Source organism: Lycium barbarum, chromosome 9, assembly GCF_019175385.1.
Source record: "Lycium barbarum isolate Lr01 chromosome 9, ASM1917538v2, whole genome shotgun sequence".
In the NCBI taxonomy this organism is placed as follows: Eukaryota; Viridiplantae; Streptophyta; class Magnoliopsida; order Solanales; family Solanaceae; genus Lycium; species Lycium barbarum.
This window is the reverse complement of record NC_083345.1, coordinates 6861810-6921515: the sequence shown is the minus strand read 5'-3', so window position 1 is coordinate 6921515 and position 59706 is coordinate 6861810. Positions and strand designations below refer to the sequence as shown.

Below are 59706 nucleotides of genomic sequence, written 5' to 3'. Positions count from 1 at the left end.
GCTCAAGTTATTAGATAGGTTTTAAAGCCCTAAATTCTTGTTAATTAAACTTTCCCAACCCCAATCTTCCTCTCTTGTGCTCAAATCGAAGTAAATGGGCGGGTCTTAGGGTTAGCTAATCTCTTAAGAAACATTAAAGAACAAGATTAATTAAAACAACAAAGACTCACTTCAATAGAAATAAAAATCATTCAATACATAAGCATAACAAGAGATTTCATCCAACTTTGCAAATGAATATTTTCATAAACAAGATTAAAGTGATGGAATAAAATTCTACACACTTAGATATACAATACAAAGCAAGGAATTGAAGAAGGGGTTAAAAAATTTATCATTAAAGTGCTCCAATCTTCTCCGCCAATGGTATTGTTGATGAACCCTAGCTCTCCAAGACTTGTATGAAATGGCCAAAGTTGAAAATATTGTCTCCGAAGTGTTGCTTTTAAAGTTTCCAAAAATTTCCCAATAAAAAGTGACGAAAATAGCCTTCAAACTTCAGATTTCCAGATCTGGCCATTTTTGCAATTTTAGCCACTTTTCTCATTTTCTTCAATTGGGCCTTTTTTGACTTGTTTTTCACTTGGTTTCTTCCCGATCACTTCTTAATCATATAAAACCTATAAAATGGGAGTAAACGACATTAAATGCACTATTTTATCAATTAGACATAGCAAAAATCGAAGATTAAAGAAGACATAAATTGGTAAAATACCAACTTATCACTGGTCTTTAGATTTTGCCCTTCAAAATCGTGCTAGATATAAGTTCTTTAAGGCATGAGACATAACTTGTGCGATATTATGATGTGAAAAAATTATTTGCCTTGAGGGATAAAAATCAAAGACCAGCACAACATAGGAACAAAAATGCAAATGACCCACCAATTCAATTCAATTAAAAATTGGGCTGATATATGGCCCCAGATTAATCCATGAGAAATTTCTTTAAAAAAAAAAAAACATTTGTTTTTGTTTGACATGTTATCTATAGCCACAATAATAGAAGAGTTTTTTTTATTAGGTACTTAAAAGATCATAAAAAAAGAAAAAAATAAATTAAAACTTAGTAAATTAACGGATTGGGTTATGACCCATCTTTTAGCTCATTACAGTCTAATCTTTTTTCGATTTTTAGTAAGAATTGAACGGGTTTAATTATGCAAGCCTTTTCAAGAAGCTGCTGCAGAAATTTCGTGGAGGTGCTTGTATGGGCTACTTACTTGATTATAAGCTTCTTTAAAAAGTTGCAAGAGTATTGAATGGATATTAATAATTAAATGTATTCCTAACAAATATATCAAGTACGTATAATTATAAAACAAAATTTTCATGTGTTCTATATGCTGACAAGATGACTCACGGATAAAAACATTTTACAGGGGACCATAGCTTTTTTTTAATTTTGGCATTATCTCTTCTCTTTTAATTCTCTTATATTTTTTCCGCCGCCCTTTGCATTATTTTCTAATACAGGGTATTATTTTCAAGACTTTAATGGTGGCACAGAATGTTTGGTAGTGAAACTTCGTAACAGTGAACGAATAATGATAATGGAAAAAGGATATGTTTCACATGCATTCAGAAGGACATCAATAAAGAAAAAATAATGAATCGAAAGAAATTAATAAGACGCATGTCTTTTTGTCATTTTCTGGAGTTTCGATTCTTTTATTTTGCTACACCGGATACAATGCAAGATGAAGTGAATTGGGTCGTTACTAATTTTTTATGAACTCCTAAAATTTGTTTTGCTTTCGTTTTTCACGAACTTGGTTCTTTTATATGTTTGGTGTTAAATTAACTAAAAGTTGTAAGCCGAGATATGTTAGGAACACGTGATTTTTAGAATTCGCGACTTAAGTAGTACAAAAAAAGAAAAATTAAACCAAAGTAGTATAGAAAAAAAAAGCATATAAATAGGATTCACGCACGAATTTCGTGCGTGAAAGGACCAAACTGCAAAAAATAATAGTTTGGTCTTTCACGCACTAAATTAGTGCGTGAATGAGCAAACCAAAAGTCCACCTTTTCAGCCAATGACATTTGTTGTCATTAGCTGCCCACTTGCCTTCTCCTCTTCTTCTTAAGTTCTCATTGCACTGCATCGCATGGAGTCCGGAATCAAAATGCCCCCAAAAAAATCACTTTGAACCAAAATATCCAACAAAAGAAAACGTTACAAAACTACCTTTAGCGCAGTAAAATACTGTGTTATAGAAACAGTACTAAAAAGCAAAAAAAATTGGAGCCGTTATTTATTTTTTGCAACACTTAGTGTTTTTTTCCATACTTTGACCAACGATTAATCGTGTGTCAAGACTCCGAAACGTCAATATTTTATATAGAACCTGATATTTTTTCTGCGTACAATAATGTAGGCCCAATACATCAAGGATACGTAGACGTTTGGATCGTCATTTTAGGGGTTGAAAAGGTGCCCGAAGTAAGTTTTGTTTGAAAAAACTTAGTGTTTTTTTCCATACTTTGACCAACGATTAATCGTGGGTCAAGACTCCGAAACGACAATATTTTATATAGAACCTGATATTTTTTTCTGCGTACAATAATGTAGGCCCAATACATCAAGGATACGTATACGTTCGGATCGTCATTTTAGGGGTTGAAAAGGTGCCCGAAGTAAGTTTTGTTTGAAAAAACTTAGTGTTTTTTCCATACTTTGACCAACGATTAATCGTGGGTCAAGACTCCGAAACGTCAATATTTTATATAGAACCTGATATTTTTTTCTGCGTACAATAATGTAGGCCCAATACATCAAGGATACGTAAACGTTCGGATCGTCATTTTAGGGGTTGAAAAGGTGCCCGAAGTAAGTTGTTTGAAAATATTTAGTGTTTTTTTCATACTTTGATCAACGATTAGTCGTGGGTCAAGACTCCGAAACGTCAATATTTTATATTGAACCTGATATTTTTTTCTGCGTACAATAATGTTGGCCCAATACATCAAGGATACTTAGACGTTCGGATCGTCATTTTAGGGGTTGAAAAGGTGCCCGAAGTAAGTTTTGTTTGAAAAAACTTAGTGTTTTTTCCATACTTTGACCAACGATTAGTCGTGGGTCAAGACTCCGAAACGTCAATATTTTATATAGAACCTGATATTTTTTTCTGCGTACAATAATGTAGGCCCAATACATCAAGGATACGTAGACGTTCGGATAGTCATTTTAGGGGTTGAAAAGGTACCAGAAGTAAGTTTTGTTTGAAAACTTTAGGGTGTTTTATTTTTTAAGATTTTGATTTCAGCATATTATTTTTTAATCAAGACCTAACTTTATTTTGAATATAAATATAATTCTAAAAAATATAGGGAGAAAAACTAGTTGTAAAGTCGTCAAACTTTAGATGGTCATAACTTAGGGAGATTTTTTTTTTGCTTCTATAACGTAGTAAAATACTGCGCTAAAAATAAATAACGGCTCCAATTTTTTTTGCTTTTTGATACTGTTTCTATAACGCAGTATTTTACTGCGCTAAAGGTAGTTTTGTAACTTTTTTTTTTGTTGGAATATTTTGGTTCAAAGTGATTTTTTTGGGGGCATTTTGATTCCGGACTCCATGCGATGCAGTGCAATGAGAATTTAAGAAAAAGAGGAGAGGGCAAGTGGGCAGCTAATGACAACAAATGTCATTGGCTGAAAAGGTGGACTTTTGGTTTGCTCATTCACGCACTAATTTAGTGCGTGAAAGGCCAAACTGTTATTTTTTGCAATTTGGTCCTTTCACGCACGAAATTCGTGCGTGAATCCTATTTATGTGTTTTTTTTTCTTTTTCTGTACTACTTTGGTTCAACTTTTCTTTTTTTGTACTACTTAAGTCGCGGATTCTGATTTTTACGCCTTTTTACCTCTGTTGATATATCTTGTTTGTTTCTCTATGACATTATCAGTGTCTTTTTATTTTCCTTTAATTCTTTTGCCCGTTTAATAGTATTTGAGTCTAGATGTAAACCAATGACAATGATAAAAGAGCTTAAATATTTTAAATTAAATCTTTTGATAAACCAATCAATTATTCGATGGAAATTCTCATTATTTTCATGTTATATTCAAGTTTCTTTTTACAACAATTGAACTACAATACCAACAACAACAACAACAACAACCCAGTGAAATCCCACAACGTGGGGTCTGGGGAGGGTAGAGTGTACGCAGACCTTACTCCTACCAAGGTAGGATGGCTGTTTCCGAGAGACCCTCGACTCAATAAAAACATAAAAAGAGGTCAGATACGGCTAAGAGATTCAAAGCGATATGGAAATGAAGTAACGCAAGCGACACAGATAACATAGAATAATCAAAGCACAGGAAATAACAGATAATAGCATAATAGCATAAATTAGAGCACAAGAAATTATACTACGATAATGCGACTATTAATAAGGCAGGGTAATGAGACTATCTACTAGCCTTCTACCCTAATATGGGTCCTCCAAACCCTCCTATCTAAGGTCATGTCCTCGGTAAGCTGTAACTGCGCCATGTCGTGTCTAATTACCTCTCCCCAATACTTCTTTGGCCTACCCCTACCTCGTCTGAAACCATCCATGGCCAACCTCTCACACCTCCGCACTGGGGCATCCGTGTCTCTCCTCTTCACATGCCCAAACCATCTCAATCTCGCTTCTCGCATCTTGTCTTCCACCGAGGCCACTCCCACCTTGTCCCGAATATCCTCATTCCTAATCCTGTCACTCCTGGTGTGGCCACACATCCATCTCAACATTCTCATCTCAGCAACTTTCATCTTTTGAACGTGAGAAACCTTAACTGGCCAACACTCCGCCCCATACAACATAGTCGGTCTAACCACCGCTTTGTAGAACTTTCCCTTAAGTTGTGGTGGCACCTTCTTGTCACATAGCACTCCGGAAGCAAGCCTCCATTTCATCCACCCTGCCCCAATACGATGTGTGACATCATCGTCAATCTCCCCGCTGCCTTGCATAATAGACCCAAGATACTTGAAACTACTTTTCTTCTGGATGACTTGGGTACCAAGCCTCACTTCCAAGCCGGCCTCCTGAGGTGCTTCACTAAACTTACACTCTAAGTACTCTGTCTTGGTCCTACTCAGCTTAAACCCTTTAGACTCCAGAGTTTGTCTCCAATCCTCCAGCTTAGCGTTAACTCCGCTACGAGTCTCATCGATCAGGACTATGTCATCCGCGAAAAGCATACACCATGGCACCTCACCTTGAATTTGCCGCGTCAATCCATCCATCACCAAGGCAAATAAGAACGGACTAAGAGCTGATCCTTGATGCAACCCCATCACAACTGGAAAGTGCTCTGAGTCTCCTCCTACTGTCCTTACCCTGGTTTTGGCTCCCTCATACATGTCCTTGATCACCCTAATGTACGCCACAGGTACACCTTTAGCCTCCAAGCATCTCCATAGGATTTCTCTTGGGACTTTGTCGTAAGCCTTTTCTAGGTCAATGAATACCATGTGTAAGTCCCTTTTCCTCTCCCTATACTGCTCCACCAGTCTCCTCACAAGATGGATGGCTTCTGTAGTTGAGCGTCCCGGCATGAATCCGAACTGATTCTCTGAAATAGACACGCCTTTCCTCACCCTCATCTCCACCACCCTTTCCCACACTTTCATAGTATGGCTTAGTAGCTTGATACCTCTATAGTTGTTGCAACTCTGGATATCTCCCTTGTTCTTGTATAGAGGGACCATTACACTCGACCTCCATTCTTCAGGCATCATTGCCGTCTTAAAGATGACATTAAACAACCTAGTCAGCCACTCCAAACCTGTCGGGCCCGCACTCTTCCAAAATTCCCCAGGAATCTCGTCAGGTCCGGTCGCTCTTCCCCTGCGCATCCTACGAACAGCACCCTTAACCTCCTCAACCTTAATACTCCTGCAATACCCAAAATCTTGACGCCTTCCAGTATGTTCTAGATCTCCCAACACAATGTCTCTGTCCCCTTCTTCATTTAAGAGTTTGGAGAAGTATGACTGCCATCTCCGTCTAATGAGAGTCTCCTCTACCAATACTTTGCCATGCTCGTCCTTGATGCACTTCACTTGAACCACATCACGTGCCTTTCTCTCCCTCGCCTTGGCTAGCTTGAACAATTTTTGATCCCCTCCTTTCTCTTCTAGTTCAGCATAAAGGCGTTCAAAAGCTGCCGTTTTTGCCGTCGAAACCGCCAACTTCGCCTCCTTCCTCACCATCTTATAAAGTTCCCTATTCGTCCACTGCTCCACCTCATCCTTGCTTTCTATCAACTTCACATACGCCACCTTCTTTGCTTCCACCTTCCCTTGAACTTCTCCATTCCACCACCAGTCCCCTCGATGCTGGCCACGACTACCTGTCGAGACCCCCAACACTTCCCTTGCTACCGCCCTAATGCAACTAGCCGTCCTATCCCACATACTTGTCGCATCCCCACTGCTATCCCAGGCGCCCATAACCTTCAATTTCTCTCCCATCTCCACGGCACTAGTCGTGGTCAAACTTCCCCATCTGATCCTAGGTCGGTCATCCACGACCCTCTTCTTCCTCGGCATCTTGATCCCTAGATCCATCACCAAGAGCTTATGTCGGGTTGTAAGATAGTCGCTCGGAATGACCTTACAGTCTTTGCACAGACCTTTATCGTCCTTCCTAAGGAGTAAAAAGTCAATTTGGGTCTTAGCCACTGAACTACGGAAGGTTACCAAGTGCTCCTCCTTCTTTGGGAAACTCGAATTGGCTATCACCAACCCGAAAGCTCTTGCAAAATCCAAAAGTGAGACTCCTCCTCCATTCCTGTCCCCGAAGCCAAAGCCTCCATGCACATCATCATAACCTCCCGAAATAGGCCCGATGTGCCCATTGAAATCACCTCCCACGAATAACTTCTCAGTAGGCGGTATGCCTCCCACTAATTCGTCCAAATCCTCCCAAAAACGCCTCTTCTCCTCCTCGCCTAAGCCCGCTTGCGGCGCATAAGCACTAATAATGTTCAAAGTGAGTCCTTCAACGACCACTTTAATCGACATCATCCTATCAGTGGCTCTCCTAACCTCTACCACCTGGTCTCTTAAATCACTATCTACTAAAATGCCCACCCCATTTCTATACTTCGACCTACCAGAGAACCACAGCTTATACCCGTCTACCTCTTTAGCTTTAGGACCTACCCATTTAGTCTCTTGGACACAAGCTATATTAATCTTCCTCTTCTTAAGAATCTTAACTAGCTCTATGGACTTTCCCGTTAACGTCCCAATGTTCCAAGACCCTACTCTCAACCTAGAGGCTCCTTGAACTACAATACCAGTATTTTAATTTTAAAATTTTGTAATTAAGACTTTATAATTCTGTCGTACCATATTTTACATTAAATGTCGTGACTCAAGCAATATATTTCTAATTATTTATTACTATCAAGAAACAGAGTCGTGCGCGTTCATCAAATTTACGGGTTGAAAAGTACTTAAATGATATTGCAAAATAATCAACTCCGATCCTATATCATTTTTGAATCAAAGTAATTACCAAAAATAAGGTAGAGTTGATAAATTGTTACCTACACGAAAATAGAATGACAACGAAGTGAAAATAGGATAGCAGATCCCCGTCCATGACAAACGAGCATTAGTTTAATTTCTTTATCACCCAAAAAAGAAAACAACTAAAGAGAAGTTCTCATTGATTCTAGTAAGGCAAGGGGTGGCATCTTCAAGTTTTCAAAGATGGTAGTATTAATGTGGACTAAACGTCAATAAAAAATATTAAAGGCTCGTAATAATAATATGATACAAAATAATTATATTAGTAATGAATATACAAGACAACAACGTCTCTACCTCGCACAAGGTAGGAGTAAGATCTGCGTACATTCCACCCTCCTCAAATCCAACTTATGGGATTACACTGCGTATGTTTGCTATTGTTGTTGTGATAAACATTTCTTTCAAAGTTTGCAAATTTTACAGTCCATAATTGCATTACTCTGTTAATTAGTACCAATTTTCGAGTATATATGGTTCTCCTAAAATTTCAGTAGTTAATTGAGGGAAGTACGTAGATAAAATCTATTTTTGATTGTTGGTACATTATACTATATAAATTGTGACTTTTTCGTTCAAAGAACTTTCATTTACTTAATTACAATGAGATTTTTTTTTTTTTTTTTTTGATGAATGACAGCAAGATTAAACTCAACACATTTCTCTATTGATATCATGTTGAGTTATGTAATCATCTCATTTAGACATTTAAGGCCAAATCCATCGATAGCCTTTTGTGGTCGTCAAGATTTTTCACTTAGACATCTCAACTAAATCATGTTCCATTTAGACACTTGAGATATGGCCCAACTCTACCATTTAGATACTTTTCCCGGACTTGACAAGTGCGTGATTTTCACATAAAACAGGCATGTGGGAAGCGTAAAAAAACATATTTTTTATTTTTTTAATTCTTTTTATTTACTCCTCCTTTTTCATCTTTATTCTTTCTCTCTTTCTTTTTCATCTTTATTCTTTCTCTCTTTCTTCTCCACTTAATATTCTACCATTAACAAACCTTCCACCATTGCTATATTGCTCCACCAGAAAAAATGAAGACCGCCACCATTCTGTGAGAACATTATATTAAATCAAAATAAAAAATGAGTTTCAAGTTTAAAAACAAATCATTCAAAAAAGGAAAAAAAATCACCCACCCCTTTTTCGTCTTTTTCTCCGGCGATCCCCCACCTCATCTTCTTCCCCATCGACCCCTCTCCCTTTTTGAAAATTTCAGCCTAAAAAAAAAAAAAAGAATTCATCCATGCCATTTGGACCGAAAAAAATACCTGAGTGTTCGAGCAATCAGAGAGGAGTAGAAGCGTACTACAACAACTTACTTTTTAATATACTGAACTTACGATGTGTTAATAGCTAATGCAGTAGTGATGTAATAGTGATATAGTACATATATGAACAGCAAGCTGTGATGTAGCTTTGCTGGGGCCTTGAAGATTAATAAAATGATTATTTAGCCCACCCCCACTCCCCCGCCCCCCAAAAAAAAAAAAAAAAAATAGCAGATCTGAAAATTTCAGCGTAAAAAACAAATCTAAAAATTTCAACCTAAAAAAGAAAACAGATCTTAAAATTAAAAAAAGTTCACCGAATTTTTTTCGTCAAAAGCTATTCATTTTCTGGCGAAAAGTATGTGGAGTTTGTTTAGAAAATATTTTCGGACCCAAATGGGACATGTAATCAATTAATTGGCTACTTTATCATGTCATCGGCGAGTGTGTTACACTCTCTTTACATATTTGACTGAGTCGGCGAAAAGTGTCTAAATGACGCAGTCGGACATCATTTCAGATGTCGAAATGAATCAAGATTTAATTGAGGTGTTCAAGTGAAAATTTTTAACGACCACAAAAGGTTGTCGATGGATTTGGCCAACATTTAATTTGTACCAAAGACTAGACATGTTTATTTAGCTAATTATTTCTCATCACATGCGTCCTGACTCTTTTACTTCTTGAGTCAAAGCATGATATTGAGATGTGGGTCGGTAGTGGTGAGAGATTCAAACTCAAGACCTCTACCTGCTACGTTATACCCCGTTGATTTATCAGATCATCTAATTTAATAACTTTAGTTGTTAAGCTTTTTATTTATCTAATAATTATCTATAACATTTTACCTGGTCTATACCTCAGAACACGGGCGGATTTAGAGAGTAAGGAGGATCTTGTTCACCCGAATACTCTTAGCAAAAAATTACAGTATATATAGGGTAGATTTTTTGTGTTTATTGATATTTGGCACAAATATCATGTTTTGTGTCGTATTACAACTTCTTCTTATGACTTTTATCGCTTAATTCATGACGTAACCGTCGTATTTGAACTTATTACATTTTCATGTGTATAGGTACGATGACGACAAATGATGGAAAATGCGCTTGAAGTGATTGGAATTCGTAGCATACGTCGGTTGGCTGAGGTGACGAGTCGATGACCGCAAAGGACGAACAAAGAAGAAAAAAAGAAGAGTTAACCACTGAAGGAACCTCGCTTTCCTTCCGCATCGCGGAAGGATCGCGAGAAGCTTCAGAACTTCAGGCTATCGATCCGCATCGCGTGAAGAAAGCAGAACAACCAAACTCAGACATCAGGTTGCGCGATCGATCCGCATCGCGGGCAAAAGGCGAGAAGCTGCAGATCATTGCGCGATCCGTCCGCGATGCGGAAGGAAAGCGGGACTCTGCGGATGTTTTCCCGATTAGACTAGGATTTGGATTCCTTATTTATTATTTTTACCCTAGCCCATATATAGACGTTTTTATAGCTGAGAACGGTATTCTGGGATTATTAAAGGATTTGTAAGCCACCGTTCTCCTTTTTCTCTCTCTAGGTTATTTTATTTTTCATCTTTTTCAACCCTAGTTTATTCATGGCTTCTATTGTCTATGATCGAACCATGAGTAGCTAAATCTCCTAGTTCTAGGGTTGTGGCGAAAGACTTGAAAGTTGATTTGATGACGATTATTATCTATTGATTTTCCATATTGTGGGTTGCTTATTTATTCTTGGTTTTAATTGTTTGATTATCTGGCCAATAGTTAGACACTATCTGTGGTGCGTGAATTGAACTTGAGAAAGGGAATTCACGTACGTAATAAGAATAAATAGAGTTTGTTCGATTTAATCGTTTCGCTAATGAGGATAGAGATATACCCTTTAGCCCTACTTAGTTGAAAACGGAGAAATAAACGTGTTCTTGTTACCTCTGATGACCATAGAGATATAGGCGTTATGGTAACATCTACAAGCTTGTGAGTAGTTCGAGAGAATATCATAAAGCATAATTAACCCGTTAACTAGTAACCCAGGAAATAAAATAGGTGGAATTGTCTGAAGATCAACTGGATTGTCGAAAGCCATAACCCTAGATCTTTCTCTCATCTAATAATTCTTACAGTCCTTGTCAACATAGTCCCAGTCATAAAAACACCCATCATAAATTGTTTACTTTTCAAGTTTTAGTTTAGTACAATAAACAATCTTGGTTTTCACTTTCTTGAATAGTTTCATTCGAATTTGAATTAGTTTAACAGTAGAATCTAAGTCTCTGTGGGATCGATATCTGGACTTAACAGTCTATATTACTTGTACGACCACGTATACTTGCGTGTGCGTTTGGGAGCAACAAGTTTTTGGCGCCGCTGCCGGGGACTTAGAAAAATTTACTGTTTTTCTAATTTGAGTTTGTTTTTTTTCTATTCAAGTCTTTACTTTTCTTCGTTGTTCTACTTGTGATTCTTCAGGCTTCTCTGGTTTATGCCAAGCACTAGAAGTTCAGGACAACCGTTAATTGATCTTGATCCAGAAATTGAGAGAACTTTCCGACGACAGAGACAAATGGCTAACGAAGTAGCAAGACTTGCTCTTGAACAGGCAGAAAGGGATAGAGCAAGAAACGCAGATGAACAGGGAAACCAAGCAGCTGCCAGGGCACAAGAACAACGAATTCTGTTATCCAGTTATGCTAGGCCAAGTCTGGCGACCATTGCTAAAGTTATTGTTAGGCCTGACATTGCTGGAAATTTCGAGCTAAAAGAAGGAACAGTGCGGCTGGTGCAACATACGTGCCAGTATATGGGTAAATCTAGTGAAGACCCGCATAAGCACTTGATGCAGTTCGTGGAGTTGAGCGAGAATTTCCAATATAGAGATGTTCCCGATGATTATGTGAAACTGTCCTTATTTCCGTTCTCACTTATTGGCGAAGCGAGGGAATGGTTGACCAATCTACCTGCAGGTTCTATCACTTCTTGGGAAATATTATCAAATAAATTTATCGACAGGTTCTTCTCACCCAAGAAGACAAAGGAGCTGCGAGGAAGAATTGCAAATTTCACCCAGAGAGACTCTGAATCTCTACCACACGCTTGGGAAAGATATAAAGGCTATCTGCGAGATTGCCCCCATCACATGCAGCCAAAGGAGATCATTGGCAACTATTTCGTAGAGGGTCTTAACCACGAATCAAGGGCCCTGCTGAATGCTTCGGCTCAAGGTCAGATATTAAACAAAACATATGAAGAGATGGAAGATCTCCTTGAGATGATGTCTGAGGGTCATCATGAGTATAACGAGACTAGCAGGGCGTTACCACAAAAGGCTGCTGGAGTTCTTAAAGTTGATGATGTTGCAGCCATTCGGGCTGATATAGGTACTCTTACTAATGTGATGTTGAGGGTGTTTCCTCAAGCTCAGCAGATTCAACCAGTTCAGCACATTCAGCAGGCAGCATGTGTAGGTTGCGGTGAACCTCATGATTATAACAACTGTCCCTTGAATCCAGAGTTTGTCTATTTTGTGGGGCAGCAGAATCGCGGCATTGGCAATCGGGGGAACTATTATGGGAATAATTTCAACACTCCATTTGGAAAGCAAGATTTCCACAAACCGAACAATTATCAACAACCTCAAGCACAACCAGCTAGCAATTTAGAGGAAATGATGAAGCGAGCGGAACCAAAGCATAGCAGAGGCAGAACTTATTCCTGCTAAGCGAGCGGAACCAAAGCAGACAGTCGCAGAGCATCAGGTAGAAGAAGTGGTGCGACCACCCCCTCCCTTCCCACAACGACTTCAGAAACAGAAAGCGGATTCGGCTTGCAGGAAATTTCTTGAACTCTTAAAACAGGTACATATCAACATACCTTTAGTGGAGCTTCTGCAAGAAGTCCCAAAATATGCAAAATATATTAAAGATGTGGTCGCGAACAAACGGCGTTGGACAGAGTTTGAGACAGTTGCGCTTACTGAGGAGTGCAGTTCTAGAGTGAGGAGTAAAATCCCGCCAAAGTTGAAAGATCCGGGCAGCTTCACAATTTCAATTACGATTGGCAACATTGAGGTTGGGCTAGCATTGTGTGATTTGGGTGCTAGTATTAATCTGATGCCCACTTCTGTGTTCCGAACGTTGGGTTTGGGTGAGCCTAGGCCAACCACTATTACTTTGCAGTTGGTTGATCGCTCTCTTGCTTATCCTGATGGTATTATTGAGGACGTTCTTGTGAAGGTAGGCCCATTTATTCTGCCAGTTGATTTTGTGATACTTGATTATGAGGCGGATAAGAGTGTTCCTCTCATCATGGGGAGAGGCTTCCTGGCTACCGTTGATGCTGTGATCCGAGTGAGAGATGGAAAGATGTCCATGACAGTTAATGGGCAAGAAGCAACTTTCGATGTGTTTAAAGCCACCAGACTTCCAGCCCATTATGAGGAATTGAAGATGATTTCTGTGGTGGAACCTGAGCTTACAAATACCAAGTTGGATCACTTCCTAGCCTCGCGAGACCCTTTGGAGACATTTTTGGTATATGGGAAAGAGCTGATGATTGATGCAGAAGTGGAGGAGTGTCTTATCATTCTTGACACTTCATGTGCTTATCTACGAGCACATACACCGTTTGAGGAGCTGGACAAACCAGAGTCATGGAAGAAGCTGAAACTGTCTACTGAAGAGGCGTCCGTTCTTGAATTGAAGCCATTGCCTCCTCACCTTCGCTATGCTTTCTTGGGTAGTGGAGACACATTGCCCGTAATCCTCTCTGCGTATTTGAATGATGTACAGGTGGAACGAGTATTGCGAGTGCTAAGAGATCGAATCTGAGCCCTTGGGTGGTCGATAACTGATATTCGGGGTATTAGTAGCTCGTTTTGCATGCACAAAATTTTATTGGAGGAAGGCAGCAAACCCATTATTGAGTGTCAGAGGCGACTGAACCCGATCATGAAGGAGGTGGTAAAGAAAGAGGTAATCAAGTGGCTTGACAGCTGCATTATTTATCCTATATCGGACAGCAATTGGGTGAGTCCTGTACAATGTGTCCCGAAGAAAGGGGGCATAACTGTGGTGGAAAACGAAAAGAACGAATTGGTGCCTCAACGAACTGTCACGGGCTGGAGGATATGCATCGACTATCGCTAGTTGAACAATGCCACCAGAAAAGATCATTTCCCTTTACCCTTCATGGATCAGATGCTCGACAGATTGGCTGGGCACGATTATTACTGTTTTTTGGATGGTTATTCTGGTTACAACCAAATCATGATCGCGCCCGAGGATCAAGAAAAGACCACCTTCACATGCCCATATGGCACGTTTGCATTCCGGAGGATGCCTTTCAGTTTGTGCAATGCTCCAGGTACCTTTCAGCGATGCATGATGGCTATCTTCACCGATATGGTGGAAAATTATGTAGAAGTATTTATGGATGACTTCTCTGTTTTTGGAGATACTTTTGATGACTGTTTGAACCATCTGGACGCTGTGTTAGCTCGTTGTGAAGAAACAAACTTGGTACTTAACTGGGAAAAATGCCATTTCATGGTTCGCGAGGGAATTGTTCTTGGGCACAAGATATCGGGGCAAGGAATAGAGGTTGACAAGGCAAAGATTGAAGCAATTGAAAGATTGCCACCACCCGTTTCAGTTCGGGGAATGCGTAGTTTTCTTGGGCATGTTGGATTCTACCGACGGTTCATCAAAGATTTCTCTAAGGTTGCCAATCCACTGTGCAAGCTTTTAGAGAAGGGTGTGAAGTTTGTGTTCAATGAAGCCTGTCTGACGGCTTTTGACGAGCTGAAACGAAGGTTGGTATCTGCTCCTATTATCGTAGCACCTGATTGGTCTCTACCATTCATCCTAATGTGTGATGCAAGTGATTTTGCTGTGGGCGCTGTCCTTGGTCAGAAACGGGACAAAATCTTTCACCCAATTTATTACGCCAGCAATACACTTGATGCAGCCCAGATGAACTATACTGTCATAGAAAAGGAGTTATTGGCGGTTGTCTACGCCTTTGACAAATTCCGATCATACCTGGTGGGCACGAAGGCGATTGTCTACATTGATCACACGGCAGTTCGTTACTTGTTTGCAAAGAAGGATGCAAAGCCAAGGCTTATTCGTTGGGTGCTGCTGCTTCAAGAGTTCGACATCGAGATTTTAGACCGAAAGGGCACAGAAAATCAGGTGGCAGATCACTTATCGAGGTTAGAAGATCGGGAACATGTTGATGAAGCAGTGGGGATTAATGAGACTTTTCCGGACGAACAGTTTTTTGCTCTTAATTCAGTTGAGGTGACATGGTATGCAGACATGGTAAACTTTATAGTGAGTGAGATTTACCCTCCTGGTGCTAATCACGAGAAGAAGAAACGGATTCTGCATGACAGTCGTTTCTATGTGTGGGATGAGCCCTATCTTTATCGGGTTGGCACAGATCAGTTAATCAGAAGATGTGTTCCAGAGGAAGAGGTCCCAGCGATTCTTGAGAAGTGTCATTCATCACCCTATGGAGGACATCATGCTGGGGACAGAACAACTGCCAAGGTACTTTAGTCCGGATTCTACTGGCCAACTCTGTTCAAAGACGCTCATGAATTTGTGCGGTCATGTGATAGCTTCCAGAGAACCGGAAATATTTCCAAGCGTCATGAAATGCCTTTGAAAGGCATCATGGAAATCGAGTTGTTTGATGTGTGGGGTATTGACTTCATGGGGCCCTTTATACCATCCAAGGGAAATAAATACATATTGGTGGTTGTAGACTATGTTTCGAAGTGGGTGGAGGCCATTGCACTTCCCACCAATGATGCTAGTGTGGTGGCGCGATTTCTAAAAAAGAACATTTTTACGAGGTTTGGGACCCCGCGGGCCATCATCAGTGATCAAGGTACGCACTTCTGCAATCGGCTCTTCGATAAATTGCTGCTCAAGTATGGGGCGAAACATAAGATAGCGACTGCTTATCACCCTCAGACGAGTGGTCAAGTGGAGGTATCGAACAGGGAAATCAAGAGGATTTTGGAGAAGACTGTGAGTGTAAGTAGAAAAGAATGGTCATTGAAGCTTGATGACGCTCTGTGGGCATACAGAACAGCTTACAAAACTCCGATTGGTACATCCCCTTATAAGCTCGTTTTTGGAAAGGCATGTCATCTACCAGTCGAGCTTGAGCATAGAGCATATTGGACGATCAAGAAGCTGAATCTCGACATGGTTCAAGCTGGAGAGAAGAGACTGTTGCAGCTGCACGAGTTGGAGGAATTTCGCTATCATGCTTATGAAAACGCGAAAATGTATAAGGAGCGCACCAAAAGAATTCATGACAGGCGCATCCAATCTCGTGACTTTGAGCCGGGGCAGTTAGTATTGCTGTATAACTCCAGGCTGAAGATTTTTGGTGGAAAGCTGAAGAGCAAATGGTCCGGACCATTCGAGGTAGTTCGCGTGACTGCACATGGTGCTGTTGAGCTCAAAAGACCCCACTCAGATGAGACATTCTTGGCGAACGGACAGAGAGTGAAGCATTACTACGGGGAGGCCACTGACCGCGCCAAGACCACCATCGATCTAGAAGAATATTGAGGAGAGCCTGCGTCGTGCCGCGACGTTAAATCAGGCGCTATTCGGGAGGCAACCCGTGTGTAAAAAAAAAAGTGTCGTGCTACGACCCTAACTAAGGCGCTTAATGGGAGGCAACCCAACAATTTGTAAGATATAAGTCACGTTTGTTCATGTTGCAGGAATTGAGCGGAAACGGAGAAAACAGACAAAGTGCCCAGTGATTCGCGCAATAGACCCGCGATGCGGTCAAATCGCGCATCACAAACTCAGAAATGCCCAGTGATTTGCGCGATAGACCCGCGATGCGGACAGTTCGCGTGGAGTTCTGCAGTTTCGAGCGATTGACCCGCGATGCGGACTGATCGCGCGGGTCGACCCGGTTTGTATATTTCTTTTCACTAATATAGGGTATACACGGACCCTCCTCTCATTTTTCATTACACAACATTCCTCAACCATTCCCATTCCCCTTGAATACGGAAAAAAAATGCCCACCCCCCATTCCCTCTCTCACACAAACAACTTCAAATTGTAATCAATCCCACATCAACACCACAAGGTAAGTGTTCATCTTCTCTATTTTTCTCTCTCCTTGTTATTGTGTTGGTTATGTGTAGAGTAGGGATATGGGTATGGGCGAATTGAGGGCGGGGATTGGTATTGCTTGTGTAATAGGTGTGAATGTGGCTAGAATGTGACTCCCATTGCATAAGGGAGGGTTCTTCAACCCCCCATTGTTACTCAAAGTTAAGGGACGAATTTACGCCCGCAAAGTGTTCGACAAAAGTCCCAAACCAGGTTTTTGTGAATTTGTGAAGTCTTGAGTAACAATGGAACATTAACCGAGCTTAGGAACCCTTGTGAAATTCACCTCACCACCAAATTCGAATTGTGAGGGAGAATGGGAAGATAGCGATTGTTGTTTCTTCCCAAGCAACATGACAATCGTGTACCTTGTTTTTGTTTGCTAGGTCTTGTAGGAGTAGTAACTTCTTTTGATTTTTCTTTTCGCAATATAGTTTGAAGTAAGTGTGGGGTTGTTTCACGACCCCGGCATGACTAACCGAAACCTCTCGTTTGGTAATGCGTTGTTTTGCAGGCAAAATGGTTCACGGCAAATCCAAGGGCAAAGCTGTCGCCTCCTCCTCCCAAGGTACAAAACGAGGGCGAGCACAAAACCCGTCCAAAGAGAAAAAGGGACAAACATCCAGTAAAGGCAAGCACCCCGCGGTGGTTATTCCCCCAGCAACTAAATGGACAACCAACCCTCGTCTCGCGGGGAAGGAGCAGAGTGGTATGCGGGGTTTGACACCTGGAAAGGGTACTACCATGAGCGGGCAATCAGTCGAGCCCCTTTGAAGAGGAATTTTCGGGATATCCACGACCGTATAGTTGCCATGGGATGGACATCTGTATTCGAACAACCGGGGGCTGTGAACATCGATTTGGTCATGGAACTTTATGCTAGTGTACCAACCCGCCTGCCTAGAGAGTCTGTGCACTTTCGGTAAAATTGGGTGCCATTAACGGCATCAACCTTGTGCGGGGCAATTGGAGTCCTGGATGTGCCTGTCGAACCCTTACTAGAATTCATCAAAAGGCCGGATTATCGGGCTATCCGGGAAACGCTGTGTGGAGCCAACTCAAAAGCTCAATGGGCCCGATATTCAGGACCTATGCGGAAACACCGAAGTATGAGCATGAGCAACTTTTGTAGAGAGGCCCGAGTGTGGCTGCGCCTCCTAAATGCGAGAATAATGCCACTTGATCACTTCTCGGAAGTACAATGGGAGAGAGTGTGCATTGTGTACTTCCTGATGACAGGGCAGCCGGTAAACATAGGGTATTGGATGCTACAGGAAATCCGCCGAGTGCGGGCTAGGAAGTCGAAAAGGCTAAGTTATGGGAACACTCTCACTTCCTACCTAATGCGGCTCGACAGTGAGTTAGCGTACTCTACTGATAGAGTACTTGAGGCGCCCAATGAACCTCTTGATATCTCCAATGTCATGGCCCCAGCTAGCGTATCTGGACATCACTTGACCCCGGCGGAGGAGAGGTCTGCCCAGTCAACCGTACTAGCTCAGCTGTACTCGGGGATGATGGTTGCAAGTGAGCACTTTAATGTTGATCTCACCAGGGTCTTTATTAATAACCCACACACTCCACATTCTCGAGCGTTGGTGGGAGAGCTATCTTAGTTACCCGCGGATGAGGACGAGAACTCGGCTGATCGAGTAATGACCGCATTCGAAGAGGAGGAGGAGGCAGAGTCGCTGATGCAAGGCGACGACAATGAGGATGAAGAGGACGCCGAGCCAGATGAGGGCGCGACCGATGATGAGGACTTCCTTGATGAGGACGACTAGGCCCTAGTGGGCCCCAGGGAGTATTTCTTACCTCGCCTGTGCTTGATTTGTTTTCGAATTTACATGCATTGAGGGCAGTGCATACCTTTAAGTGTGGGGTGGGGAAATACGTCCCTGGTTTGTAACACCATGTTTTGAGGTTGCGGATGATGACTAGAATGCCGTAGGATTTTTTTTATAGGATTTTTTTAAAATTTTGCATCTTAGTGTCGAAAAAATCAAAAAGATTTTATTTTCTTTATTTGTCTTTGTTAACTTCTTAAGCCCCTCATTAGTAGACATTCATCATCCACCCCCTTTGGTTTTCTTATGGCCTCGGTTCTTTCCCGAGGGGGGGCCTTTGAACCGGGCGTAGGTAGATTTTTCTTTTAGTCATAGGAAGGGTTGTTCCTGATGATGGGTGGATGACAACCTGCTTGAGGGAAAATCAGTCCGTAGGCTAGGTACATTCAAATGCTAGGTGCACGGGATAGGTAAAGTCTTGGCATGTGAGCGATCTTGAAATGTTTTGTGAAAGCATGCCGTGAAACTGTATTACTTTTCTTGGAAGCACTCGAAAATGGTTTTTGTGGTGACTCGTATGACCCACTTGGCATTGTTGATTTTCATTGTGTTTAATTGTTTCGAGGGACAACCGGATCCCTCTCGCGTTGATTATGTGCCATGTGTGAGTAAGGTTTCATTTTTGAATCCATGTTTGGTATTGACATCTAGAACTTGCCCTGTGTGTTCACAAAGCGAAATAAAGTTTGGTTGAGCCTAGAAGGTCATAGAGGCGTTTCTTTGATTAGTCACTAAAAAGCCTAGAAAGCTATCCTACCAGCGTGCAAATAACACCCTAGTTAACCCCTTTGAGCCTTTAGCCTTTTCTTTGATAGCAGTTAATTAGCCTTACCCCTTTGTTCTATAGCACTCAATATTTGATCCAAAACACTCCAGAGGCACTTTAATCAAATTACATGCATAATGGGAGTTGGGAGGCGAAAAGAGGGGAAATGGTTGTTAACTGTAATCTAGGAAGACAATGGGAGCACCGAATGAACAGAACTAATTCACGTGTTAGTTGAAAAAAAAAGTGTAGCGAAAAAATTTTCCTTCTAACTTGTGTGATTTTAAAAAGAGTGGTGCTTAAACAAAGAAAATAGGGTGAATTGGGAGAAATTTAAAGGTTAGTTGGTGTTGAATAAGGGCTAATAAAGAAATAGTGCAAGAATGACGAATGTATAAGTATTAAAGTGCTTAGGGAGGTTAGTCACTATTATCCAAATAATTCCTACCCGTCCCGTAGCCTACATTACAACCCTCGAAGTCCTACTTGATTCTAGGCTCGTCTGACTTGTATTAGTAGAGTGGTTACACTACGGGCAAGCATATGGTATGTCGTACATTACATGTGACGTTCTTTGTGAGAGTGAGTGAATTTATTGATTTCAGGTCCATTGAGTTAAACATATGATTCTTGATGAGATATGGACTATTTTGTTATGGTGAGGGCACATAATTAGCAATAGAGTGGTGAAGTGTTGATTTCTTGATCATAAGGTGACCTATATGCGTTAAAGTGGTGTCGTTGAGTCAACTATTTTGAAATTTGAAATGTCTTCTTTGAAAAGAGGTACTTGTTGCTGAAACTGAGGCTTTTAAAACCTTTGGCATGGGGTAAGTAAGTACCACTGTCAACCTTTGGCATGGCTTACTACCACTGTCAACCGGTTCCAACCGGTAACCGGTTAGGAAACCGGCCGGTTCCGGTTCCAAAACCAGAACCGCCTAACCGGTTCCGGTTTAACCGGTTCCGGTTAACCGGTTTGAAGGTCCAAACCGGAACCGGTCCGGTTTGGACTCGTTAAATTTTTTTTTTTTTTTTTTTTTTTTGTATTATATATATATATTATAGTATTTATTTGTATATTGTAGGTATATTTACATATGTTATACAATTTTATAATTAAAGTTTAAATATTTACTGACTAACAGCCTAACAGCAAGTCAGCAATACAGAATAATGCTTTTCATACACATATATATGTATAACTTACATATACTATAATATATATACTATATATACTTATATATATGTATAACTTAATATATATACTAAATATATGTATAACTTAATATATATACTATATATATGTACTATATACTATATATAGGATAGCTTAATAGATATATAGGTATAACTTAATATATATACTATATATACATATCTACTATATATACAATATATACTATATATATTTATATAATATATATACTTATATACTATATATACTTATATATGTGTATAACTTAATATATATACTATATATACTTATATATATGTATAACTTAATATATATACTATATATACTTATATATATGTATAACTTAATATATATACTATATATATGTACTATATACTATATATAGGATAGCTTAATAGATATATAGGTATAACTTAATATATATACTATATATACATATCTACTATATATACAATATATACTATATATATTTATATAATATATATACTTATATACTATATATACTTATATATGTGTATAACTTAATATATATACTATATATACTTACTATATATACTTACTTATTATATATACTATATATACTTACTTATATACTATATATACTATATATACTTACTTATATACTATATATACTTACTTATATACTATATATACTATTTTTTCTATATATACTTAAAATATACTAAGAATATACTATATATACTATATATACTATTTTTTCTATATATACTATTTTTTCTATATATACTTATATACTATATATACTATTTTTTCTATATATACTATTTTTTCTATATATACTTATATACTATATATACTATTTTTTCTATATATACTATTTTTTCTATATATACTTATATACTATATATACTATTTTTTCTATATATACTATATATACTTATATATGTTTAAGTATACTATATAACTTAAGTATATTCTTAGTATATTTTAGGTATATTCCTAACTTAATAAAAGTAAAAATATAAACACAAATAAATAGAAGAAAGCTCAATGAGCCATATATTTTATTCATTCTTGGATAACATTTATTTGCAAGTTGTATTTTTTTTAACTTGCAAATAATACATGAGTTATACAAAAATAGTAGAATAATAAAATCACCAATTTTGAACCATTTCGTTAATTTCCCCCACATCATATTCGGTCATGGAAATATCTTCAAAGTCTTCCATTTGGTCCGGTCCACTAGCTATCAAATCTTCAATTTCTTCGTCTTCGCCTTGCTCCGCTTCTGAGTTTTGGTTGCGTCGCTCCGATCTAATCCAATCTCGAATGCACACTAGTACTTGCAAGCTAAAGCCGGATAATGAATGTCTATGGTCTCCAATTTGCTGTCTTCCTTGGCTAAATGCGCTCTCCGAAGCCACGGTTGATACTTGAACCGTAAGGATATCTCGAGCCATTCTTGAAAGTATCGGATAGCTTGCCTTGTACTTCTTCCACCATGCTAAGACGTCCACCTCATCCAGTTGGCTGATATCCACATTTGGCTGCATCAAATAAAAGTTAAATTCATCAAAGTTTGCAGTAGAAGAAGATATAGGCTGTGAATGTAAAACTTTTAAACCCGACAAGCCCTTTTTGCTACTATGAGAAGTAGTAGGGCGTGGAGCAACTGGTGTAGCACGTTCTTCCAAACTAGAATAATGAGTAAAAACTCTTCTAAACTCATCATCAATAGCGAGATCGGCTTCAGCTAAAGATGGTTGAACTCCCTCTTCAATTTCTAAAAATGTATAAATTTGACTAACCAAATTTTTAGTATAAGACACTTTTAAACAAGGATTTAAAAGAGAACCCAATATAAATAAAGTTGGGATGGGAAAAAAATACTTCTTAAATTTGATTATCATTTCAAAAATAGCCACTTGATAATCGGGTTTATATTTATACTCTTGTAAAACTCTAGCTATTTCCGCTAAGTAGGCTAAAATTCCGGTTACCGTGGGATAGAATTGTCTAGAAAAAGCAATAGTTGCATAATAAAAATTTTCTAAGAGTTCAATACATTCTTTAACATCTTCCCAATGCCTATAAGTTAACCAATCCTCACTATCAATATTATATTTGTTGTGAACTTGTTGTATGGGAATCCTATACTCATATGCTTGTTGTAGCATAATGTAAGTGTAGTTCCACCTAGTCTCAATTTCTACTTGAATTTTCCTAGGTCTAAGGTTATTTTCCACACAAGCATTCTTAAAATCTCTAATTCTTCCCCTATTAGCATTACAAAAAAGAAACGCAACAGCATTTCTAACTTTTTGAACAGAATCATCAAAATGCATAAGACCATCTTTAACAATTAAATTTAAAATGTGACAACTACATCTTACATGAAAAATATTTCTTAGAGGAGGGTTTATTTCTCTTTTTAAAAGATCAATTGCCTTTGTATTATTAGAAGCATTATCTAAAGCAATACAAAGTGTTTTTCTATAAATGTTAAAAAATCTCATTATAGTAGACATTGAATCGGCTAAAAATTTTCCATCGTGACGACCTTTTCCTTCGTCGTATAAAAAAGCTATAATTCTTTTTTGCATAACCCAGTTGTCATCAACCCAATGACATGTAATAGCAAAGAAATCTAAATGGTTAATACTAAGACCCAAATCAGCGGTAAGACAAACATTACAATTTAAAGAATTAAATACATGACGCAAATAAAATCTATATTTTTTAAACAAATCTATAACATCGGCTCTACAAGTACTTCTAGGAATACCCTCAAATAACGGGTTATAACAACGTTGAATGTAAGTAACAAACCCTAAACCCGAGGGAAAGGAAAATGGTAAACAATCATAAGCTACCATTTTAGCTACTTCTACGCGTTCTTTTTTCTTGTCATACTTAAAATTTCTACCAGTTCGTGGGTCTATCGTCATTTGAATCCCCCCCACATTTGAACCCGTTTGCTCTCCCCAAACATCCATATGTTTGGTTCTCATATGAGCATTTAGTGTACCCGTTCCACCATCCTTACCAGTTCCTTGCTTAAAACTAAATACTTGTCCACATAGGGTACATGTAACTGATTGATTTTCCCTATCCTTAGTCATAAATTTCCAAACTTTAGCTGTTGGCCTACGAGTTCTAGGCGGTTTGTCTTGTGTATGTGATTGTGCAGGACCTGTATCTCCTATAGGATTTTCGGGGGGTTGTGTTTCATCATCATCATCATCATCTAAGTCTTCATTAAAAGTGACGGTAAAATGTTGTTGCATTGCCTCATGACCTAAAAGTGGATTATTTCCACCAACATCAATACCTAAATTAGGTGTTTCTTCCACAAATGTTTCCTCATTAAGCGCACCCCTAACAGTACGACTACTACTACCGGCACCACGTCTTAATCTCTTTGACATTATTAAATAGAAATAATTTAAATCACAATAAAATAAATTACAACAAATTAAATTGCTAGAATTAAATTGCGTAAATTAAATTTCAAAAAATAAATTGCTAGAATTAAATTGCGTAAATTAAATTTCGAAAAATAAATTGCTAGAATTAAATTGCAAAAATTAAAGATAGAGTTGGAACGAAGGTACCAAATTGCCGGAATAATTTCCAACAAAGCGAAGGCGGCTAGAATTGCAAATCCACCAAAGCTACTTCGGATTGTTGCAAAATCACCAACTCCACCAACAATATTATAATTGCAAAATTAATAATTGAAAGTTCAAACTATAATAAGACTTTGTGGCTAATTATTGCAAAGTAACTATAATTGAGAGATTGAGATTTGAGAGAAAGATGAAGAAGAGTGAATTGAAATGAAAATGAAGAACGGTTTATATAGGGGTGGGGGAGGGGTTAAAGTGTTAAAAAAAAAAATTTGGGGGCCAAAAATTAAGAAAATGACCGTTTGGCAACGGCCATTTTTGCAAATGGACCGTTGCCAACGGTCCATTACCGAGGCCCAAGTCCAACGGCTCTTTTCTTTTTTTTTTTTTTTTTTTTTTATTTTAACCGGTTTAACCGGTTTAACCGGTCCGGTTCCGGTTAAACCGGTTTAACCGGTTCCGGTTAAGAAAAATTTGGAACCGGACCGGTTAACTAATATCCGGTTAACCGGAACCGGTTAACCGGTTATACCGGTTCCGGTTTAACCGGTCCGGTTACCGGTTAAAACCGATTACACGGAACCGGTTGACAGGCATACATCAAGTACAAAATACCATTTTCTAATTTCGAAGTAAATTTAAATTACTGCAGTTGCAACGATAAAGCTCGACATTAAGGGTGCGTTCAGAATGGGGAAAACATTTTTTGGGAAATGTTTTCCAATTTCTTAATGTTCATTTAGTTAAAAAATTTGAAAATATTTTTTTTAGAAAAATAAGTTCCTCAAAAATGGGGAAAAATGATTTCCCTAATAAAAGTAGGGAAAACAAATCCACAAGTGCATTTCACCAACCATCCTACCACCACCCAACCCACCCCTAACCACTCCCACCACCCCACCCCACCACACCACCCCACATTCCACACACCTCCAACCCCCCCCACCCCCCCCCCCCCCCCCACCCCCCAAAAAAAATTAATTTTGTTTTGAAAAAACAAGTTTTTTTAAAAAACAAAAATTGCACCACCCACGCCCCACCCCCAACTACCAAACCCAAACCACTCCTGCAACCTATGCACCACCCACCCAAAAAACCCCAACCACTCCCACAACCACCATCCCACCCACCACCCCTACCCCCCACACACACCCCACCCCTCAACCCCCCTCCCAAAAAAAAAAAGATTAATTTTGTTTTGAAAAAAAAGTTTTGATTTATTTTTTATTTTTTTGGTTTTTTGCACCACCCATCCCCCACCCCCAACTACCGAACCCCAACCATTCCGCCAAACACTAAAATTACAAATATACAAGTGTAAACTGTAAAGAATAACCAAAGCAATACAAAGAAACTAATGTTGTCTTATAGTAAATTCACCAGCTCTTATCTGAAATTACCTTTCTAGCATAAGTCTGATTTCTTTTGTTTGCACCAGCTTCTTTGTCATCCATTACCCCTCTCCTCCTATCATTGATAGCATGAAGATGAGCACGGGTTGGTGCAGCTTTACCGGAAGACGCAGAAACAGCAAGCTGACTAATTGAGCCCCAGCGTTCTGCTGCCACCTGTAATTGTAAAAGTTAGAAAGTGACTGCAGTAGAAGTGCAAGACAACTACTCAAATGCCAACCTCATCAAGCTTCCGTCCTTCACGATCTGCTTGTTCTTGAGCTCGTCTCAAGGCTTTAAGCCTCCAACTTGCACCTCCATCACCAACAGCAGTTGTAGACAGAAGTTGGCTGCCACCACTCTTTGTTCCTTCTGGATCATCAGGATAACCACTTCCGCCATCCTTCAAATATGGGTTCAATTCTCTAGGATTTACTTTTGCCACCTAAAACAAGAAGCATACAGATGCCAATCTGGTCCAGTAAGTACATAACAATATCAAGCAGTGCCAGAATGGAACAGGAGTAGCAGCACTTGGTATAATAAAAGATTCAGGAGATTCAGTCACTATGCGTTCAAAATAGATCTCCTGATAAATCGGAATAAAGTCATAAGTAAAATTAACGGACAAACGGAAGAATCCCTGAAGACAGGATGAAAAGCAACTCATACCATGACGGATATTTCAATGTGAACAATATATGACATGGCAACTAGCTCTAGCTCTTGCATCGTTAACATGAACGATCTGATTAAAGCAAATTGCATATAAAACAAAGGCATAAGGCTTGATAAACAAGCCCGCAATATTGTCCCACAATATTGTCCCACAACGAACATGAGAAAATAAGTAAAAATTCACTTATTTTCCAAGGAAACATTTTTCAGGAAAACATTTTCCTCCATACCGGACACACCCTAAACCTTACATGCGTTTCTCTTCTACACTTCCATAATCTGCCGCGAGGCATTTACCCCAAAAAGATAATCAATCTACATTTCTAAGGTCAAATTCAACTAAAGTATATGACAATGATGCAAGTATAGTAATAGTATGAATATGACCAATCGCTTATTCCTTTACAAATACAACCTCCATCAACGTACTTTCAGCAAAAATAAGAAATTTATGCTGAGAATACAAGTACATACAACTAATGTTAGTCAATCAAAGTTGTTTAGTCCAGTCAAAAGGCCCCCAATCTCTTGCAAAACTTGCAACAGCTTCTCTTTGTGTGTCCACTGATTCACGTCTTTGACGCTGATGCATGTCCTCAGGTGGCAACTTCAGCATCCCTCTTACCACATTGAGGCCAAAACTGCTACTGAACTGTTTTTCATCGTCAATTACATGAACGAACCCCTTGTTTAAGCCAAATTCGACGTGGAAGTACGGAAAATCCTTTGGGATTGAAGCCCGCAACCCCTTTACACTTGTATCTATGAGCTTCTTAGCATTGTGTTGACTCCATTCATCTTCCGCTTCATCAATTGCCTACAGTGAATATTTGTTAGGAGCAAGTGTAGAAAAGAGCACTACTTCAATAAGACATGGCGACAAATTGGACATAGAAGAAAGGGAAAAGAACAAGTATGAGCTTGCATGGAAGTAATAACCATACGAGTATCTCTAGCAGTAAATGACTATCTTCCTTCGTTGCAAGAAACAAATCCTAAGCAACTTGATTCTGAAAATCCAACAGGTCTACTATCAAGAGCCAAAAGACAGTTCTATGTTTTCTTTCGCAAGGATACATGAGCATTAATTTAAAAAGAAAATATGCAATCGTGAGAAAATCAGTTTCCATATAAGCCTAGCACATCGTATGACCTTTTTACGACTGAGAAATCCCAATGGTCAGTGATAACGGTTCAAAACTCGATGAATAATGACCTGCCCCTCCCTCCTTCCCCACTTAAAAACCAGATTTTACTCTACAGCAGGGTTCAACCCCGTCACGCGTGCCTACCCCACATATCATGTGTTATGTCCTTACCAAAATCCTTGGAGCAAGTTACAAGTCTTAGCACATCCTATGATTTGTTAACCGTAGAAGACCAAGAAACGAGGCTTACTACCACTGCATCATAACAGCAATTCTTCAAAGTTCCTGACCAAATTCTAATCATATTTGACAAAAAGCCAACTGGTAACCCTTCAGATGTTTTATCAAAACTTACTTCATATCACATTTATGGAAGACTACGCAACATCATATTTTCTAAATTCCAACTCACTCCAAACTAGATTCGACAGCCAGTTGACAGAAAAAATAAAACGGACAACACATAGGATGGTTTTGCAAACCTTCTTAAAGTACAAGGGTGCTTGCTTTGCAACTTCTTTAGGCAACGGAATGCACTCTACCAAACAATGCCGCTTCTGCCGGGCCAAACTCATCACAGTCTCGAGGAAGACAACATCCTTCTCTTGCTTTGCAAACATCATAATGAGGCACTTCTTGAAGTTCCTAAACTCCTCCCAGACATTATCATCAAAAGATCTTGTAGCTGATTCATGCTGTTCCGAGAGAAAGCAATGGTCATTATAACAAAAACAGCAAAGAATATGGCAGCAAAGATAGGCACTATAACAATATTTTTTAATGTCCTGAAGTATCTAACGCAAAAGAAGATAATTGTTTTCTGATATAAATGATCTCTTCTTTTTATCGTTATAAGTCAAATTAGAAAACTTCTGTCAAATTAGAAAACTTCTGATATGAAAGATCTCTTGAAACACTAAAAAGCGGACAAATAAGGAATATGGAGCTCAGCATTGCTAATAAGACACTCCACCCAAGGAGATCTAGCACACTAAAGATTATTTCTTCGGAATCCAATCAATTGGTTGATTGTAAAGTTCAGAAGAAAGAACGAAAATATAACTTAATAGATATATGGCCAGAGAAGAGCTCAAAGTTACCTGCATTGTCAAGATGCAGCAATGACCTGGGGAAATCGGCCGCCATACTGGCAGTGATAAGTAAGTGAAGTTTGCAATGGCAACCACCAGGTGCTTTGGTCTTGTTGGATTCTCAAAGCAGAATTGGCATCTCTCCTGCTGAGTCAAAATGCGCCTTGCATGATTAGCAGTCTCAAGAGATCTTTTATTCTCCAAACCTCCTTTCTTCCGGGACTTTGTCCTCGGCCCATCATCATAATCATACTCATCATCTGCCTGACCATACGTAGTATACTTTTTGTTTTGCACTATCTTCTGAGCAAGATGCACATCCGCATCCTCTGATTTATTCTTTTGGCGAGCAGATAGGTCATGCATCACATATCTAAAAAAAATCAGAGCCAATACATTTAGTACGGGTAGGCATTGAAACAAAAAAATAAAAAAGGGACCATTTCCCAAGTCAAGCGAGCCCCAACTGAAAATGCAGATCCAAAAATACCTGCTTGTGCTCCCATCAATCTGTGGTCTACCCAACACATCATTAGCAGTTTGTTTAATTTCCATCTCCTCTGCTTCTTTCTGGAAAAAGAAAGTGAGACATTGTAAGTTGATCACAATCATGGAAACCTAAACAGTCAGCTCGAGGTAAGTGTCATTGAATCTTATAATAAAGCTCCCTACTTTACTTGCTTACAGAAACGGCAGCTGCTACCAAGGATATGTTTTAACTTCGTCGCTAACTTTTTGAAGAAAAAGGTAAGCAAGCAAGAAAAATAGAAGTCTGATAAAGCCATCAAATTAGAAAATTTACTAGCAAGAAAATAGATCCAGGATAGATGAATCATTTTGGCCACTACAATCAATAAATAAAGCACATAACACGTTACAAACTATTGATATGTTTTAAAAAGCCTGCAACATCAAAAATCAGTGATGTCACTTGAGAAGTTGAGATACACATGGTCTTGACTAACTGTCATGTTGTTTTGAATAATCCGCAAAAGAGAATGAATTTATTGCTCACCAGCAGTTTTTCCGCTTCATCATGCATCCCTTTCATTCGCAGCTGCATCACTTTTGCAGCTAACTGATTTGCAGTCAAGGCTGGTTTGGCATTTGTTGCATCTTCACTTGTTTTCTCAGATACCGGTAAATCTGGTTTTGATTCCAAGACCCCTGGCTTTAGATTAGAAGAATCACGAGCATGGTTGGAATCACCACTCTTTTCATGCATAAATTCACGCATAAAATTTCCGTCGTTGGAGAATTTATTTACACTAGAAATTGCAGTGGCAATAAGTCCCACGTCCTCATTGGATATTTTCTCTTTGCGCCATGAAAAAGAATCTTTAAGGTTGGGCACTCGCATTTTAGAACGACCAGGGGATGTCTCCTGCAAGCACATGCTTTATGAGACTACTAACACCAATAAAACACAAATCAAAAATAGCCAAATTGCTTCCTCTTTAATAAAGGGAACAGCAGAGCTTTCCTTTTGAACTTATAAGGAGTGAGGTCTGGTTCTCAGATATCAGAGTAATACATTGTTAAGAGAAAAAAAACCAACACTAATTTACTTCATCCAAAAAAAAAACCAACACTAATTTAACAAAACCTTGATATTCAAAAGTCATTCCGCCAAACACTAAAATTACAAATATACAAGTGTAAACTGTAAAGAATAACCAAAGCAATACAAAGAAACTAATGTTGTCTTATAGTAAATTCACCAGCTCTTATCTGAAATTACCTTTCTAGCATAAGTCTGATTTCTTTTGTTTGCACCAGCTTCTTTGTCATCCATTACCCCTCTCCTCCTATCATTGATAGCATGAAGATGAGCACGGGTTGGTGCAGCTTTACCGGAAGACGCAGAAACAGCAAGCTGACTAATTGAGCCCCAGCGTTCTGCTGCCACCTGTAATTGTAAAAGTTAGAAAGTGACTGCAGTAGAAGTGCAAGACAACTACTCAAATGCCAACCTCATCAAGCTTCCGTCCTTCACGATCTGCTTGTTCTTGAGCTCGTCTCAAGGCTTTAAGCCTCCAACTTGCACCTCCATCACCAACAGCAGTTGTAGACAGAAGTTGGCTGCCACCACTCTTTGTTCCTTCTGGATCATCAGGATAACCACTTCCGCCATCCTTCAAATATGGGTTCAATTCTCTAGGATTTACTTTTGCCACCTAAAACAAGAAGCATACAGATGCCAATCTGGTCCAGTAAGTACATAACAATATCAAGCAGTGCCAGAATGGAACAGGAGTAGCAGCACTTGGTATAATAAAAGATTCAGGAGATTCAGTCACTATGCGTTCAAAATAGATCTCCTGATAAATCGGAATAAAGTCATAAGTAAAATTAACGGACAAACGGAAGAATCCCTGAAGACAGGATGAAAAGCAACTCATAGCATGACGGATTTTTCAATGTGAACAATATATGACATGGCAACTAGCTCTAGCTCTTGCATTGTTAACATGAACGATCTGATTAAAGCAAATTGCATATAAAACAAAGGCATAAGGCTTGATAAACAAGCCCGCAATATTGTCCCACAATGAAACTATGAAAATGGAAAGAGATGAGCACCCAAAGTCGCACGAGATTATGAAATAAACTAGAAATATACCTCTTCAGCTGGAGTCTCCTCAGCTGAACAGTTAGAAGCTGGTTCAGGAATCTTATCCATGTTGTCTTTTGGCTGCAGCATCCAATCCAACCCCATTTCTCTTCTCACGAGTTCATGATCATTACGCGACTTAGATCCATCAAAGTTGTTATCTAAAAATTCCACAGAGAAAAATAACTCAGTAAATTACGCCCTTCAGTTCATTTTTGGGGAAGGGACTGTCCGCATTTACGTGGAGAATAACTCAATCTTATACGTACCCAGCAACTTATCTTGCAGTTCATCACCCTCGCTCCGCCTTCGTCTGTCTTTCTTACTTTTCTTCTTTTTCTCACTTTCAGACTCAGATGAAGAACTTGGACTTCTTGCTTTACTTTTTCCATCCTTGTTTCTTCTCTTCTTACTTGTCTTCCTACTACTGCTCTTTCTCTCATAATCAGAAGCATCCTCACTGTCACTTCCATCTGAATACGAGGACAAATCCTCATCTGAGGCATACCACTTCTTTTTCTTTGACCTCACTCTTATTTTTTCAAGGTCTTCATCATCTGAACTAGTGGAACGAGATTTTTTCTTTTTCTTTCTCTCCTTTTCCTTCTTATGACCAGATCTCCTCCTCTGTTTTCGAGAATCATCCGAGCTTTCATCCTTTGCCTAACACCAAATGGGCCACGAGCATCAGAGGCATTTATGACTTTTCTCATACACAACTAAAGAACCCAAGAAGAGAAAGGTTAAAGTTTTATCCACCCAAACCAAAAAAAAAAAGGTTTTTCCCACAAATTTCAAGAAAACAATCACATGAAAGGACAAAATTTATCTTAACACCAACACGACTCATGCTACTTTCTCACGATGAATTTCTACAGTTTGAAGAGAAAGTGTTAAGCTTACCTTTTCTACCGCTTCGCGTGGTATGAACTTCAATCCTGAAAGCATACTCTTGATTGTCTCGTAACACCAAGTCCGCTAGAATTTTACCTTTTCAAAACCCTAGAAATCAAGATCAAATAAACCACAAATTAGAGTGCGTGATTGCAGCAACAAAAGATTATCACTTATATTTTTTTAATAATCGAGAAATCCTCAAGGCCAATGAAGAATGGTTCGAAGCTTGATCCTAATTCAGAATACCTAATTTCCCATTACTAGCTAAGCTTAATCCCTAGTTTTTCATTGAAATTTTGAAACGGGAAAGGGTCAAAAATACCCCTGAATTATTCAAAATAGTTCTAATTTTACGTTTTTGGCTCAAAAGTGCCCTCGCAGTTATGGTTTTGGCTCAAAAAAATCCTCCAACTATCCAAATAGCTCAAAATGCCCTTCGCGTTGTGTTAGGGACTAAGGTATCTTACTTGTGAGAGAAAGAGATGATTAAATAAAAATCAAAAAATTACTGACAAAAAACATGCTATATAAATGGAGGTCGAGGTAAGAAATTTTAGATAAAACTGTTTTGGCAATTCACAATTTCACTTATGGGTGAATTCGCCGGAGAGAGGTTGATCAATAGACCCGCCCCTCTACCCTTCTTTACTTAAATATCATGCTTTTTTCTGCGGCACGGCGTGGTTCAAACCCGTGACGTGAGCCTAATAAATGATTATCAACTATATTACCCTGAATAAATTGAACTTTACTGCCAAACCATGGTCATCAGCCATAATAATCAGCAGACTGTATTATTCAAATCCTAAATCACCTATTCCCTCCGTTCCAATTAAATGTCTTACTTTTCTTTTTGGTATGTCCCAAAAAGAGTGTCTCTTTCTATATTTAGTAAGTTTTCCAATTCCAACATTCTACATGGCAAGTTTAAGACAACATGATTTAAAGGACTACACACATTTTTAATTTAAGACCAATAGATTCGAAAGTCTCATTTTGTTTCTTCCCAGTCAAACTAAGACACGTAAACTGAGATGGAGAGAGTAATATATTAGACATAAGAAAAAAAAAAGTTTCTTCTCATATTTTGTCTTTTATTTAGGTTCAACTATAAGAAGCGAGATACTATAATTTAGGTAAAATTGCTTGAGATTTATAGCTTCTATTACAAGAACTGAAAACTCACAAAATATTGTAATGCATATACTGATAATTTTGTATTTAAAAAAACAAAAAAAAAAATCTTTTGGAGCCAAATACACATGAAAGGAGCAGATTTGAGGATTAACAAAAATAAAACAACGCAACCTAATTCACAATTTCTAATTTCCCATTAATAGGTAAACTTAATTCCTAGTTTATCATTGAAATTTCGAAACGGGAAAGGGTCAAAAACACCTCTGAACTATTCAAAATAGCTAAAATTTACCCTCCATTACGTTTTTGGCTCAAAAATGCCCTCCAACTATCCAAATAGTTCAAAATACCCTTCGCGTCATGTTAAGGTTTTTTACTCGTGTGAGGAAGAGATGATTAACTAAAAATAGAAAATTTTAAGCCAAAAAATATGATATATAAATCAAGGTAGAGATAAGAAATTGGAGATAAAACTATTTTCACAATTCACAATTTTATTCCGGCACTCCAATTTTACTTGAGATTTTGGAAATAAAATTTTGGAGCCAAATACACATGAAAAGAGGTTAACAAAAATAAAGCAATGCAACCTAATACAAAATTCCTAATTTCCCAATTCCTATTACAAGGTAAACTTAATTAGTTCCTATATTTTTCATTGAAATTAGGGACTAAAGTTTTTACTCGTGAGAGGAAGAGATGATTAAATAAAAATCAAAAAGTTAATGACAAGAAACATGCTATACAAATCAAGATAGAGCTAAAAAAAATTAGATACCTGTTTTGGCAATTCACAATTTCACTTACGAGTGAATGAGCGGTGGTAATTCGATTGAGCTGGGCGGAGGACAAATCGGCGATCATGTTGGTATAATGGGATTGATTTAGTTGGGCTTAATGCAAATTCTTTGCACCGCCTTAGTTGGTTCAGATTGCATTTGGATGGGCTGCTCGCTCTTTCGGCCCACTAAATAAAATGGGCTCTCAATGTTAATGGATTTGCTCTCCTCTGAGTGTCTGAACGGACAGGAAATGACGCGCGGTGTCCTCGAAAGCTTCCGGTCTTGAATTTTTCTCGCTTAATAAAATGAGCTTATTAGTAGTCGCATTATTGCAATATAATTTCTTGTGCTCCGATTTCTGTTATTTGATTATCCTGTTTTATCTGTGCCGCTTGCATTATTTCATTTCCATATCTCTTTGAATCTCTTATCCGAATCTCTTAACCTTATCTGACTTCTTTTTATGCTTTTATTGAGCCGAGGGTCTTTCGGAAACAGTCGTCCTACCTTGGTAGGAGTAAGGTCTGCGTACACTCTACCCTCTCCAGACCCCACGATGTGGGATTTCACTGGGTTGTTGTTGTTGTTGTAATAAAATGAGCTTAACTTGAAAAAAAAAATCACTCGGAAGAACTTTTTCCGTGCATCTGGCATAAATCTAGCTTTTATTGTAAAGGTCTTTTTGCTGTAAAGATTATTTTCTTCAAGGGATATTTTCGCACTCATTTCAGATCATAGAGGTTGGGCTTCAGTCGAACTACCTTCTCCCTCCCATCGGTGCTCTCTTCCACTAGTAAAACTAATCTTGCAAAGTCATTCGTATAACCTTCCTTCCAGTTGAATAGATTATATGAAAGCAAAGCCAAGAGGTGATAGTGACATCGCTCTTCTTGCTCCATGAGGAAAAGGTCTGGAATGGCCTATTTTCATGTCTAAATCGGGAGTTTACGGGCTCAAGGCAAAACTTGTGGTCAATTGAGCAGTTTCACTATTTTGAAATATTCTAAACTTCTGTCTTATGGGCAAAACTAATTTATGTATAATGTTTTGAAGTGGAGGTTATTTTTTAAAATCTTTATTAAGTGGAGCCAAAAAATCAAGATCACCGCTTATGGAACCTATATGTGAACTAAACCCCCTTAATTGGTTCAGATTGTACTTGGATGGGCTGCTTTTCGGCCCACTAAAATGGGCTCTCAATGGCAATGGATCTTGCTATCGTCTGAGTTTTTTTTTGCGCGGATTGTTCTTCATTTGGGGTGGTCTTTAATTTTTGTCCTTCAAATTGGTGGTCTTTAAGTTTTGTCCTTCGCCTAATATCCCGAGGCTGTGAGTTTGAAATTTTGCAATTCTGCCTTAAGACAGAATTTGTATATGTACAAATTCTGCCTTTAAGACTCAAATTCTACCTTCTGCCTGAAGGACAAAAGTTAAAGACCACCATTTTGAGGGACAAAATTAAAGACCAACCCCAGCTAAGAATAATCCTGCAAATTGCCCTCCTCTGAGAATGTCTGGACGGATGGGAGAAACGGCCGAATAGCCACTTTTTGAATGTTAATTAAGTTTTAGGTAGTGTTTGAAAATTAATTAAAAATTAACCATCTTATAATGCGAAAATATTATTTGAATAATCATACTCTAGATTAAAACACAAAAGCTTTTAAAACTTTGCCGCTAAGTAAAACACAAGAACTTTAGGTAATGTTTCCGGAACTAAAACTGGCAAAGTCCACCAACAATTTATAAAGTTTCAACTTTTATATGTTCAAATAAGAAATAGCTCAAATAAGTATAGTTTTATATTTAAACATTTTAATCTTTATTTTTAATAATAAGAGATTTTCATAATATCATTTTATTGTTGTCAAATTGTAAATGAGATATGAGATAACTTTTTCTTAATAATATAACATACAATATATTTAAATTTGCTCCCCGTTAAATCAAACAATTTCAAAAACCACAAGGTAATGATAAAAATGAAAATGAGTAGCTGATAAAATCTCATTTGGTGGCCAATTGCGAGTTGTTCAACTTATTAACGGTATCTTTGTGTTGGATGCGGAGCTAAAATATAATTCGCGTTTTGATAGATTTAGTTCAAATTTTGTATTTTTTTTCTATTGTAAGTGGCTAAGGGGGACTAACACCACATCAAATGCTTGTACCAAAAGCTTTACAAATTGTACACGCAATGAATGCTTGTACCAAAAGCTATATAACTTGTACACTTTACCCAACTACTTTTTCATCTCACGTGGATATATGTCATAGTACTTAATATTTATTCCCTTCTCATGTATAGACGTATGCACTTCAATTTTAATTCTCCAACACATTTATTTTCTCTGTGTACTTTTACTTGTTTACTTTTGACTTTTCACGTTCTTGCTGAATATCTATTTTCTTCTCATGTATAGACGTATGTAGTTCAATTTTAATTCTCCTACACAAATTTATTTCCTCCGTGCCCTTTTACTTGTTCACTTTTGACTTTTCACGTTCTTTAAAAATTAATAAATCTCACATGGATATATGTCATAGTACTGAATATTTATTACACGTATGCACTTCAATTTTAATTTTCTGACACATATTTATTTCCTCCGTGCACTTTTACTTATTCACTTTTGACTTTTCCCGTTCTTGCTGAATATTTATTCTCTTCTCATGTATACATGTATGCACTTCAATTTTAATTCTCTGACACATATTTATTTTCTCCGTACACTTTTACTTGTTCACTTTTGACTTTTCACGTTCTTTAAAAATTAATAAATGAAGTACTCCCTCCGTCTCATATTACCTGACTGCATTACTTGACTTTTCACGTTTTTTAAGAATTAATAAATGAAGTAGTCCCTTCGTCCCATATTACTTGGCCACATTTAACGCCCAAGGTGAACGAACACAACAACAATAAGTTGTACAAAAAGCAATTGAAATTGCACGCTAAGCATGGACTAACATGTGTACATTTCAAAAGTTGAATATTAATCTACCTCTTGTGTGTTTACTTTTTAAGTCTCCACGAGTCCGTAGTGTCTTAATTGTCCTTTCATTTCCTTCATTTGGCACATACTCATTCTGTCTCAATTTAAGCGTCTACGTTTGACTAGATATGAAATTTAAGAAATAAAGATAGACTTTCAAATTTTGTGGTTCTAAATTAAAAATGTGTATGATATAATAAAATATCCTTTGAATCTTGTGATTATAAACTTGACATGTAGGGTATTTGAATTGTCAACTTACTAAATATAAAAAGAAGCAGACATAACCAAAATAAGTTTTTTTTTTTAACAACAAACGCGCAAGTGGACGAACACAACAACAATAAGTTGTACGAAAAGCAACTGAAATTATACTCTAAGCCGGGACTAACATGTGTACATTTCAAAAATTTAACATTAATACTACCTCTTATGTGTTTATTTTTTAAGTCCCCACGTGTCCGCAGTGTCTCAATTGTAATTTCATTTCCTTCATTTGGCATATACTCGCTCTGTCTCAATGTAAGTGTCTGCGTTTGACCAGACACGGAGTTTAAGAAATAAAGATAGACTTTTGAATCTTGTGGTTCTAAATTAAAAATGTGTATAATATAATAAAATATCCTTTGAATCTTGTGATTATAAACTTGACATATATGATATTTGAATTGTCAACTTACTAAATATAAAAAAAGGCGAACATAACCAAAATAAGATAAATTTTAACAATAATTGAAAAATTAAGGGAAAAAATAAGGGAAAAAAAAAATATGGAGACTCACTAAGGAGAATCGCAGTATACTTTTCAATATATACAAACTATAAAGACTAACTAAATTGAGTAACCAAATTAATTATGTTGGATTCCGTGCATCGCACGGGCATAGTTTGCTAGTATTTTAATAAATATGTATAAATTAATTTAGTAGCTAATATAATCTAAATGAATTAGAACTCCGAATCGAATAAACTTGTGACACCATTTTTATTTTTGCGTTACACATATTCCAAGAGTGGGGATTTGTGATCATGTGACAGGTATATTAGCCTTTTCACGTGGAAATCCACAATGATTCTCATAATTTACTTTGTCCTTCGTAAAAAATGCAACTATTGTAACCACACGTGACACCAAGAAGTTGGCTACTACAATCATATGATAGAATAAAATTGCAGTACAGTTTCAGTCCCAAAGAACTCCAATAGCAAAAAAAAAAAAAAAATGATGGCTTTGAGATTCTCTCTGTTCCTCTTCATCTTTTCTCTATGCTTCATCTGTGATTTTACAGCAATATCTGCACAAAGAGATGATGAAGATATGGTCATTAAAACCATGGAGGAATTTTCTGGATATCCAATTCATGAACCTAACAACTATCCCAATACCTTATCTTCTTTATCTGTCAACTCTGAAACTCTGCAGAAACAGGTAATTTTAACAAAATAGTAATCTTTTTGTGTACTTTCTTGTGTATGTTCTTGAATTTGTCATAAAAATTGAATCTTGAGTAACAAGAGCCTCTGAAAGTATAGTTCTGGTTAACTCTGAATTGGGTTTTTCCTTTTTATTGAAAGTACATACCCTGTGCAAACCTTACCTCTACATAAACTTTATGGTAGGATGCATATATATATATATATATATATAATGAATAGTAAATACATAAAAGAATGAATGAAAGAAAGAAAAGGATTAAAATCTTGTTTGGTTTGCTGGAAAAAATGGTAATGGTAAGCATAAGGAATTGTGTAAAGTTCACTTTTTTCATCAGCATCATTGGACTATGAATTTATTATTGATGAAACATGGGAGGTAATTTCAATTGTTACGTACTATTAGTCATTGTTCCCAAAAATCCAACCAAATGCATCTCTAAGTGCACAACAGAATGGGAAAAACAAAACCTTTTTTTATTCCATCATTTCGACCACTTTCGTTTACAGTTGGATATCCTTTGTGATTTACAATTTGTAGTATTTAGTTTAAAGCACCTTACTTGAAGTAGGATGCAATTTGTAGTGTGAAGTTTAAAGTACCTAATTTAAAGTATGATTTGTAACTGTTTGTCTTTTCAAGTACATGGGAAAAGTGTAAATTGGCATCTCCTTTTCTGTGATATTATGTTTGAGAAAAATAGTAACTTAAATAACCTTGAATTTTCGGATGATACATTAAGCATTTCGAATGTCTGTTTTATTCAGTAGGAGTGTTGTAGCTGTATGTGCTATAACTTATCTCAATTGGTATCTTATTAAGTGCAATGTTATTTGAAATTTTACGTAATAATAGTTTGTTGCTTGTGTCGTTGTAGATAGATGAGCTAGCAACTTTCTCGGATTCGCCTGCACCTTCAGTCACTAGGATCTTATACAGTGAGAAGGATGTATTAGCAAGGAGGTATCTATGTGCAGCTTATAAGAATATTTTGCTTATTTGACATTACATATAGCCTATTTCAGTTTGTGTTATTGTTATGGTTCAGAGTTGAGAAACTCTACTGAGGTACAGGTTCCTTCTGTGTGTTATGCTTGAAGTTCCAGTTTGTTGTTTTTTTTCTGACTTATTCTTGTGGGATTAAATCATTCAACTTTTTCCGCACTATCGTTCCCTTGTAAGATTTCTAACTTGTCGCTGATAGATCCATATGAAATGCCTATTTCATTCTTGACCAATTTCATAAAAACTAACATTGGAAACATTTTTGTTACTTCTGAATAAGTAATAAAATAGGCACATGTAGCTTACTTGTTTGCTTATTCTATCATGCAGGTATATTAAAGATTTGATGGAACTTTCTGGTCTCTCTGTCAGAGAGGATGCCGTCGGGAACATTTTTGGCCGGTGGTAAGTATGTATAATGATGCTTTTCTGAATCTATTATAAAGCAGAAGTTTTAAGACTCTTGTTTCTACTACCTTCGTATTACTCGAATACAACAACTTTTTGACAATTTTCTGTTTCCTAGATTCAAACTAGGCGAACTTTGACTAATATTTTGAACTATATTCTATTTCCTTTTTCTATGACGAAATACATTTCATGATTTTTTTCTGAATATCTGCATTTTAATTTTTATAAAACGATCAATGTAGTTTGGTTTAGCTGGAAAATTGGTATTGAACCCTGATAGCCAAAAATGTCAAATAAATGGCACAATTTTTTTTTTTTTTTTTTTTAAATTCCAGATAGCATTGATTTAGGTATATGATTTACATGGAACTTTAACTTTGTCCCCATTTACTTAGAAGATAGTCTAATTCGCACATTATTTGCACCCGTCTACCCTTCTATTTGCTTTGTACCTATCATATCTTGAACATGACTGTCATTTTGTGGTTCACAGGAATGGCTATGAACCTGAGCTCGCCCCCATTTTAACTGGCTCTCACGTTGATGCTATACCATACTCCGGGAAATATGATGGCGTGGTTGGTGTTTTGGGTGCAATAGAGGCCATCAATGTGCTAAAGCGGTATGCATATCCTGACTGTTTAAACTTAACATATCATTCCACCATCAGACTGTTTAAACAAAGAAAGCTCAACAATTACCGATACACTTTGCATTTAGCTGCTTCTTTGAAAAACTGCAGAGTTCTGTCATTCATTTGTTGATTTAAAATCTAAAAATTACCACAGGTCGGGTTTCAAGCCTAAGAGGTCACTAGAAGTGATTATGTTCACCTCAGAAGAGCCCACGAGGTTTGGGATCAGCTGTCTGGGAAGGTTAGGAGCTTGATCACTAATTACTTTAGCACTTAAGAACATAAGCAAATGCATTTGGTTTTTAACTGCTTATGTTGCCATATTTGCAGTCGTTTGCTGGCAGGAAGTGTAGAACTTGCAGAACTTCTGAAGAAGACTGTTGACAGCCAGAATATTTCCTTTTCTGATGCTGCCAAGTCTGCTGGTTACGCAAATGCTAAGGGGGATTTATCTGAAGTCTTTCTCAAAAAAGGAAGCTATTCTGCTTTCGTCGAGTTGCACATAGAGCAAGGTCCCATTCTAGAAAAAGAAGGTACGCTGGTTACTCAGGTCATCCCGAAGAAAGAGAGTTTCAAGTACCTAGGGTCGACCATATAAGGGAATGGCGAGATTGACGACGATGTCACACATCATATTGAAGCGGGATGGATAAAATGAAAGCTCGCATCGGGGGTGTTGTGCGATAAAAAGGTGCCGCCTTTACTAAAGGGAAAATTCTGCAAAGAGGTGGTTAGACCGACTAAGTTGTATGGGACGGTATACTGGCCAGTAAAGAAAGCTCATGTCTAGAAAATGAAGGTAGAAGAGATGCGGATGCTGAGATGGATGTGCGGGCATACCATGAGAAATAGGATTCGGAATGACGTGCATAAACACAATAATATTTTCTTCCTTTAGCCCTTCTCTTTTCAATAGCTGGAAAGCATGGCACACATCTGCCTGATGGCGATAATCATCGTACCAAGTACTGCCAGCCACAAGAATTGCCCACTGCACGTAGCCACTGTCATCCCGCTCATTCTTTCCTGGAGCATCTCTTTGACCTACAGAACATATACTTCTGTGGGATAATGAAGCACCATGTGATGCTGGCATACCGCTGAACCCCCATCTTTTCATCCCACTCTTTCCTGGAGCATCTCTTTGACCTTTAGAACATATACTTCTGTGGGATAATGAAGCACCATGTGATGCTAGCATACTGCTGAACCCCCATCTTTTCATCCCACCCTTTCTTGGAGCATCTCTTTGACCTACAGAACATATACTTTTGTGGGATAATGAAGCACGATGTGATGCTGGCATACCGCTGAACCCCCCATCTTTTCATCCCACCCTTTCCTGGAGCATCTCTTTGACCTGCAGAATATATACTTTTGTGGGATAATGAAGCACCATGTGATGCTGACATACCGCTGAACCCCCATCTTTTCATCCCACCCTGAAAACCATTCCATCTTCTAATAACGGTAACATCCACATACTGGGCCGGAACAAAATAGTGGATACTTATGCAAGCACTGAAGGTTCTGTACTGGGTTTCTTTAATTGTGGATGATAAGAAGAGGCGGAGATGAGAAACAATGCTTCTCGCGTTCGCCATTGAGGATGTGCCCGCCATTGAGCTGCTTTCTCCTAGAAGTGGCGAAGCAAGATAAGCCCCAGAAGTGGAGAAGTATATATATGTAATCTAGGAAAGCGCTATATATGAAGTTGAGGGTGAGATGGGGAATGCAGGTTTGGCGACAGACTCTAGAGTTGAAGGGTTTCAAGTCGAGCAGGACTAAGACAGAGTACTTAGAGTGCAAGTTCAGTGATGTGAGCCAGGTAGAGGACAAGGACGTGCAGCTGGATACTCAGGTCATCCCGAAGAAACAAAGTTTCAAGTACCTGGGGTCGATCATCGAAGGGAATGGCGAGATTGACGATGATGTCACACATAGTATTGGAGCGGGATGGATGAAATAGAAGCTCGCATCAGAGGTGTTGTGCGATAAAAAGGTGTCGTCTTTACTAAAAGGAAAGTTCTACAAAGCTGTAGTTAGACTGACTATGTTGTATGGGACGGTATACTGGCCAGTTAAGAAAGCTCATGTCCAGAAAATGAAGGTAGCAGAGACGCAGATGCTGAGATGGATGTGCGGGCATACCAGGAGAGATAGGATTCAGAATGAAGTGATTCGGGACAATGTGGGTGTGGCCCCTGTGGTGGATAAGATGTGGGAAAGGAGGTTATCTGAACCCCCTCCGGTGAAAAATTACAATGTTTATATATGATTAAAATTATTTTTATGTATATTTAGTAGATGTTCAACTCCCTTCGACTTCTTCGTGTGTTCACTTTTACAAATTTTGAACCCTCTTAGTGAAAATCTTGATTCTGCAACTGAGATGAGTGATATATTATAGGAACTTAGGTTAATTGAATTCCTTTTCGATTTGGACGAAGAAAGGAATAAATCAATGGCATTAATTATCTTTAATATATATTTCATATAAATTAGACTTTTGAATTTTCTAATGTAGATTTGAAACTTAACTACTTTAGAAGACAGTTATAGTAAGTCATCTTAAGAAATTACGTAAATTAAAGATATATGTGACGAAAGAAAAATAAGAATATATTAAAGAAAAATAAGAATATATTATAGCTATGAGAGCAAATTTACCCCAGTACTTTGAGAAGAGGGCCAATTTACACCTATACTTTGCCTGTACCTTGGGCTCTGTTCGGACAAGGAATATATTTGAACAAAAGGCTAACGACGAGGACAAATTTGCACGAAAAGTATAATGAAGATTAGATGTAAACTATATTTGAAAGCGAAGGTAGGGATCTAGTAGCTCATTTGGTTGGCTACCTAAACTTTCATCTTGTTAGTCAGGGTTCGAATCTGCACGTTATAATCACCTCCCCCATTTCCCCTTCCCCTACCGCTTATGTAATAAAAAATAATAATTTATAAAAAAAAATATATATATATTTGAAAGTGAAGAAATCAAAAAGATATTTTAGGTGGAAAGATCACAGATGGGGCTCAAATAAAAAAATAAAAAAATTACCCGCCCATACCCCTATTATTTTCATGCCCCCAGAAAAAATTAAAAATATTTACCCGAGATGTGCTCCAGTTATGATACTAACATGGTATATAAATATACTGAGACGGTATCATGGAAGATGCTTCAGTCCTTCTCTTAATCGGTCATGATACCATCATGGTATATAAATATACTGAGATGGTATCATGAAAGATGTTTTAGTCCTTCTCTTAGTCCTCCATGATACCATCATGGTATATAAATATACCGAGATGATATCATGACTGATTATGTTCATTTGTTAAAAAAGACACATTTTTTTTCGAAAAAAAAACTTCTATGATACCATTGTCTTATATACATATACTATGATGGTATCATAAAGGACTACTTCAATCCTTCAATGAGACACTCCTGAGGATCATGGTACCATCATGGTATATAAATATACTGAGATGGTATCATGGAGGACTGTTTCAATCCTTCTCTTAGTCCTCCATGATATTATCATGATATATAAATATACTCTGATGGTATCACGGAAAGAAAAGGGTTTGGCCGAGGGATATGCCAGGTAAATACTTTCAGCCAGTGAGGGTAGAAGCGAAAATAGTTTGGAAGGGGACATGAGCGGGTAAATATTTTGTATTTTGGGGGCAATTAGTGATGTTTCCCTTTTTTATCATATCTATCGCTACTGTTTGATGGTCGTCCGTCTTTACCCCCTTCAAATTAAACTAGTTTGCATTGCTAAGAAAATGAGATTGTTTAGTACATGAGCATGGTAACAGTAGTAGGAGTCTCACATTTTGCATATTTCTTTCAATTTTTTCAAATTCAACAGTCCGTAATTGTGTTACTCTGTTAATTAATACTACCATTTTTCGAGTACATGTTTATTGACTTAATTATGTCCTTTCACACACGCTAATTGACGCACACCATGACTGATCTTTTCCTTGAGCCACGTATGTTTTCATATTTTCGTGCATGGGGGGTAATAGTGAGAGACTCAAACTCAGGGCATCTGCATTAATTTTATTATCATACCACGCTAAATTATATAATCGTCTTATAAAAACTTGAGTTGTTAAGTGATGCCTTTTTATTTATTTAATAATGTCTTTTACATTCTACCGGGAGGAGCTATATATAAAAGAGATCACGTCAATCTATACCAAAAAAAAAAGAAGGGAAAATTGGAGAATAAATATTGATGTACAAATATAAGAGAGATAAATATAAGGAGGCTAGATAATTATGATAATATGAATAAGCAACACTTTATTTATTTATTTTGAAATAGTAAAGTACATGATCAAGACACTATAGGACTCCACAATATAGCCTTCTTATTTCTTGGTGCTGCTTATTCTAATCTTCCATAATGCTCCCATAGACCTACTAGTAATTTACAATAATTAACCCATCCTGGGAGTTTGAACAACAAGAGCTGGAAGTTAGCAATAATTCTAACTCGACCACATACAAAATCTCCTGTCACAGGCATACCAGGGACTAAAATCTCAACATTTGTGACTAGGATTTTCCTTATAAATTATTTCCTGAGCAGTGAGGGCTGGTTGTCCAACAAGTTCAGGCCATGATTGCTTTCCTATTATAATGAGAGAATAGAAAAGACACGTGTTATGGCATGTGATAATAAGATTATAAAGAAAAAACATATTACACATAAATTATATGTAAACATCACAAAATTTAGGATAATGAGTGGAGTAATTCAAGGCTTTTCATAGTATATCTCACTTAATTAACATTCCACAAATTGGAGCAGTGATGCTACTTATTTACCTAAAATGTCATATAATTTTTTGAAAAAATTCACTTTGCCAAAACAACTAATTTTTGAAGCTAGAGCGAGCACATTCTTTCATTTTCCTCCCTAATGTCAAATATTTTTAGAATAATTTAATTTGTCAAAATGAATATTTGGGAATAAAGCGATTGCTTTCTTTCATCCTTGCCCCAACAAAAAAGAATAAACCCTTTCCCACCTTAATTTGATTTTAGATTTACTAGGAACTTAGAAAAATATGTATTAACTTTTGAAACTAAGGGAATATATATGGAGTAACATAGAAGAAAGTAGAGAGCAAACCTGGGCAAATTGGTTCTGAGTCATCAAGATATTTCACTTGGTTTTCTTTTGCCAGTGGAAGTTGCAATATTTCTATGATCTCATCACTCAGATCTCGTGCCATCATAGGTTGAAACATTGTAATTAAAATAAATAATTAACAAATTAATTACTTAAATGAGATACATTATAGGTAATGAATTCTGTTTTTGAATAGTTGTAGTTGTTTTTTTGAAATCATATGACACCAGGAACTTATTGGCTACACTAGTTCAGATCCATACCGCGTTGTAACAAAATAAGAAATTTCACTTAGCGTAGAAGTGAAGTAGAATTTAAAGCTTATGGGTTTGAAATTCTACTCAATGGAATTTATAAGATAAATACAAGATTTGAATCAAGTTAGTGGATTCGGTCAATCCGTAACCCATATTCTAGCTCCGCCTCGGGCTAAAGGATGTTCAAGGCTTAATTATATGTTATAAGAAGTTATTTTGAAAATATATCCGCATTATACTCAAAACAATCATCCGATGAAAGGTGTTCAATTAACCACCCTTCATTCTATCTGGCTACTCCACTGGCACCGCGTAGCGGCATAGGGCTTATTCATGGAAAACGCTCCTTAGTAGAGAATTTTTCATTCTTAGGACTCGAACTCGAGATCTCTAATTAATCATGGAGGGGTTTCACATACATCTTATGATATCTTTTGGTGGTAATAATTGTATTTATTATTTAAATATAAGTAAAAATATGCATGAGATGGGGCAACTAAGGGGCTAATTAACGTACGTGCTGCAAGAAGCAAGATAGCAACCACGTGAGATAATTTGACCATAGTCTTTCCCTCCATTGCCTTAATTGCTTTGAAGAATATACAAAGAAATAAAACCAAATTGTGATGTGTTAAGACTCATGGTTTCATAGGTATACTTATAGACAGTCAGCACCTCAGTTACGTGCGATATTTGTACTCTTCTTTGAGCAACCCACTATCAACGTTTTTTTCTTCAAAACACATGTGTCCAATTTATTTGTGTATAGTAGAATATTTCATCAGATACCGGCATTATCCCACCACTATAGTTTTTTTTTTTTTTTTTTTGATAATTAAGGCATATTTTTGGATAACTCCGATGTATAGGGTGACAAATTAGTTCATCAAAATATGACTCGCTCAACCAGTTTAATTTTGGGCAAGTCTTATTGGCTCAGCCATTTTGATGGAGAAATTGCACGATTTGTCCTTCAAATGGGTTTGTCTTTAATTTTTGCCCTTCAAATGGGCTGGTTGATAATGTCCAAATTCACTCCTCAAAGAGAAAGTGTACACGGTTGTATGCAATATAATTTACCCAATTATGAGTCAGGGTCAATCTCACAGGAAACAATATACTAGGCGATTTAAACAAGTAAAGAATTATTACCAACTATGCTAAGCAAATACTTTTTTAATATTTGGTTTTGCTTTAACAACTAATAAAGATAAAACTATCTAAAAAGCGGGTAAAATGATCAATGGCCATAAGTATGGATACAAAGGAAACTACGCTCAAGTAACGATCCAATGTATTTCATGATTTTACAACTAAGAGTGAGTTTATGCTAATTAGATAATGATCTCTAAAATCTCATCAAAAGTCTCTCGACCAAATCAATGAATTTCACTCTAAGCTTTCTCAAGCCTTAGAGTGTGATATTAAGCATAATCATTATAATCTCAAGTAACTTTTCTATCCCTAGCTCAAGTTATTAGATAGGTTTTAAAGCCCTAAATTCTTGTTAATTAAACTTTCCCAACCCCAATCTTCCTCTCTTGTGCTCAAATCGAAGTAAATGGGCGAGTCTTAGGGTTAGCTAATCTCTTAAGAAACATTAAAGAACAAGATTAATTAAAACAACAAAGACTCACTTCAATAGAAATAAAAATCATTCAATACATAAGCATAACAAGAGATTTCATCCAACTTTGCAAATGAATATTTTCATAAACAAGATTAAAGTGATGGAATAAAATTCTACACACTTAGATATACAATACAAAGCAAGGAATTGAAGAAGGGGTTAAAAAAATTATCATTAAAGTGCTCCAATCTTCTCCGCCAATGGTATTGTTGATGAACCCTAACTCTCCAAGACTTGTATGAAATGGCCAAAGTTGAAAATATTGTCTCCGAAGTGTTGCTTTTAAAGTTTCCAAAAATTTCCCAATAAAAAGTGACGAAAATAGCCTTCAAACTTCAGATTTCCAGATCTGGCCATTTTTGCAATTTTAGCCACTTTTCTCATTTTCTTCAATTGGGCCTTTTTTGACTTGTTTTTCACTTGGTTTCTTCCCGATCACTTCTTAATCATATAAAACCTATAAAATGGGAGTAAACGACATTAAATGCACTATTTTATCAATTAGACATAGCAAAAATCGAAGATTAAAGAAGACATAAATTGGTAAAATACCAACTTATCACTGGTCTTTAGATTTTGCCCTTCAAAATCGTGCTAGATATAAGTTCTTTAAGGCATGAGACATAACTTGTGCGATATTATGATGTGAAAAAATTATTTGCCTTGAGGGATAAAAATCAAAGACCAGCACAACATAGGAACAAAAATGCAAATGACCCACCAATTCAATTCAATTAAAAATTGGGCTGATATATGGCCCCAGATTAATCCATGAGAAATTTCTTTAAAAAAAAAAAAACATTTGTTTTTGTTTGACATGTTATCTATAGCCACAATAATAGAAGAGTTTTTTTTATTAGGTACTTAAAAGATCATAAAAAAAGAAAAAAATAAATTAAAACTTAGTAAATTAACGGATTGGGTTATGACCCATCTTTTAGCTCATTACAGTCCAATCTTTTTTCGATTTTTAGTAAGAATTGAATGGGTTTAATTATGCAAGCCTTTTCAAGAAGCTGCTGCAGAGATTTCGTGGAGGTGCTTGTATGGGCTACTTACTTGATTATAAGCTTCTTTAAAAAGTTGCAAGAGTATTGAATGGATATTAATAATTAAATGTATTCCTAACAAATATATCAAGTACGTATAATTATAAAACAAAATTTTCATGTGTTCTATATGCTGACAAGATGACTCACGGATAAAAACATTTTACAGGGGACCATAGCTTTTTTTTAATTTTGGCATTATCTCTTCTCTTTTAATTCTCTTATATTTTTTCCGCCGCCCTTTGCATTATTTTCTAATACAGGGTATTATTTTCAAGACTTTAATGGTGGCACAGAATGTTTGGTAGTGAAACTTCGTAACAGTGAACGAATAATGATAATGGAAAAAGGATATGTTTCACATGCATTGAGAAGGACATCAATAAAGAAAAAATAATGAATCGAAAGAAATTAATAAGACGCATGTCTTTTTGTCATTTTCTGGAGTTTCGATTCTTTTATTTTGCTACACCGGATACAATGCAAGATGAAGTGAATTGGGTCGTTACTAATTTTTTATGAACTCCTAAAATTTGTTTTGCTTTCGTTTTTCACGAACTTGGTTCTTTTATATGTTTGGTGTTAAATTAACTAAAAGTTGTAAGCCGAGATATGTTAGGAACACGTGATTTTTAGAATCCGCGACTTAAATAGTACAAAAAAAGAAAAGTTAAACCAAAGTAGTACAGAAAAAAAAAGCACATAAATAGGATTCACGCATGAATTTCGTGCGTGAAAGGACCAAACTGCAAAAAATAATAGTTTGGCCTTTCACGCACTAAATTAGTGCGTGAATGAGCAAACCAAAAGTCCACCTTTTCAGCCAATGACATTTGTTGTCATTAGCTGCCCACTTGCCTTCTCCTCTTCTTCTTAAGTTCTCATTGCACTGCATCGCATGGAGTCCGGAATCAAAATGCCCCCAAAAAAATCACTTTGAACCAAAATATCCCAACAAAAGAAAAAGTTACAAAACTACCTTTAGCGCAGTAAAATACTATGTTATAGAAACAGTACTAAAAAGCAAAAAAATTGGAGCCGTTATTTATTTTTTATAACACTTAGTGTTTTTTTCCATACTTTGACCAACGATTAATCGTGTGTCAAGACTCTGAAACGCCAATATTTTATATAGAACCTGATATTTTTTCTGCGTACAATAATGTAGGCCCAATACATCAAGGATACGTAGACGTTTGGATCGTCATTTTAGGGGTTGAAAAGGTGCCCGAAGTAAGTTTTGTTTGAAAAAACTTAGTGTTTTTTTTCATACTTTGACCAACGATTAATCGTGGGTCAAGACTCCGAAACGACAATATTTTATATAGAACCTGATATTTTTTTCTGCGTACAATAATGTAGGCCCAATACATCAAGGATACGTACACGTTCGGATCGTCATTTTAGGGGTTGAAAAGGTGCCCGAAGTAAGTTTTGTTTGAAAAAACTTAGTGTTTTTTCCATACTTTGACCAACGATTAATCGTGGGTCAAGACTCCGAAACGTCAATATTTTATATAGAACCTGATATTTTTTTCTGCGTACAATAATGTAGGCCCAATATATCAAGGATACGTAGACGTTCGGATCGTCATTTTAGGGGTTGAAAAGGTGTCCGAAGTAAGTTTTGTTTGAAAAAATTTAGTGTTTTTTCCATACTTTGACCAACGATTAGTCGTGGGTCAAGACTCCGAAACGTCAATATTTTATATTGAACCTGATATTTTTTTCTGCGTACAATAATGTAGGCCCAATACATCAAGGATACTTAGACGTTCGGATCGTCATTTTAGGGGTTGAAAAGGTGCCCGAAGTAAGTTTTGTTTGAAAAAACTTAGTGTTTTTTCCATACTTTGACCAACGATTAGTCGTGGGTCAAGACTCCGAAACGTCAATATTTTATATAGAACCTGATATTTTTTTCTGCGTACAATAATGTAGGGCCAATACATCAAGGATACGTAGACGTTCGGATAGTCATTTTAGGGGTTGAAAAGGTACCAGAAGTAAGTTTTGTTTGAAAACTTTAGGGTGTTTTATTTTTTAAGATTTTGATTTCAGCATATTATTTTTTAATCAAGACATAACTTTATTTTGAATATAAATATAATTCTAAAAAATATAGGGAGAAAAACTAGTTGTAAAGTCGTCAAACTTTAGATGGTCATAACTTAGGGAGAATTTTTTTTTGCTTCTATAACGTAGTAAAATAATGCGCTAAAAAATAAATAACGGCTCCAATTTTTTTTGCTTTTTGGTACTGTTTCTATAACGCAGTATTTTACTGCGCTAAAGGTAGTTTTGTAACTTTTTTTTTTGTTGGAATATTTTGGTTCAAAGTGATTTTTTTGGGGGCATTTTGATTCCGGACTCCATGCGATGCAGTGCAATGAGAACTTAAGAAGAAGAGGAGAGGGCAAGTGGGCAGCTAATGACAACAAATGTCATTGGCCGAAAAGGTGGACTTTTGGTTTGCTCATTCACGCACTAATTTAGTGCGTGAAAGGCCAAACTGTTATTTTTTGCAGTTTGGTCCTTTCACGCACGAATCCTATTTATGTGTTTTTTTTTTTTTTCTGTACTACTTTGGTTCAACTTTTCTTTTTTTGTACTACTTAAGTCGCGGATTCTGATTTTTACGCCTTTTTACCTCTGTTGATATATCTTGTTTGTTTCTCTATGACATTATCAGTGTCTTTTTATTTTCCTTTAATTCTTTTGCCCGTTTAATAGTATTTGAGTCTAGATGTAAACCAATGACAATGATAAAGAGCTTAAATATTTTAAATTAAATCTTTTGATAAACCAATCAATTATTCGATGGAAATTCTCATTATTTTCATGTTATATTCAAGTTTCTTTTTACAACAATTGAACTACAATACCAGTATTTTAATTTTAAAATTTTGTAATTAAGACTTTATAATTCTGTCGTACCATATTTTACATTAAATGTCGTGACTCAAGCAATATATTTCTAATTATTTATTACTATCAAGAAACAGAGTCGTGCGCGTTCATCAAATTTACGGGTTGAAAAGTACTTAAATGATATTGCAAAATAATCAACTCCGATCCTATATCATTTTTGAATCAAAGTAATTACCAAAAATAAGGTAGAGTTGATAAATTGTTACCTACACGAAAATAGAATGACAACGAAGTGAAAATAGGATAGCAGATCCCCGTCCATGACAAACGAGCATTAGTTTAATTTCTTTATCACCCAAAAAAGAAAACAACTAAAGAGAAGTTCTCATTGATTCTAGTAAGGCAAGGGGTGGCATCTTCAAGTTTTCAAAGATGGTAGTATTAATGTGGACTAAACGTCAATAAAAAAATTAAAGGCTCGTAATAATAATATGATACAAAATAATTATATTAGTAATGAATATACAAGACAACAACGTCTCTACCTCGCACAAGGTAGGAGTAAGATCTGCGTACATTCCACCCTCCTCAAATCCAATTTATGGGATTACACTGGGTATGTTTGCTATTGTTGTTGTGATAAACATTTCTTTCAAAGTTTGCAAATTTTACAGTCCATAATTGCATTACTCTGTTAATTAGTACCAATTTTCGAGTATATATGGTTCTCCTAAAATTTCAGTAGTTAATTGAGGGAAGTACGTAGATAAAATCTATTTTTGATTGTTGGTACATTATACTATATAAATTGTGACTTTTTCGTTCAAAGAACTTTCATTTACTTAATTACAATGAGATTTTTTTTTTTTGGATGAAAGACAGCAAGATTAAACTCAACACATTTCTCTATTGATATCATGTTGAGTTATGTAATCATCTCATTTAGACATTTAAGGCTAAATTCATCGATAGCCCTTTGTGGTCGTCAAGATTTTTCACTTAGACATCTCAATTAAATCATGTTCCATTTAGACACTTGAGATATGGCCCAACTCTACCATTTAGATACTTTTCCCGGACTAGACAAGTTGCGTGATTTTCACACAAAACAGGCACGCGGGAGGCGTAAAAGAACATATTTTTTATTTTTTTAATTCTTTTTATTTACTCCTCCTTCTTTTTCATCTTTATTTTTTTTCTCTTTCTTCTCCACTTAATATTCTACCATTAACAAACCTTCCACCATTGCTATATTGCTCCACCAGAAAAAATGAAGACCGCCACCATTGAGAACATTATATTAAATCAAAATAAAAAATGAGTTTCAGGTTTAAAAACAAATCATTCAAAAAAGGAAAAAAAATCACCCCCCTTTTTCGTCTTTTTCTCCGGCGATCCCCCGCCTCATCTTCTCCCCCATCGACCCCTCCCCCTTTTTGAAAATTTCAACCTAAAAAAAAAAAAAGAATTCATTCATGCCATTTGGACCGAAAGAAATACCTGAGTGTTCGAGCAATCAGAGAGGAGTAGAAGCGTACTACAACAACTTACTTTTTAATATACTGAACTTAGTGATGTAATAGTGATATAGTACATATATGAACAGCAAGCTGTGATGTAGCTTAGCTGCGGCCTTAAAGGATTACTTGAAGATTAATAAAATGATTATTTACCACACCCCCCCCCCCCCCCCCCAAAAAAAAAAAAAGAGAATAGCAGATCTGAAAATTTCAGCGTAAAAAACAAATCTAAAAATTTCAACCTAAAAAAGAAAACAGATCTTAAAATTAAAAAAAAGTTCACCGAATTTTTTTTCGTCAAAAGCTATTCATTTTCCGGCGAAAGCCGGCGAAAAGTATGTGGAGTTTGTTTAGAAAATATTTTCGGACCCAAATGGGACATGTAATCAATTAATTGGTTGCTTTGTCATGTCATTGGCGAGTGTGTTACACACACTTTACATATTTGACTGAGTCGGCGAAAAGTGTCTAAATGGCGCAGTCGGACCTCATTTCAGATGTCGAAATGAATCAAGGTTTAATTGAGGTGTTCAAGGTTTAATTATTTATCTCATAATTATCTATAACATTTTACCTAGTCTATACCTCAGAACACGGGCGGATTTAGAGAGTAAGGAGGATCTTGTTCACCCGAATACTCTTAGCAAAAAATTATAGTATATATACATAGGGTAGATTTTTTATGTTTATGTACATATATTAACTTTTGAATACCCTAAATAAATGCAAAAGATTTGCTCAAGTGGTCCAGAGTGTTCAAAATTGTCTCTAGTTTCCCAACAACAATATAATTTTTTATGTTTAGCTTTTGTTATTTTTTACGAACCTCCTGAATGAAAATACTGAATCTGTCACTGCGTCAGACTCCTTTGATTTGATCGCGTCAATCAATAGCAAAAGAAATAGAAAAGCAAAATTGGAAAAGAACGTAGATGTTTGGACAACATACGAGAGAATGAGGCTAGATAACAAATAAGCCACACATTATTTATTTATCTAGAAATAGTAGAGTACATGAAATCACTATAGGACTCCACACTATTTCATATTTCTTGGTGCTGCTTATCTTAATCTTCCATAATACTCCCACAGAACTACTAATTAATAATAATTTAAACCATGCTGGGATCAGTAATTTGAACAAAACAACAAACTTCCATGGTGGGAGTCCTTTGAACAATGAGGTTCCAACTAACAACAAGTCTAACTCGACCACATACAAAATCACTTGTAGCAGGCATACCAGGGAGTAAAACCACAACTAAGGCTGCAGAATTTTCCTTCTCAAATTTTTTTTTTTGCAGTGAATGCTGGTTTCCCAACAAGTTCAGGCCATGAATGTTTTCCTATAATTACAAAAATATAATTAGAGAAAAGAGAATCTAAAACATATATACACTCTATTACGATAATAGAAAGGAATAATTATTATGCACCAAAAAAATAGAGTTAATTTTTCAGGCGGTCACTCAACCAAGAACTTTTATCTCACAAGAAAGAGTAACTCTATTTAATAATTTTTTACTACTATGTTACTATATTCAGAAAGTAACTCAACTAACAACTTTCATCTCAAAAAGTAATCTCATAAAGTTATTAAACTTTGTTTTGTACAGAAAAGTCACTCAACTTTTATATCAGAAGAAAGATGGTCACTCTATTTAATTTTTTTTTAACAGAAAATTTACTCAACTATATTGTTTTCAAGAGGTTTGCAAATTCCATAAAACAAGGATAAATATAAGAACCTCACATAATAAGAAATTATTAAATAGATTGTCCAGCGGTGTGAATTCGGATATAGTCGGGCTCCAATGTTGGTACAACACACCGAGTGAGAAAAAAATTATTAAATAGAGTTTATCTGTCTTTTTAAGGATTTTGCAAAGAGAAAATTATATTGTATGTTCATTGGGACAACAATGCTACCAAAATTGACCCATTTTTTTAATTCTTACAAAAAATGACCCAAACTTTTCTCTCTCTCACTCTCTGGCGCCTTTGTATATATGTTGGTATAAGTGTTTGTATATGTTTGTATATGTCTGCATATGTTTGTATCTTTTGGGCTATTTTTCGTAATGTAAGTTTTGGGCTATTTTTTTGCAATGTAAGTGACCAACTTGTATATTTCTGAAATTTTCCCTTTTGCAAACCTTGAAAAGTATGTTAAATAGCGTTAATCATAACAATAGTTGTCTAAACTTTTTTTTTTCCTCTTAAATGTCTCAATTAGTTCACACTCGGCATCCATTAATTGAAGCAGTAAGTGTGACCTTGACAAAAAATAATAAATACTTCTCCTTTTTTTAAAAAAAATGTCAAAATATTTTCTGAACAATTCCAATTTGCCACGATTATTATTTGGAAGCAGAGAGAGTGCGTACATTCTTTCATCCAACCGTCCAATTGTCAAATATTTTTGGAATAAAATTAGTTTGACAAAATTAATATATTGTAGTCGAAAATAGAGAGAGTACTTTCTTCGCCTTCTCCCCATATTATCAATTTTTTTTTTAAAAATCCATATGTTTTCCAAAATCATTAATATTTGGAATTAGAAAAAACACTTATTTTCATGACCCTAACAAAAAGTATAAACCCTTGTCCTAACCCATTGCTTGATTTTAAAATATTACTAAGAACTTTGAAAAATGCAATAACTTTGAAACTAAAAGAAAATAATAATAATAATAATTAATAAAAACCTTTGCAAGATGGTTGAGAGTCATCAAGTGATGGGTTTTCATTTTCCGGTGGAAGTCGAAGGACTTCTATCTCCTCATCACTTAAAGTGAGTACCAGATCTCGTGCCGTCAGAGGTTTAAACACTGCAATTAAAATAAATAATTCACAAATTAATTAATTACTTATTTGAGATATATCACAGGTAACAAGTTTTTGCATAGTGGCATGTTTTGTTAATTATATAATATCCAAAATTTATTGGTCCGACTAATTCAGACGATAATGGGCAAATAAGATATTCTGCTGGGGGGTATTCAAGGTTTAATACATATGTATAAAAAGTTATCTTGGACCTATATATATACATATAAATTTCATATACTCAAAACAATCTTTCTACGAAGGGTGTTTAACTAACCAATATATGTCATTGGAACAAACTAGGGCTTATTAATGGGAAAATAATAGTAGGGATATCTTCATTTTCAAGACTCGAACTCATGATTTCTGGCTACGGATGGAGGAATCTCATTCATTCTGTCAGTGGTGGAGCCAGAGTGTTGGTTACGGGTTCGGCATAACCAAGTGGCTCTAGCTCAAAATAGGTATTTGTGTTTAAAAAAAAAAAACTATTCGAAACCTGATAAACATAAACAAAAGGTGTCGTTCAGAACCCATAAACTAAAAGTTATGACTACAACTCTGCATTCCATCACATCATTTAGCCATAATAGTGTTAAATATTGTTTAAAAATAGTAAAAATATGCATGAGATGGGGGAATTAAGGGCTAATTAAACGTACGTGATGCAAGAAGCAAGAAGGCAACCACGTGAGATAACTTGACTATACTCTTTCCCACTATTGCCATGCTTTCAAGAATATAAATTTTGCTATAAATTAGAAAGAAAGCCAAATTATGATGTGTTAAGACCCGTTGGTTCAAATATATGGGTATTTATGTGTATGGTAAAAACCGGATACGAGGCAAATCGGTGGAACGAGTAACCGGAGGAAGGAATGAGAATGTGCCGGATACTATTCGCCCTTGACCGGGGTAACGCTTGGGCTGGAGCTAAGCGAAGGCACCGACTGGTCTGCCTTCTGCGTGATTGAAACGGCCAAGCCCGATGACCCGAGCATTCGTGGTCGTTGGTCCGTATAGCTATCGGCCTGAGTAGCCGTTGGACCGTGTGGCCGTTGCACGCGAGCCACGCGCCAGTAGCGTCCTGTCATGGTCAACTACCCACCATGCGTGTGTCAGACGGCGCCGTCAGTCTAATCCCACCAAATCCATGCAGAGCTGTCCTTATTACTATTATTTTATTAGTTCACATTGTATGAAGCCCATGGAGGTTACATTATAAATAGAGCACCTCCCCCTCCTTTGTAAGGGTTGGCTCCTTTACTTACCAAGAACATTCATAATAAAAGAATTCATATATACAATCTCTCTCTCTCAATATCTGATTCGGCCAAGGCCATTTGTTTCCATTTATATTGTGTTTATTCCATCAAATATCAAGCAGATTATCGTTATTAGCCTTTTCTTACTACATATTCATACGCTTATTTTACACTATCAAATATACATCAAGACCCAAGCACATATCCCATACCCGCGTACAAATTCAATTGGTTTCCCAAATTCGGGGTAAACAGTTTGGCGCCCACCGTGGGGCAAGGATAATAGTGGTCTTTGGTCTTGATTTCTATCGTATTCATCAAAATCAAAAACATCCCTGCCCGTCTCTGCGAAAACGGACTAAATGGCCGACATCGAACAATCCGGTCATGTCAATAACACCGAGATTGTGGCGAAAAACGAAGGAAGCGGACTACGGGCATTGCCAAACCCCGCTAACCCGAACCCCGTCGATTCAAGAGAGGGACTCAACTGGGTGGACCAGATACTGTGGGCTCCACCTTTACTGAAGGGGCCGAATTCAAAAAGGTACATCCAAAGGCCTTTTCCTCCGAGTGCAGCCCCGAAACTGATTCCGAAGAGGTTCAAAATTCCCGATATACAGAAGTATGACGGCACAACGGACCCGCACGAGCACGTGACCTCATACACCTGTGCCATAAAGGGAAATGATATGGAGGAAGATGAGATCGAGTCAGTGTTGCTGAAAAAATTTAGGGAAACTCTGTCGAAGGGAGCGTTGACGTGGTATGACCATCTACCCGAGCACTCGATCACTTCTTTCGAGATGTTCACCGATGCCTTCGTAAAGGCTCATGCCGGTGACAAAAAGGTGCAGGCCCGCAAGGCCGACATCTTCCGAATAACCCAAAGGGACGATGAGTTACTACGGGAGTTCGTCAACCTGTTCCAGAGGGAACAGATGGAGCTCCCCCCGGTTCCGGAAGAATGGGCCCCGCAAGCTTTCACAAAGGGGCTCAACATGCTAAGTTCAGCTGCTTCGGCCAAATTGAAAGAAAATTTGCTGGAATACGAGGCCGTGACATGGGCCGATGTCCATAATCGGTATGAATCGAAGATTCGAGTGGAGGATGATAAGTTCGAGCTCCCTCCGGTCCAGTTAAAAATGGATAGAAGCTTTGAGAAACCGAGGAAGGGTTATGAAACGAAGGCCGAATCATCAAGGGAAAGGTTTCGGCCATACTCCCACTCGGAGAGACAAAATTTCAGGTCGGAAAAGTCAAGGGAGATCCCGAGCCATTTCTCAGGTCGGGGTAGCAAGCGGGTCGAGCGCCCGTCAATCAGCCGGGGGCTCTCGTTCAGGAGCGATGCCGGAAGTTCTGCCTGCAATAAGGGTCCACCGAAGATTTCGGAGTACAACTTCAACGTTAGTACTTTGGGCCTCGTCTCGGCCATCGGCCGCGTCCCGAATGTGAGATGGCCGAAACCACTAAGGTCAGATCCGGGCCAACGGGATCCGAACATGGTGTGTGAATATCACGGAACTCATGGTCACAAAACCGAGGATTTCCGCCAGTTGAGAGAAGAGGTGGCCCGATTATTGAAAAACGGCCATCTCCGAGATCTACTGAGCGAGCGAGCCAAAAATCATTACAAGGAAAGGGAAGCTCATCGTAGGGTCGAACCGGTCAAGCACCAGCATACAATCAACATGATAGTTGGAGGCATTGACGCCCCTCGGAGGCCGGTAATGAAATGGAAAAAGGTCTCTATTGTTCATGAAAAGCGCATCCGAGACCACTCAACCGGGGGCTCTATTGTCTTCAATGACGCAGACGCGGAAGGCATTATTCAACCGCACAATGATGCATTGGTAATTTCTATACTTGTCTTTAAAACTAAGGTTAAGCGTATTTTGGTTGACCCAGGTAGCTCGGCCAACATCATCCGATGGAGAGTGGTCGAACAGCTAGGGCTGCTCAATAGAATCGTATCGGTGGCTCGGGTACTCAGCGGGTTCAATATGGCTAGCGAAACCACGAAGGGAGAGATCTCGTTGCCCGTAAACGTGGATGGCACCATTCAGCAAACGATGTTCTATGTGATCGAAGGGGACATGAAGTATAATGCATTATTGGGCAGACCCTGGATACATAGCATGAGGGCAATACCCTTAACACTGCATCAATTGTTGAAATTCCCCACCCCGGAAGGGGTGAAAACCATCCGAGGTGAGCAGCCCGCAACAAAGGAAATGTTCGCAGCAGAGTAGGCGGCGTCCCGGCCCAAGGAGCCGGCTCAAGAAAAAAGGGGTATAACCAGAGGGGAGGTCCCCCAATAGCAACCAAAGTATACCGGGCTAGATCCGGAGCATGAAGAGGATGATTTTGGGATACCCAGATCTTTTGTCATGCCGGATGACTCGGACGCGACCAATTCAACCGTAGAGGAGCTGGAGCAGATCATCCTGTTCGTGTACTTACCGGACAGAAAGGTATACCTGGGCACGGGGCTTACCCCGGAGCTCAG

General features: G+C 37.4%; 3 protein-coding genes, 1 long non-coding RNA gene and 1 pseudogene across 6 annotated transcripts; 1 reads left to right on the top strand and 4 right to left on the bottom strand.

Moving 5' to 3' along the window:
• Positions 1–21799: 21799 nt before the first annotated feature.
• On the bottom strand, positions 21800–26518 carry LOC132611587 (uncharacterized). Its single transcript, XM_060325997.1, has 5 exons — positions 26459–26518; positions 26307–26375; positions 26028–26231; positions 25796–25963; positions 21800–22313 (listed from the first exon to the last, which is right to left on the bottom strand). Exons 1-5 carry the CDS (start codon positions 26516–26518, stop codon positions 21921–21923), a joined length of 894 nt encoding a protein of 297 aa, XP_060181980.1. The 3' UTR covers positions 21800–21920.
• LOC132609096 (uncharacterized) lies at positions 26032–34282 on the bottom strand. Of its 3 annotated transcripts, XM_060322939.1 has the most exons (12): positions 34130–34282; positions 32221–32319; positions 31587–31980; positions 31327–31478; positions 30677–30880; positions 30445–30612; positions 29719–30087; positions 29194–29273; positions 28713–29076; positions 28095–28307; positions 26939–27281; positions 26032–26231 (listed from the first exon to the last, which is right to left on the bottom strand). In XM_060322939.1, exons 2-11 carry the CDS (start codon positions 32263–32265, stop codon positions 26955–26957), a joined length of 2316 nt encoding a protein of 771 aa, XP_060178922.1. In that variant the 5' UTR covers positions 32266–32319; positions 34130–34282; the 3' UTR covers positions 26032–26231; positions 26939–26954. The 3 variants fall into 3 exon arrangements, with proteins under 3 accessions (XP_060178922.1, XP_060178920.1, XP_060178921.1); XM_060322937.1 differs by lacking the exon at positions 26032–26231 and having other exon boundaries at positions 26829–27281; XM_060322938.1 differs by lacking the exons at positions 26032–26231; positions 34130–34282 and adding an exon at positions 32780–32813 and having other exon boundaries at positions 26829–27281; positions 32221–32321.
• Positions 34283–38326: 4044 nt separating this feature from the next.
• On the top strand, positions 38327–41237 carry LOC132610913 (ureidoglycolate hydrolase-like). The gene is made up of 6 exons (XM_060325323.1): positions 38327–38558; positions 39442–39527; positions 39900–39974; positions 40474–40602; positions 40769–40855; positions 40945–41237. Exons 1-6 carry the CDS (start codon positions 38352–38354, stop codon positions 41210–41212), a joined length of 852 nt encoding a protein of 283 aa, XP_060181306.1. The 5' UTR covers positions 38327–38351; the 3' UTR covers positions 41213–41237.
• A 3678-nt stretch (positions 41238–44915) lies between these two features.
• On the bottom strand, positions 44916–48457 carry LOC132610977 (uncharacterized). Its single transcript, XR_009571386.1, has 2 exons — positions 45777–48457; positions 44916–45272 (listed from the first exon to the last, which is right to left on the bottom strand). It is a non-coding gene; the product is annotated as an uncharacterized LOC132610977 (long non-coding RNA).
• A 5608-nt stretch (positions 48458–54065) lies between these two features.
• LOC132610976 (proteinase inhibitor I-B-like) lies at positions 54066–56695 on the bottom strand (annotated as a pseudogene).
• Positions 56696–59706: the final 3011 nt, after the last annotated feature.

What these genes read in the sequence shown, in the direction of transcription:
- LOC132611587 (XM_060325997.1), bottom strand. Translation starts at nt 26,518, where the DNA reads ATGCAAGAGCTAGAGCTAGTTGCCATGTCATATATTGTTCACATTGAA. An exon ending in ACATTGAAATATCCGTCATG is followed by an intron (nt 26,376 to 26,458) that starts GTATGAGTTGCT and finishes CCGATTTATCAG; the next exon opens with GAGATCTATTTTGAACGCAT. An exon ending in AAGGACGGAAGCTTGATGAG is followed by an intron (nt 25,964 to 26,027) that starts GTTGGCATTTGA and finishes TTACAATTACAG; the next exon opens with GTGGCAGCAGAACGCTGGGG.
- LOC132609096 (XM_060322939.1), bottom strand. Translation starts at nt 32,265, where the DNA reads ATGCTTTCAGGATTGAAGTTCATACCACGCGAAGCGGTAGAAAAG. An exon ending in ACTGCAAGATAAGTTGCTGG is followed by an intron (nt 31,479 to 31,586) that starts GTACGTATAAGA and finishes TGGAATTTTTAG; the next exon opens with ATAACAACTTTGATGGATCT. An exon ending in ATGAAGCGGAAAAACTGCTG is followed by an intron (nt 29,274 to 29,718) that starts GTGAGCAATAAA and finishes TTCTTTTTCCAG; the next exon opens with AAAGAAGCAGAGGAGATGGA.
- LOC132610913 (XM_060325323.1), top strand. Translation starts at nt 38,352, where the DNA reads ATGATGGCTTTGAGATTCTCTCTGTTCCTCTTCATCTTTTCTCTATGC. An exon ending in GGGAACATTTTTGGCCGGTG is followed by an intron (nt 39,975 to 40,473) that starts GTAAGTATGTAT and finishes TGTGGTTCACAG; the next exon opens with GAATGGCTATGAACCTGAGC. An exon ending in GCCATCAATGTGCTAAAGCG is followed by an intron (nt 40,603 to 40,768) that starts GTATGCATATCC and finishes AAATTACCACAG; the next exon opens with GTCGGGTTTCAAGCCTAAGA.